The sequence below is a fragment of the Camelina sativa genome, chromosome 20, assembly GCF_030686135.1.
Source record: "Camelina sativa cultivar CO46 ecotype springtype chromosome 20, ASM3068613v1".
In the NCBI taxonomy this organism is placed as follows: Eukaryota; Viridiplantae; Streptophyta; class Magnoliopsida; order Brassicales; family Brassicaceae; genus Camelina; species Camelina sativa.
The window spans coordinates 34313200-34381715 of record NC_141899.1 but is presented as its reverse complement, the minus strand read 5'-3'; the positions used below and the strand labels follow the sequence as shown (position 1 = coordinate 34381715).

At 36.0% G+C, this 68516-nt stretch overlaps 10 protein-coding genes, 1 long non-coding RNA gene and 1 pseudogene across 16 annotated transcripts; 4 read left to right on the top strand and 8 right to left on the bottom strand.

Annotated features, from left to right (window-relative positions):
* The first annotated feature begins 643 nt into the window (after positions 1-643).
* On the top strand, positions 644-1285 carry LOC147919842 (uncharacterized). The gene is made up of 2 exons (XM_087504128.1): positions 644-821; positions 933-1285. The coding sequence occupies exons 1-2, from the start codon at positions 644-646 to the stop codon at positions 1283-1285; spliced, it is 531 nt and encodes a 176-aa protein (XP_087360254.1).
* Positions 1286-10646: 9361 nt separating this feature from the next.
* Positions 10647-11732, bottom strand: LOC147919841 (uncharacterized). The gene has a single exon (XM_087504127.1). It carries the CDS (start codon positions 11730-11732, stop codon positions 10647-10649), a length of 1086 nt encoding a protein of 361 aa, XP_087360253.1.
* A 1238-nt stretch (positions 11733-12970) lies between these two features.
* On the top strand, positions 12971-15371 carry LOC104771917 (pentatricopeptide repeat-containing protein At5g46580, chloroplastic). Its single transcript, XM_019242374.2, has one exon. The coding sequence runs from the start codon at positions 13068-13070 to the stop codon at positions 15216-15218; it is 2151 nt and encodes a 716-aa protein (XP_019097919.1). The 5' UTR covers positions 12971-13067; the 3' UTR covers positions 15219-15371.
* Positions 15372-15413: 42 nt separating this feature from the next.
* LOC104771916 (serine/threonine-protein kinase BSK2) lies at positions 15414-18493 on the bottom strand. The gene is made up of 8 exons (XM_010496533.3): positions 17990-18493; positions 17532-17749; positions 17023-17158; positions 16695-16934; positions 16527-16612; positions 16231-16419; positions 15876-16148; positions 15414-15799 (listed from the first exon to the last, which is right to left on the bottom strand). Exons 1-8 carry the CDS (start codon positions 18063-18065, stop codon positions 15548-15550), a joined length of 1470 nt encoding a protein of 489 aa, XP_010494835.1. The 5' UTR covers positions 18066-18493; the 3' UTR covers positions 15414-15547.
* Positions 18494-19752: 1259 nt separating this feature from the next.
* Positions 19753-22969, bottom strand: LOC104771915 (putative methyltransferase PMT14). Its single transcript, XM_019241701.2, has 7 exons — positions 22817-22969; positions 21829-22499; positions 21536-21746; positions 20779-21451; positions 20619-20696; positions 20217-20464; positions 19753-20007 (listed from the first exon to the last, which is right to left on the bottom strand). The coding sequence occupies exons 2-6, from the start codon at positions 22483-22485 to the stop codon at positions 20218-20220; spliced, it is 1866 nt and encodes a 621-aa protein (XP_019097246.1). The 5' UTR covers positions 22486-22499; positions 22817-22969; the 3' UTR covers positions 19753-20007; position 20217.
* Positions 22970-23524: 555 nt separating this feature from the next.
* LOC104771913 (uncharacterized) lies at positions 23525-25803 on the bottom strand. The gene is made up of 10 exons (XM_010496531.3): positions 25574-25803; positions 25357-25484; positions 25184-25255; positions 24954-25093; positions 24754-24868; positions 24575-24655; positions 24339-24479; positions 24109-24196; positions 23885-24004; positions 23525-23787 (listed from the first exon to the last, which is right to left on the bottom strand). Exons 1-10 carry the CDS (start codon positions 25755-25757, stop codon positions 23774-23776), a joined length of 1083 nt encoding a protein of 360 aa, XP_010494833.2. The 5' UTR covers positions 25758-25803; the 3' UTR covers positions 23525-23773.
* Positions 25804-30446: 4643 nt separating this feature from the next.
* On the top strand, positions 30447-33704 carry LOC104771912 (transcription factor GTE12). Of its 2 annotated transcripts, none has more exons than XM_087506086.1 (10): positions 30447-30501; positions 31211-31939; positions 32034-32094; positions 32169-32272; positions 32363-32423; positions 32524-32610; positions 32708-32832; positions 32927-32993; positions 33076-33185; positions 33272-33704. In XM_087506086.1, the coding sequence occupies exons 2-10, from the start codon at positions 31244-31246 to the stop codon at positions 33488-33490; spliced, it is 1530 nt and encodes a 509-aa protein (XP_087362212.1). In that variant the 5' UTR covers positions 30447-30501; positions 31211-31243; the 3' UTR covers positions 33491-33704. The 2 variants fall into 2 exon arrangements, with proteins under 2 accessions (XP_087362212.1, XP_010494830.1); XM_010496528.3 differs by lacking the exon at positions 30447-30501 and adding an exon at positions 30798-30918.
* Positions 33705-34404: 700 nt separating this feature from the next.
* Positions 34405-40591, top strand: LOC104771911 (ABC transporter B family member 7-like; annotated as a pseudogene).
* A 5104-nt stretch (positions 40592-45695) lies between these two features.
* Positions 45696-47061, bottom strand: LOC104771910 (membrane protein PM19L-like). Its single transcript, XM_010496527.3, has 4 exons — positions 46772-47061; positions 46241-46460; positions 46057-46102; positions 45696-45903 (listed from the first exon to the last, which is right to left on the bottom strand). Exons 1-4 carry the CDS (start codon positions 46896-46898, stop codon positions 45823-45825), a joined length of 474 nt encoding a protein of 157 aa, XP_010494829.1. The 5' UTR covers positions 46899-47061; the 3' UTR covers positions 45696-45822.
* A 284-nt stretch (positions 47062-47345) lies between these two features.
* Positions 47346-53059, bottom strand: LOC104771909 (disease resistance protein RPS6-like). Of its 5 annotated transcripts, none has more exons than XR_015594053.1 (8): positions 52259-53009; positions 51043-52159; positions 50615-50950; positions 50122-50520; positions 49386-49545; positions 48326-49300; positions 48034-48200; positions 47346-47721 (listed from the first exon to the last, which is right to left on the bottom strand). XR_015594053.1 is itself a non-coding variant. In XM_010496526.3 (6 exons), the coding sequence occupies exons 1-6, from the start codon at positions 52726-52728 to the stop codon at positions 48122-48124; spliced, it is 3621 nt and encodes a 1206-aa protein (XP_010494828.2). In that variant the 5' UTR covers positions 52729-53059; the 3' UTR covers positions 47846-48121. The 5 variants fall into 5 exon arrangements, 1 of the variants encoding a protein (XP_010494828.2); XR_015594051.1 differs by having other exon boundaries at positions 48326-49296; XR_764958.3 differs by having other exon boundaries at positions 48326-49545; positions 52259-53059.
* Positions 53060-62105: 9046 nt separating this feature from the next.
* LOC147919840 (uncharacterized) lies at positions 62106-62807 on the bottom strand. Its single transcript, XR_015592160.1, has 2 exons — positions 62645-62807; positions 62106-62353 (listed from the first exon to the last, which is right to left on the bottom strand). It is a non-coding gene; the product is annotated as an uncharacterized LOC147919840 (long non-coding RNA).
* A 2879-nt stretch (positions 62808-65686) lies between these two features.
* Positions 65687-66334, bottom strand: LOC147919839 (protein VARIATION IN COMPOUND TRIGGERED ROOT growth response-like). Its single transcript, XM_087504125.1, has one exon. The coding sequence runs from the start codon at positions 66332-66334 to the stop codon at positions 65687-65689; it is 648 nt and encodes a 215-aa protein (XP_087360251.1).
* Positions 66335-68516: the final 2182 nt, after the last annotated feature.

The following is a 68516-nucleotide window of genomic DNA, read 5'->3' as shown; positions in this document are numbered from 1 at the left end:
ATGTAGAATTAGGTATTGAACTGACTTGCTTTATTCACAAACATTACAATGATATTTATACATGATCGACACTAGGGTTTCTAAGTTAACATACATCGTCATTGAAGTAAACAATACGACACAAGCCCATAACACAAAGCCCAAACTATAATCCCAATATCTCACAAAAAACAGATGTATATATACCTATGGTGGCGGAGTATGATTTCTGCTTGCTCTCTGGTTAATAAAGGACTCATTAAACGGGTAGGATCTGGTGCTTCCATTTCTGTATGGACTGACCCTTGGATCCCTGCTCAATTTCCGAGACCAGCACTAAGCACAGGGTTGCCTTTTGATCCTTTGCTTCGAGTTACAAATTTTATCGACAGGAGTTCCAATTCCTGGGATATGGCTCAGCTTACGGCTACTTTTGTACCGGAAGATGTTGCTATAATTTCCGCCTTGTCGATGCGACAACCGGATGCTCCGGATCTCTTGGGCTGACATTTTCCTAAGTCTGGTAAATATTCGCTTAAGTCAGGGTATCATATTCTTCGTTCAAATATAACGGCTTCTTCAGAATCGAAAGTATTTGGACCAGATATTGTACCTCTTCAGGCTTTTGTATGGAAAACCAGATGTCCACCAAAGCTTCGTCATCATGTGGCAAGTGCTTTCAGGTTGTGTAGCGGTTACGGCAAACTTTCGCAAACGTGGTATGAGTTGTGATGCCATGTGCGGGTTGTGTGGTTTTCAGGAGGAGACGATTAATCATACTCTATTCGAATGTCCGCCAGCTAGACAGGTTTGGGCTTTGTCGCATTTTCCGACAGCCCCAGGTTTTTTCCCCTTGGAGTCGGTTTTCATAAATATGGATTTTCTTTTTTGGTGGTTCACAAATGTTCCGGACTATGAATTTTTCCCTTGGATTCTGTGGTATATCTGGAAAGCGCGTAATGATAAAATTTTTGGTAACCTTGATTCCAATCCCCTAGCCATCTTGCGGTTAGCGGAGGATGAGGCAAAAGTCTGGGCTTTGGCTCAAGTAGATGATATGGTATGCACTTCGGAGATCCCCGATGTGATAGGGCACCGTGAAAGTGGGGGCTTAGGGATTCCTAGGCCTCTATCGAGCTATATGTGTTTTGTAGATGGCTCTTGGAAAGCAACATATCGTTTTGCGGGTAGAGGATGGTTTTGTACTTCGCCCTGGGGTGATGCCCCTACTATGGGTGCTGCCAACCATCGCCGTAGTCTATCTCCTCTTCATGCCGAGGTTGAGGCCCTTGTTTGGGGCGGATAATTGGAGCGGATAATCAATCAGTTGTTTTTCTTACCGACTGCTCCGACTTAGTGAAGATGGTGTCTTCACTTTTCCGAGTGGCCAGCTTTCACGCCTTATTTGGAGGACATACAGACGAATAAGGAGAAGTTTGTTTCTTTTTCTTTGGTCTACGTCCCTCGCTCTCAGAATGGTAAAGCGGATAATCTTGCGCGACGTGTTCGTACATCACCGCATTTAGTTACCTTTGTTAAAAATATTCCTACGCATTGACTTGTTTGAACCAATCTTGTATTTTGTTTGTAAAAAAAAAAAAGTTTCATTTATTAGTTAAATCTACTCTATTATAAATATCTAAGTTATATCTAAATAGAATCTCATCAAGTTCTTAATTCTTCCATAAAAAGAAATGTGAAAACATACCAAATGTAGAAGGGGATGGTATGTTATCTCCCAACATCCGTATTGGTGGGACAGTAGGCCAACTAATATTATTTGGTCTAACACGTTTTTAGTTCACTTATAATTTGTATTCTTAGCGAAGTCTTTCACGAAACATTGAATTTTAATATATATATATATATATATATATATATAGTTCTTCGTCTTAAAATTATAGTTCATATGTGTCACTACCTTTTTTTTTTTAATCAACTTAAACTCGCATGTTATAAAATACGGAGTCAATACCTAAATTTAACCTCGCATGCATGTTATAAAATAATGATATTGACTTTTTGTCAAAAAAAAAAAAATTAATGATATTGACTCCTTGTTTGTATTGATTTGTTGAATCGGTTTTGGTTTTGTTAGGTTCGGAATTGAGAAATCCAAGTTAAAAATAATTACTTCAGTTGACGGGTAACAGAGGGTTGGTTCTGTAAAGATGTACATTGTCATTTTGGTAGGGTGAGAATGTTCATTTCCCCCACTACTTTACATATGTTCACTTTAACCCATGGTAACGCTAAAGGGAACACTACCAGAAAAGAGAAGTTCTTAACACACAAAAAAAAAACTCTTAAAGCATAAATAAATGCAGTTCTCTCCCGGGCACGTTTCTCGAGGAGCCGCAAGAGGAGTTTTCAAATGGCGTTTCTCCACCGGCAAAGCTTCCCCGGCGTTCCCCTCTCCTAATCGGCGTTGCTCTCGTTCTGCGGGTGTCTCTTCGTAGTTATCGCAGTCATTTCCGGCGTGTTTTTCCGGCTTCCTCTCCGGCTTCTTCCGCTTCTAATAGCGTTTCTCTGCTTCTCGGGTTCAATGGCTCGTTCTTCTTCGATGATGTCGCTGCGACATGGGCCTTCGTCTTTGACGGACCTGCTTGCTTCTCTCGGCCTGAAGCTTCCATCGGCGCCGGCTTCATTGTCGTATCCTCTTTCTCCACCAGATCCGCCTGATCCTCCAGACCCTCCAGATCCCTCTCCGACTCAGATCCACGTAGCCCACGTCGTCAAGTCACACCGGCTTCTCAGCCTCGTTGGCAGCAGAGCTGACTGCTCGCTCTCCACCTCCATCTCAATCAACACGCCTTCTTTCCTGTTCCCCCAGGTATGCTCCTATTCTACGGTCTCTGGTTCTTCAACTTTAGAAAGTTCTCAGATGATCGTTGAAAGTGTGGCTCTGGCTTTGTGGAATTCGGATCTCGCTTTTACTTCTTTGATGTTTTTGGATACCCTTGGATCCACATTTGTGCTTTCTTGTAGCACTTGTATCGCCTTAGTGCGAACCTTTACTGCAATATGCAGATTCTATTTCAAATTGGCTGTGTTAGTAGCCGCTTTGTTGCAGATTGGAAAGAGCTCTCTGCTCTCCTTCATCGTTCCAGATTTTCTGGTTCACCGGGGCTTTTATAGCCCTCATCTCTCCTTTAAGGAGCTTATTATCCTCCCAAATACTTCACTTGGTTTTAGTGGTATTGTCATAGGGAGCATTGTTGTGAAGACTGTTCTACTTGTAGTAGAAGCGAGGTTTGTTGCTCAAGACGTTTCCCGTTCAGCTTTTGCTGACTATTTGTCGTTGGTGTCTCTAGAGGCTTTGTTTCCTCCATTCAAGAACCAATCTACTTTGGTTGAGCTTGTTAGCTCCCATCTATCCCATTATCCATGGTTTGAGCTTGCTAGCTCCCATCTATCCCTTTATCTATGGTTTGAGCTTGTTAGCTCCCATTTATCCTTTCATCTATGGTTAGTTTATGCTTTAGTTATTGCTGTTGTGTTACCATTTACTCATATGGCTTGGCTTGTTTGGGCTTCTGATAGCCTTTTGTATCTTCTCTTTGAGGAGGAATAACTCTTTTAATTTGAATGAAATCCGAGTTTGACCAAAAAAAAAAAAAGCATAAATAAATGCATAATATGGCAAATATACTCGAAAAAGTTTGTCTATACGAATAACGGATCTATCAATGACCACCCTTACCTACATTACAAATCAACAATAAGTATTAATTTTGCAACTAACAATTAAAGTTCTTACGCGGTGGATGCGTTTTTGGTCAAGTATGTAAGTAGTTTATAGCCAATGATATTTTTACGTTGATCTAGTAATCATAATTCTAAATGTGTGAGTTTCTTTTGCAGATTATCGATACAAGATTTCGGAATGAATCGTATATCGTATCATGTAATGTGAGTTGAATTTTCTATATAGGAGTAGATGGATCTCTTTGTATAAACTACACATCATCATTGTTGAATGATTTAAAAAAAAAAAATCAAAATATCAATGTGATAGATATAAGATATCTATAGATTTAAACTTGAATATGATAACATGCGTGTGTAAATTATAGATGACGAAAAAATATATGCTTCCAATTTCCATAGACCTTTTTAACTATTTAAAGTTCTCTTGATAAAAATGCTTTAAAAAAATGCATAATTATATTATACCTAGTTAGGGTTTAAAGATGATGGAAAGTGGTTAATTATTGATAGATAATTAAGAAACGAATAAATGCAATTATATTTATATTATGATTGTAGAAAATAAAATATCATGTTAAGTTGTGGAACCTAATCTATCGGACCCGATATGTCATCCGATGTTCAGACGGTACAATGATCGGCTTGCTTCCTCAATTATTAAAACATTTGTCGTTGTTTTACATTATATGTGAGGAAAACAAAAAGAAAGAGAGCGCGTTTATCTTCTCAAATTTATATGATTATAATACAGTGACGTAGTATAAATCGTGGTTTATGAAGGTTAGGATATGAGATCCAAATCCTTATATATAAAACGTATGATCAAACTCAAAGACACTAATCCAACAAGTAGTCCTAGATTTCTAGTCATAGTTATTGTTCTAGTGTTAGATTGATGAATTTTTGAACGTTAAAACTGTGTTAGAATTTGAAGTTAACTAAACTCGTAAATTGGATGCAAAATAAAAGGAAGAGGGTGAAATTGGTGTCAAAGTGAAGCCATGAACGTTGGAAAAGGAGAGGACTCATCTTATCACTTAATCACACTTTCCTCACCTTTTTTCTTCCTTTTGCTTTCGGCTCCCTTCTTTTCTTTCTTTACTTTATTTGCTTCTTTATTTTTCTTTCATCTTATTTGTTTGGATCGATCTTCAAGTTTTATAACCAGTTAGCAACGTTTTGAGTAACGAGAAATTATTTTGATGCCAAAACTCGTATTTTTTTGCATCCCACTCACTCATATAGGAAAGTCTACATAAAATAATGAGTGGATACCAATTTTTTTTATATGTGTGAAATTAGAAGTTCTTTTAAAATTATATTTCAATCTTTATGTTATGTGAAACTGTAATGCAAAAAAAGTTATATAATTTGAAAATATTTGATTAGTGGTTTGACCAAACATTACGATTTTCTTTGTTTGACTAGTACATTGGCAGGATTTGTTTTGTAGTTGTTCACAATGTCAAATTTTTGTGTAAATAATTGGGTATCATTATCACGAAGTATGAAACATCTCAACGAAGACAAGACACTAAAAATAGAACAACATTTGTATGCATGAACTAAAAATTTTGAGTCAAAAAGAATTTAATAAAAATTTAAATTATATTTGGAATATCTTTTAATATATCATTTGAGAAACAAATACTCATCATCTACATGTCTATTCCGTGTCTAATTTCTAATCTACAACTCACAAGTCACAACACATGTGAAAATGTATAATTTGGATTCGAAGATGATTTGATTAAAATAAATAGACGTAACCAAAAAAAAAGTTTAACTAAAGAAGAGTAAAAATAGATTGAGCTAAACGAAAATAGTTTAAGAGTGTTGATGTCATGAATGTCGGCCCTGTATATTAAACCATACTTTTACAGTTTTACGTTACTATTGCAATTTTTGTTTAATCAAATTATTTTAATATTGCAGTTTTTAACACATTTATGTTGTAAAATTTTTCCATTAGTCATTACAAACACAACAATCTAAACTAGTTATCAAAATCAAGTGCTTGCTAGAAGTTTTTTCTCTTCATAACCGCTTATGTTGCTATTGCTCCTTAAACAACCCATTAAAATACTATAAATTTTGTTGATGTTGCCAAAACGAATGCACCTAAGCATATTTTCATGATATTTTTTTTTATTTTGCTTTTATGAGATCGACATGTCATGCATAACCATCTCAACCATTGTTTTTAGTATATAATAGACATAAGAAGTAGCATCTAAGTGGTCTGGGCGCTGCCACGTAGTCAGAAAAGATGCTGGCAAATCTGTACAGATCTCGGCTGCAGTAGCTCGACGGCGCTCGCGGATGCATCTTACCATGAAGGACCATGCAGTGGTGTTGAATCTCAAGTCACAATATATGTGAAAAATGTATAATTTGGATTTGAAGATGATTTGATTAAAAAAATAGACGTAACCAAAAAAAATTAACTAAAGATGAAGGAAAATAGATTGAGGTAAATGAAAATAGTTTAAGAGTGTTGATGTCATGAATGCCGGCCCTGTATATTAAGCCATACTTTTACGTTACTATTGCAATTTTTGTTTAATCAAATTATTTTAATATTGCAGTTTTTAGCACATTTATGTTGTAAAAATTTCCCATTAGTCATTACCAACACAACAATCTAAAACAACCCATTAAAATACTATGAATTTTGTTGATGTTGCCAAAACTAATGCACCAAAGCATATTTTCGTGATTTTTTTTTTTTTCTTTTACGAGATTGACATGTCATGCATAACCATCTCAACCATTGTTTTTAGTATATCCGTTTGAATGTTAAGCTTATATCGTGTTTTTTTTTTTTTTTTTTTTTTTCCTTCGAAACTACTTTATAAATTAAGCGTTTACATAGTCATGGTTTACAAGAAGTCTCAGAAAAACTGGACAAGTATGGAATAAACCCCATTGGGAATTACACAAGATTGCAGTTTTGGCTAATAAATCAGCACAAGTATTTCCTTCACGATGGCGAAATATAAATTTTGTCGCATGAAACATCTTCTTCCATTGCTGGATATCTTCCAAGTAATGATGGAGCCGGAGATTCTTTTGACATTCATTGATTAACCTGTTTACAGTAAGGTTATCGCCTTCAAATTCAGCCACTCGGTACCCTAGTCCCCAAGTGCTCTGTAAAGCCCATATTAACGCAGTGCATTCAGCTTCTTCCACTGTGTGTCGACCTTCGAATTTACCAAATCCACATTCCAAAAAGATTCCATTGGAGTTTCTTATTATCCAACCCATGCCTGAAGCCTGATCCCCTTCCTTGTGTGATACGTCATAGTTGCACTTAATCCATCCTTGTTCTGGTTTCTCCCATTTAATCGTCTGCCTACCCGAAGGTGCTGCTTGTTGCAATGAGGTTTGCGTTGTTATTAACCATTCTGTCGTATCTGTAGCAGCCCATTGTAAGGTGTTTATTATGGGATGGGCTCTCTTATTGAAAAGGAGATCATTTCGACTTTTCCATAAGCGCCATAGAATCCAGAATGGGATTAGTCTTGTGTGATCCTCTAAACCTGTATTTCCGTAAATATCAAAGAGCAGCCGCAATTTATTCTCCACAGAAACTGTTTGATCAAAAAGAGCCTGTTGAAAAAAGCCACCAGACTTCCAAACTCCAATTGCGTAGGGGCAAGAGAACAGAACATGGTCTGTCGTTTCTGGTTCCACACAGCACCGTGCGCAAAACGGATTTATATGAATATTACGTCTTCTTAAATTATCAGCTACACCGATTGCCCTAGATGCTGTTCTCCATAGGAAGTGTTGCAATTTAGGGGCTATACGCAGCTTCCATATAGTCGCTGTGATGTCCGGTTGAGTTGCTAACGGCGGTTGTGTGTCTGCATTGTTTTCAGAGGTAACCGATGCTAACCAGTAGCCAGACTTAACAGTGTACATTCCATTCTTGTTGTAATGCCATATGTAGGCATCGTTTCCGGGATATTGTTGTAGATAAATCTTACGTACCAGATGTTGGTCAGAGGGATGAATGATGTTTTCGATACTCGCCATGTCCCATTGGTTTGAAATAGGATTCATCAGAGCTGTTACTGGCTGTTCTATATTTATCGGCGGGAGTACCACCGGTGGTCGTGGTGGGGTTGTAGGCAGCCATGGATCAAGACCAAGTCTGGTTTGTTTCCCATCACCAATAGACATTTGAACTCCTTTATTTAGTAATTCACACCCAAATCTTAAAGAATTCCATCCATAAGAGGGTTTTACTCCTTTTGGTGCATTCAGTAAGGTGTCATCGCTGAAATATCTGGCCTTGAGGATTTTATACAACAGTGAGTTAGGTCGTAGCAATAGTCTCCATACTTGATTAGCCAAGAGCGCTTGGTTGAAGTGATGTAAGTTACGAAATCCTATTCCTCCACCTTGCTTAGATTTAGACATCTTTTTCCAAGAGATCCATGATAATTTCCTCTTATCAGGAGTAGAGCCCCACCAAAATTGAGCAATCATGCTGTCTAGCTCAGAGCATAGTTCCATAGGTAACTGGAAGCAGTTCATTGAGTAAACTGGCATAGCATAAGCAACTGATTTGATTAGTGTTTCCTTTCCTGCTTCTGTTAAGAACCTGTTTTGCCAACCACTGATTCGTTGATGTACTTTCTTTTTGATGTATTGAAACATCTCTTTTTTCTTTCTGCCAAACTGCTCTGGGAGCCCAAGGTATTTTCCACCTCCACCAACTGTGAATATCCCTAGGCATCGTTTTGTTCGATCCTGGTTTTGTTGATAAACATGTGATCCGAAAGTGATTGCAGATTTTCCCAAATTAATCTGTTGACCAGATGCTGTACCATAATCTCTGAGTATCTTCAACAGTGCTTGACTATTCCGATGATCAGCTTTTGTAAAAAACAGTGCATCATCAGCAAATAATAGGTGAGTGATTGCTGGACCACCATTACTGATACGAATGCCTTGGAGTTTACGCTCCTTCTGTGCCTTATCCAACATCGAGCTTAGAACATCAGAACAGAGAATGAATAAATAGGGAGATAGTGGGTCTCCTTGACGAAGTCCTCGACTTGCTGTGAAATGGCCATAGGGGCTTCCATTTATCAATACAGAGAAAGATACAGAACGGACACACTTCATTATCCAATGAATCCACTGAGGTGCAAATCCCTTTTTCTTTAAAATTGCTTCCAAAAAATTCCATTCTATTCTATCATATGCCTTGCTAATGTCCGTCTTTACAGCCATATAGGAATTGGCACACCGTTTACGAACCTTTAATGAATGCAGTACCTCGTGAGCTATAAGGACATTATCTGTTATATGCCGACCTGGTATGAAAGCCGCCTGGTTCTCAGAGACTACCATGGGAAGGATTCCTTTTAATCTCTGCACCAATATCTTTGAGATGATTTTGTATGTAACGTTACATAAACTGATTGGGCGGAAATCATTCATCGTCTGTGGGGTCTCTAACTTTGGTATTAGGCAGAGATTAGTATGATTCCAAGATTCATTGAGATAACCCGACTCAAAGAAGAACTGTACTTCTGCAACTATAGCTGGACCCACAATATCCCAATAGTGTCTGTAAAACTTGGCTGTAAACCCGTCCGGACCTGGTGCATGAGTTGCCCCAATAGAGAATACTGCTTGCCTTATATCTTCAGCTGTAACTGGACTAAGTAGCTTTGTATTCATCTCCTCTGTTACCCGTGAGTCTACACTTTGTATTACATTCTCGTGATCTGAAGTTGTAGAACATGTGAAAAGCTCACTAAAGTACCTCTCAGCTTCTGTGGCAATCGCAGCATTACCGTAAATATATTCTCCATTCGTTCCTTTTATCGAAGTGAGACGATTCCTTGCAATTCTGTTTTTTGTTGCTGCATGGAAAAATCGTGTGTTGCGGTCACCATTGTTTAGCCATTGATTACGGCTCTTGTCTCTCCAGTAAATTTCTTCTTTTTGATAAGCTATCTGCAATTGACATTTGAGGGAACGAAGTTGTTCAGAAGAGATGGTTGGATCCGTATGTGCCTTGTCAATGCACAGTTTAAGTTCTTTGATTTCCCTTGCAGAGTTTATGGGGTTTAATCTCTTCCAAGCAGCAATCCTTGTTCTACAGTTTTTAATGCGATCTGAAACTGAGAGCTGGGACCCCATTGTCCTTGAATTCCATCCTTTGTCTATAACCGCTTCAATATCTGGATTATTGCAGAGTCTTGAGTCGAAACAAAAAGAGTGTTGTCCACGTTCTGTGGTTCTTCTGATTTTGATGATAGCAGGCCTGTGATCAGATTCTAACATCTCAAGATACTCTATCTCTGTTGCTGGATAAACTGATTTCCATTCCGTGTTTGCCATGGCACGATCCAACCAGCACTGGACTGTGTGAGTTTTCCTTTTCCCGACCCATGTCATATTATTACCAATATAAGGTAAATCTGAGACTGCACAAATCTGAACCATGTTCCGAAAATCAACAAAGCTCCATGGTTCTCTAACTCTACCTCCCTTCTTTTCATCAGCTTTGAGGATTTCATTAAAATCCCCACACATAAGCCATGGGCCGTTTCTTTGTAGAGAGATTCGTTGTAAACGTTCCCATAATATGTGTCTTAGCTTTCGTTTAGGATGCCCATAGACGCAAGAAAAATAAAAAGAAGCTTCTTTATTATTTATCTTACAATCAAGAAGTCTTGCATCAGTAGAAAGAAAAGACACAGAAACAGAGTTTTTCCATAATAAAGCTAGACCTCCACTTAAACCAACAGGCGATACACACTTAACATTATCATATTCCAACTGAGCAGCGATATCCCTAACCACATCATCAGAGTTCTTCGTCTCGATCAGAAAGAGTAAGTCCGGGGAATAAGATTTCTTAATTCCCTTAAGGCGTCGAACTACCGAGGACTCCTTCAAGCCTCGGCAGTTCCAAAAGGCTGTATTCATCCTGGCTCCGGTGGCTTCTGGCCCACCGTGCCCTCTCGGTCAGTGTTTGGTGTCGTCGCAGTCCTCCCTCGAGTGTTGGAAGAACTTGCAACATCAGTCGGTTGAAGGATCCAGTTGCGTATCTCAAGCACTTCAGAATGTGCTTTCCTCCTCTTGATTAGTTGTTCCTCTGTATCTTCTGCAGCAACTACACGCCTTATGTCATTACATATCAGGGTGGGTTTGAGATCTTCATTTGAATCAGCAGTGTCATCAGCTTTCCTTTTCTTGGAGGTTTTTTGTTGTGAGTTCATTGGTTCTGCAGTAATGAGAGTTCCAGAACTACCTGTTGCAGGGTTCGTGTTTCCATGGGGAAAATCTGGTAAGTGATCCTCTGCATTATCATCATCATCATCCGCCGGTGCATCAGGGGCCGGATTGTAGTTATCTGGGCATTCATTCGCTTCATGAGTCATTAGACCACACGTAGTACAGAAATTGCGCAGTCGTTCATAGCGAAACTTGAGAACAAAAGCCTCTCCACCAAACTGGAAGACTCGTTGAAAGCGAAGCGGTGCATCTGTGTTCCACAGGAGACGAACACGGACGTAGTCAACCAGAACGGCTCCGTCACCAGCAAAGTCAGTCTCCAGGAAATGGCCTAAACTTTCACCAATAGACGTGACAATACGAAGCGTTAAGAAATTCAAGGGGATACCCCTGATTTGCACCCAAAACGGTATACTCTTAAGATCATCATCCGAATGCAGAGGATTCCATTTCTTGAGAACGCACATCCAGTCGTTAAACGACCAGGGTCCTCTTCTGAGGACCGATTGCAGTGATTCCTCTGACTGGAAAATAAACTGAATCTTCTTATTTTCCAGGATTCGGCCAGTAACTTCAGCATCAACACCCCACAGGCGGGGAAGTGCGGAGAGCATAGCACGAAGGTTTTGTTTACGATGGTTCACCGGCTTAGCGATCAGACTGGATCTGGTTTCATTGGCCGCATCTTCACACAGAGCAATGGGTAGATTGACCACCGCATCATCAATACCTAGCGAGATATCTTGCAAATTTTTCCGTATCTTCTCTGTCATGATTAGAAAAAACAGTGGAAAGGGAACTTTTTCACTCTGATTGACACAAGAAAACCAGAGACAGACGCAGGATTTATATAGGTTGGGGGTAGCGGTTATAGAGAAAATAACCGTTAAGCCGTTAATCCATCCTGAGATAACCGCCGGTAACCGGCGAAGAACACTCTCTGCAAGAGAGAGACAACGGAGAAGGAAGAGACGCAATCGCCAAAAAAATCGCATCTCTCTGTTTTTTTTTGCTTATATCGTGTTTAAACATCTCTTTTTGATGACTTTTTAAAATTTCAACTTTAAATTATGCAGACATTAGATAGGATCAAAAATTTTTAAGTCACAATACTACTTTCATTCTCAATCCACGAATTACTCCAAAATTTGAAATTTGCACAAATTCTTCACCCAACTAAAAATATATACAAATATATCCATTTTTAAAGATGTTGTTGTATCAAAAAAATTAGGTGGTGCAATATATGTAATAACAATTGTTAACGGTTTTTTATATGGAGGATGTCAAAAACATATGACATGTTTATCGTTTTCTTCACAAGATAATTATAATGTTGGAATTCCTAAATATGTGTATGTATTCAACAAACCAGTATGGTAGTTGCATGCTAACAATCATTTGTTTAAAATTTGTAGGTCATAAATATTTCAATACGACTCTATACATACGTCATTATATATTATAATGCAATTCTTATACATATAGGTCAATCATACATATAAATGATTTTTTAGTTTTATTTACAAAAATAAACAATATAACGGGTTGTATGTGGATTATTTATATTGTGATAACTAATAAGAGATTTTACCTCGAAGTAATTGACTTCTATCTGTTAAGAGCTATCATTTCAGAATTACATTAAAATAAGAACTACATAAACGTTTTCTTGAGACTTGAGGTGAGGAACTTCTATCTGTTAAATTCTTTTTTGTTTTTAAATTTAATTTATAATTTATTGAGTTTATAGAAAACTTAAAACTTAATTTAATTTTTTCTTATTTTAATGTAAGTCTGAAATGATAATTATTTTTAAACTATAGTATCAAAATATATAGGTCATACAAATTAATAATTTTTTGCCATCTGAGAAATTAATATTTTATTTATCAGTCTCATAAATTAAACATTTTTGTTCACTTATGATTTCACCGTAACCACAATACAATGGGCCAATCTCTGCTGGTCCATATGAAGCCCATAATAACCAAATATTACTTTTGAGCGTCGTTTCAAAATTAAGATAAGATGTTCTGATAAACCTCTCTCATGTTTCAGAGACACAAAACCATCTTCACGCAAAAACCTCTCACTCTGCGTTTCTAATGGCGACTGTTCTCACCACAGCCATTGATGTCTGCTTCAATCCCCAAAATTCAGAGACAAAGAAACACAATTTATTCTTAAAGCCTTCTCTTTTAAGACAATCTCGTACTAGAAAGCTCAACATTTCTTGCAGTTCCTTGAAACAACCTAAAACCCTAGAAGAAGAACCAATCACCACAACCACAGCCACAACAAAAACTCCATCTCTCTCTGAGCAACTCAAGCCTCTCTCTGCCACAACACTCAGACAAGAGCAAACCCATATCTTGGCTAAACCGAAGTCTGTATGGGTCAATCCAACAAGACCCAAAAGGTCAGTTCTTTCACTTCAGAGACAAAAGCGTTCTGCTTACTCTTACAATCCTCAAATCAAGGACCTTAGGGCTTTCGCTCAGAAGCTCAACAGTTCCAATTTCACTGAAAAGTCTGAGTTTTTATCTCTTCTCGATGAGATTCCTCATCCACCCAATAGAGATAACGCATTGCTTGTGCTGAACAGCTTGAGAGAATGGCAAAAGACTCATGTTTTCTTTAATTGGGTCAAATCCAAGAATCTGTTTCCTATGGAAACAATATTTTACAATGTTACTATGAAGTCTCTGAGATTTGGGAGACAGTTTCAGCTTATTGAGGAGCTGGCACTTGAAATGGTGAATGATGGTCTTGAGCTTGATAACATCACTTATTCCACTATCATCACTTGTGCGAAAAGGTGCAATCTTTACAACAAAGCTATTGAGTGGTTTGAGAGAATGTATAAAACTGGTCTGATGCCTGATGAGGTCACTTACTCTGCAGTTCTTGATGTTTATTCCAAGTTAGGAAAAGTTGAGGAGGTTCTTAGTTTGTATGAAAGAGCTGTTGCTACGGGTTGGAAGCCTGATGCTATAGCGTTCTCTGTGTTGGGGAAAATGTTTGGTGAAGCAGGGGATTATGATGGGATTAGGTATGTTTTGCAAGAGATGAAATCTATGGATGTGAAGCCTAATGTGGTTGTGTATAATACTTTGTTGGAAGCTATGGGAAGAGCAGGGAAGCCAGGTTTGGCTAGGAGTTTGTTTAATGAGATGCTTGAGGAAGGTTTAACTCCAAATGAGAAAACTTTGACAGCTCTTGTGAAGATTTATGGGAAAGCGAGGTGGGCGAAAGATGCACTTCAGTTGTGGGAGGAAATGAAGGTGAAGAACTGGCCTATGGATTTCATTTTGTACAACACTTTGTTGAATATGTGTGCTGATATTGGATTGGAGGAAGAAGCTGAGACGCTGTTTAATGATATGAAGGAGTCTGCGCAATGTATACCTGATAATTTTAGTTACACAGCCATGCTGAATATATATGGGAGTGGTGGAAAAGCTGAAAAGGCGATGCAATTGTTTGAAGAGATGTTAGAAGCTGGTGTTCCGGTTAATGTGATGGGTTGCACTTGTTTAGTTCAATGCTTAGGGAAAGCAAAAAGGATTGATGATTTGGTCTATGTGTTTGATCTCTCGATTAAAAGAGGAGTTAAGCCTGATGATAGGCTTTGTGGGTGTCTTCTTTCGGTTATGGCCCTGTGTGAGAGTAGTGAAGATGCTGAAAAGGTTATGGCTTGTTTGGAGAAAGCAAATCAGAAGCTGGTGACATTTGTGAATCTGATTGTAGATGAGAAAACCGAATTTGAGACCGTTAAAGAAGAGTTCAAGTTAGTGATCAATGCAACCCAAGTAGAGGCAAGAAGGCCATTCTGCAACTGCTTGATAGATATATGCAGAGGCAAGAAGCGGCACGAGAGAGCTCATGAGCTTCTCTATTTAGGAACGCTTTTCGGCTTATACCCTGGATTACATAACAAGACCATGAAAGAATGGAGCTTAGATGTGAGGTCACTATCAGTTGGTGCGGCTGAGACTGCTCTCGAAGAGTGGATGAGAACACTTGCCAGCATCATTAGACGTCAAGAAGATCTTCCAGATTTGTTCTTTGCACAAACTGGGACAGGAACCCACAGATTCTCGCAGGGATTAGCAAACTCTTTCGCCTTGCATTTGCAACAGCTCTCTGCACCTTTCAGACAGAGCGATAGGGCGGGTATTTTTGTGGCTACAAAGGAGGATTTGGTGTCATGGCTGGAATCAAAGTTTCCACCTTTAGTTGCTTCTCAAGTATGAAACATCATCATCTGTTTTCCTAAACTAAAGAGCAACATTATGTTTCCAAAAGTTGTTTATAATTGTAATAGTATATTGAATCTTTTGATAAAGTTTCAATCTTTTTGTATTACCACAAGGAAGAAGATATCAAATTAGTTATTTGCAGTCTTATTTTCTCTGTCTCTAAAAGAGTTAATTTTTGATAGAGATTCATGCAAAAAAACAAGCTCTCATTTCACAAAAGTAACCAACACATTCAATATCTTTCTCAGCTCTCTTACACGCATACACACCTTTCAGATACTGTCTACAAAGACCCATAAATATTTGGGACTTCCTCTTATAGCTTAGCAGCGCCAGCTATTCTGTCGCTTTGCATCATATGCTGCGCCATCGTTGAGCATATCTTGAGCATCTGTTTCCATTCCGAGCTTCGAGAGCGCTAAAGCCTGCAAGTAAAACGCTGTTGGCCATTCAGGTATGCACACCTGAGCCTGCATTGCATCTCTCAGTGCAAGCTCCTGTTGGTCTGTCATTAAGTAGGAGAATGCTCGTCTAGCGAAAACTGTTGCAGAAGGAACTGGCATCATCCCCACCAACTATAAACCATAAATAAACGAGTTAGAAATCCTTGTCGAACCCAAAGAATTACAGATTTGTTGCTTTTTTCCTTACCTTTGAGTAATATTCAATTGAGTTCTTGAAATCCTTGTCTCGGAAAGCAATGTCTCCGAACTTTTTTGTATTGAGCATCTCTTGCACTTGTTGTGTCCATTCTTGAAATGAAAGCTCATTTTCCGCACCTTCCTCGTCTCTGTAACCGGTTTTAAGCAATATGTCGTGAAATGTCGCAAGGTCCATCTTTGCACAGGCCTTTCCAAGAGGAGAAAGCATAGTTGGTAATATTACGATGTTCTTTGGTAAGCCCATTAAGGCATGAGAAGCAACCTAAGCAACAAAACCAAAACCAGGATAATTAACTTGGATATGAAGTTCATATTGTCGATTTCAGGTAGGGATTATATCAAACCTCTTCTTGCTTTTGTAGTGGTGCCACTGCAGAGAGAAGAAATTTGGTATCTGGTCGATCCTTTGCCTCCGACTGAAGGCATTTTGAAGCAAGCTCAACTAATTTAGTCGCATCTTCATTTGCATATTGCCCTTCAAGAGATGAATCCATAAGAAGCAACGCATTTTTACCTCTTATGATATCAAGAGCCTGACATCAAACATCACCACCAGTTTAAGATATGAAAGACACTCAAAAAATACTATGGCGACATGACACAAAACTGACATAAAGTGAAGGTAACTAGAAGCTCATACATGGCTAGGTGGAATGTGTTTGCCGCTTAAAAGATCTAACAGTATAGTTCCATAACTGAATATCACACTTTCAGGAATGACTCTACCTGCCAAAAAACAAAGACAGAGACCTTTAATCTTCAATAATGAATTGGTTCATCTTCAAGTTCTCGAGATCAAGAATGTTACCTGTCCGTAAAAACTCAGGTGGAGTATAAGCTAAGTTGGTACTGTAGCTTTTTCCATCTCTACTGTTCTTCATTAGACCAAAAGTAGATAGACGAGGATCACCTTCCTCGTCGAAGAGGATTCTGTATGCATTTAGGTCATGATAGATTTTTCGGTTCTCGATGTTGCAGTAATCAAGTGCTTGTGCAATATAGTCTGCAATTCGAACACGCATATCCCATGGAAGTGGCTGCTTTTCCCCTGAAAACATACACAACAAAGAAGAGAGTAAATCATTTAAATCACAGTATAAACCAAACTAATAACGAGAGAAGGATAAGACAATTACAGTGAAAGAGATGCTTTGAGAGAGTATCATTTGGCATATACTCTGCTACCAACAATCTCTCATCTCCCTCAGCACAGCAACCAATCAGACTGACTATTCTCTTGTTTTTAAGCTTCCCAACACCTGTTGCTTCCACCTGATTTTCACAAGTCAATCACGGTCAACACCAGGACAAAGCTCCCATGTTTGTTATCAACATTCAAAATACACAGTCAAGACATTAGTCAGATCCTAAAAGTAGCCTTAACCCCGAAACTGTTGACTTCTCTGCATTTTAGCAAATCAAACTCGGGGAAGCTTATTCTTTGATCAAAAAGCCTATGTCTTTTCATTTCCTGCAACTAAAAACTACACGTAACACACAATTCCTTTAGCTAGTCATAGCTTTGCCTAAGAAGTGATCAGACAGTCCAAGAGATTCAACTAGGATTCTAAAATCCGAGTCAATAAATCAATGAACAAAGTGCTAAACAACAAACCATGCATTGTTCTTCTCAGATATTTCTTACCACAAACTGTTGAGCATCAGGCCAAGATTGCCTAGAGAATCGCTTGATGGCTACAAGATGATTCCCTTCGAGCTTCCCTCTGTAAACCACATTAGGAGCTTTCTCTCCACCTTCAGAGACAATGCAGCTAGGGCTAAACCCATTGGTTGCTTTTCTCAACTCATTCAGATCAAATTCTTTGAAATTTTGGATTTCCTGATCCACTTGGTCCCCATTTACTGTAACCACACAACAACAAAAACACATACATAGCCCAAAAAGGCAAATCAATCTAAACAAGAGTTTAATTCCAAAAAGGCTGAAACTTTACAACTTTTTTCTGCTTTTAGTCTAAAAAACCCTAACCCCACAAATTAAACCAAGCCCAAAACAAGAACAGACAAAAAAAAAATCTGCAGATTTACTCATTGAGCAAACAAAAAATGTGAGTACTTGGAATCTAAGAGACAATTATTTACCTGATTCTGGTTTGTTTGGAGCAGATGGATCATCAGAAGAAGGTAGATTAGCAGTTTTGGAATGTAAACAACCCATTTTATCTCACATCAAAAGCTTGAAAACAACTTGTTTTCTACAAAGATTATAAATTTTGGATAAGAAAACAGGAATTGAAAGATAAATGATTAGGAGAGCTAATTTGGTCTGTCTTGTGTTCTTGGATTGAGGTAATAAAACAATGGTGGGATTTGATTTGGGGTTTGGATTTGTGCTTTGTAAGGAGCTGAGGAGGCAGTAGTAGAATATAAAATTTAATAAAAATTTGAAAACTTAAAGACAAAAAGAAGTAGCTAGAGAGAGAGAGAGAGAGAGAAAGATCTGAAAATATAGCTTCAAAAAAGCTGCACAGTTGAAAAAATAGAGGTAACAAGAGAAAAAAAAAATAGAGTCATGTGAAGCAAAGATCTCTTTACACTATTAGATTTTGCTTGCATATGCTTTTTTCTTTTTCCTCGGAACTATACACTAAAATTTTATATTTGGGTTTCAGTTTTTATACCATTTGATAAAACATGCAATTCTTTTATAAAACAAATAGTAAAAAATCTGAATAAAACTTATCAGTTCACCACTATGTTAAAATAATATGGCATAAATTTATATTAATTTTATTTATATGGTTTACTACTTTATTTTACCTCAAAGGCCCTTGTTACTAACCTACTTGACTGTACAATTTTTCTCTATTGACTATTGCTATCTTAATCCACGGTGGATTATCCACCAATCAATGTCAACAACACAATAACAGTAACAGTGAAAACTGAAAATAATTGCTGCAAACTCTCTTCTCTTTTCTTTCTCCGCCTATCTATGTAAATAAATTATCGTCAGTCGATTGAGCAATATTAATCTATGAGATAAACATGTCAAAGATGACTTGGTTTATGTCTTTTATTCTTGTTAAAACTTATTTGTTTTCTTGTTTGAAAATATTGAGTTTTTGCTTACTTACTTTTGCTTTTTAAAAATATTTTATTGGACAAAGAAAATAAGTCACATCACACATGACAAGTCTATCATGGGGCACGTGCCTCTACGTTCTTGGGTCCTGAATTTTACCGAAGATGGAAAGTAACTATTTCTCTTTGCAACAATTTTATTAATATAAATTTCACAAGTTTACTAGCCAAAATTAATCAGTATTTTTATTTTAGCGTAATACAACAATTTGATAATAAATTCCAAAATGAATAAGTACCGTTATTACGTGATTCTTTTCACACGAAAAAGTCTTCGGTATCACTCTCTTCTTCACCGACAAAAACAAAACACAATTTTCTTAAATTCGAAATAAAATTACGATATTTTAAATAATATAACACACATATACTTAAATGATAGTAGTACTTGTCTCTGAATCTTTGAATAGTTTATCATACTAACGTGGACCATAAACATAAGAATCTTGGACCAAATCATACTCTAATCATATGGGAATTTCTTCAAAACCAAAAAAAAATAACGAACATAACGCAAACTATTTTAATTTGAATTTTGTATTTTATATTTCAAAAGAGACAGTTACACTTACACATTAGCATCCTAGGTGAAATAAGACAAAGTAATGTGCAAATCTGTGTGTATATTCAATAGAAGAAGAAGGTATTATTTACACAAACGTAGTTGCCTAACTAGGAGATAACTTTGTACCCACGTAAATATAGGAATAGAAGATTAACATATATCTTAGTCCTAATACTAGGGTTGACAAAAAAAAACATTAGCATCCAAAAGAAAATATTCTCTCATACCAAAAGAAAATAAATTGTAGATTTTATTTGAGTACCACATATGTATTTTCAACTTTGATCCCTTTATTTTTATGGAAATTCTGATCTCACCCAACTTTTCTTAGTTCTTTATTTTCATCTACATCTTTTCAGTATATGCCTATTTTTCTTTTTGGGGTCAAAGTATATGGTGATTCAATATCTGAATATCAGATAAATAGCTCCAAAAGCTCCAAAATCTTGACCTGCACATTCGCGAATTAAAATTGTAAATACATGTTCCAAACTGTATAAACTTCTAATGCTAGGGTTTAATCGGTATTTTACAATAGTTGCGGGTTAAAAGAAAAGTGAAAAAGTCTGGATCAAGGGTGCCAGTGAACCTATTTAATAACTTTGCGGTTAATTCACTAAACATCTAAAATGACGGGCAAAAAGTGCGAAAACTCGTTACCTTAGCTACTAAAAGACGGCAAGGTACTGTTTCTTCTGCCTCCGGCGACCCAATACTGTTTAACGGCGACGAGAATTTTCTCCGGCACAAGTGGACCGTCTTCGTGATCCATCAATTTAGTGTCCCATCTCATTCCCTTTGTGATTCTTCTTACATCGTTTAATACATCAACCTCGTCTCTGAATATAACTGTTCCTTCTGGTCGCAAAATCCGATCCATTTCGAGAAGTATGTCTTCAATTTTGCAACTGCATTGCCAATGTTCAATAATTAAGTTTAACATTCACATAAATTTCGTAGCTTTAGGACATAAAAAACATTAGGGGTTAATTTCTAACGATGTTAAGAACACAAATGTGTAATCTTTTTGGAACTTTAATGGTAACAACATCTTTATCTAACCTGTTCTGATACAAGCTGAAGACATTGTTTGCGTGAATGAGATCATATGTTCTTGGATAAGTTGAAAAGCCTTCACACCTGCAGATTTCAAAAGAAAAATACATTAGTTTTTTGGTATTTAATGATGTTGTTCTACAGAAGAACGAGTTTGTGAATTTACCAGTCATGGTAGATGCCAATAAGACCTCTTTCATATACAACACTTAAAGTGTTCTTTGCAATGGTTGGGACAACGTTCATCACCCAAGATTTAGGCGATTCAAGCGCAGCTGCAAATCCACCAAGTCCAGCATTCATATCCATCACATTACGGTATCTAGTGCTACCTATCAGTCTGTTGATTCTTTTGTAGGTACTCGTTCGTTTCTTCCACAGTTTGTTATCTTCATGGTATGATTCAGCATTCACACCCTCGATCAGACCTTTTGCTATACATGGAGGCACTGAGAAAAGCCTTTCAGGGAACTTCTTTAGCTTTCCTCCGGCGACTTCTTCTTTGTTTGATACTTTAGGGAATGGAGTCACACATACTTCCATCTCCTTGTACCAGACATCATCAGTGTCTTTTCCTTTGCAGGTTTTAACAGATGATGGCCTATCACATGATCTGTCATTTGTTTTCTTTCTCCAAATTGCAATGTCTCCCTTCTCATACTTCTTCTCCCAACATAAAGACTTTGCAATCTCCTCTATTTTCTTTTGCTCTGCATTGAGTTCTTTCTTAGACCGCTTCCACGTCTTGTAGTATGTCTTCCAGTTGATCGGTGGCCCGGATAAGACCCAATAACCTCCCGGTCTCAACACTCTGTCGACTTCCATTAAGTACATTCCCTCTGCACATTCAATCTAGTGAGTTTTGTGCCATTTCCACTATATACTTAGCTGAGGAGAGAGTATGGATTGAGCAAATGTATTACCATTAGAGGTCCATGGAATCAAACACCGAGAGCATTGAGCCATATCAAATGCTCTTGGTGGATATGGAAGACGAATTGATCCTAGTACACCAATGATCGCTGGAACGCCTCTCTCAAGTGCAAACTGTACTTGAGCTTCATGGTTATCCCGTGGTGCAAAGGACATAGTCAATACTTTCTTCTTAAGCATATATGCACCCCAGCTTGCAACCTAAGACGTAAAGAGCATAACAATAAGCTCTACAAAATGAATCAAAACATCACAGTGAGAGTTGGTACGTGAACCAACTTACCCCACATCCAGTGTCCAATGCGGTTCTAACAGTTCCATCTTTGATTGGTATTACGGTAGCTAGCTCTTCGATATAAGCATCAGCGCCTTGTGGAAACATAGTTCCTCCTCCAGGGAACTTAAACACATTCCCTTGAAACTTCACCCAATTTTGTCCAGCTTTGTCGACCGTCAAGCTCTTGAAAGGAACATTCGCATAGTGAACGTAATCACGGCTTTTAGGCCAAGGGAAAGGAGTCTTATACCCTTTAGGAGCTGGAACCAAACACCGCAGCTTCTCACTGACCGGTGGACAATGTCTCTCTCTGTAAATCATATTCTCCCTCGGGAACTTCATTGCCCGGTTTTGTTCTTGACAAGGCGTGTAATCCTTGTACTTAACATCACACGGCTTGAACACAACGGGTTTCGGATTAGCTCTCTCAGGAATCTTTACTGTTCTATGATGAGGCTCAAAATCAAGTTTGGTTACAATGTGTGTAACATTAGTACATTGTACTTGCTTTGCAACTTCCATTACTACACCACCTCCTTTACCAAAACCACTCCTTTGCCATGATCCAAGAAGATAGAAGAAACAACATAAACCAATCACAATGATGAGAGTAAACAAAGTTCTTGTCGAGTTATTCACTTGTGGACTGTTCTTAGAACCCATGACTTTGAAATTTCCTGAAACATTGGATCATAAAACTATAATAACAATTCCCTTAAGAGTAAATCAACAGCAATTGACATGATACAATACAAAAGGATTGAAAAGTTTTGATTTTTAAACAGGAAAAATCGTAACTTTAAGTAAAGCTAAAAAAAAAAAGGGGCGAGTTGGTGATGGTAGACCAAAAGAAAAAAAGATTGTAACTTTGGGCATTGCACTTGGAAACCCGGTTGAAATCGAAATTGAAATTGGAAGAACACAGAAGGGAATTTTGCAAGAAGAGATACTTCCAAGAGCTAAAAACTATATAGAAAGAGAGAAAAGTATTGACCTGTTCGATGTTACAGAGATCCTTTTGTTTGTTTCTCTCAAGATCACTGCTGCTTTTGCTATTTCAGTGATAAAGGCATAAAGCTGTCGACGAGTAAAACCTTTTGACATTGATGGAAGCAGAAAGACTCACAAAAACATAACGTCTCTAATTAATAAAGAAGGATGAATGTCCCAAAAATAAAAATAAAAATAATTAAAAAGAGGATTTTTTTCTTTTTCTTTTTAAAGATGAAACACATGTTAATAAATAATAAATTTCTTAAAACTTCATTCTCATCCAAAAATAAATAAAAATAAGGGAAAGATTGTTTTCTTAAACATTTTTTTATTCTTTTGAAAGATATTTGTATATTTGTATATTTTTTTATTCTTAAACATTTACTAATGCTCAAACCCAAAAGTCCAAATCAGAGCACATGCATCTATGCTATATCGGTATAATTAATTATTATTAATGGTAAGGTATGAACTACTAAAGATTGAAGAATTAGTAGGGTAATGCAAATTAAGGATCTAATAATTTATTAATAGTGGAGGAAAAAGTGGAATTTTGGGCACGAAGAAGTCTCTAGTGGAAGGAGACTGGAGACAATTGACACGCACTCTTTTAACTTGGCTGTCATACCCGACGACACTCACAAGTCACATGATTCTACTCTCTCTATTCGTCAACCAGGTAACTGTCAACTTAAACCGGAATTGTATCTTATCGTACCAATATATATATATATATATATATATATATTGTAAAGACTACAAATTCTAGTCACTTTCTCTTCTGATCCAAACAAGAGAGAGCCCATCAAGTAGTAGCTCTCAACAAATCTAAGTCAATATTTAAACAGGAATAAAAACAGCATGGAAAATCGACAATGCTTCAGTCCTTGGATCTTCTTCTAAAAATTGCGTGGAGAACCACAACAAGCTTCTATATATTGTTCTTTTGTAAAATGTATTAAGAACTTGTCTCTGTAACAAAAACAAAAAAAAACAGATAAAGATCAATCTTAAGACAAATGTCTACTGTTGACTCAATAGAAATGGTTTTCACTTTTCAGCTTCTTACCAGCGATTCTTCTGTTGTAGTATTCTTGCAAGCTTGTGTTTGTTGAGCCAATAACTTTTCTATCTTTCTTCTCCGTCTCTCGCCGTTTCTTCAGCTTGGATAAATTAAGTGAACCTTCAACTGAATTATTGATGAGGAAACAACAACTTTCAAATGGATGTAAGAAAAGAAGAAGAAAGAAATAGACGAGTTAAAGAGCATAAAGAACTATTCCATGTTCATACCTTGCCATTCCAATACAACTTTTTGTTCACCCTTGACGAGTTTCTGGAATCGGTCTATACGTGAATCCTCTTGTATTAACTCCTCAACCTATAAATTAACCAAAAAATTTGTAAAGAACCATGTCAGGCAACAAAATTGAGAATTCGTTATAAGAACATGATACATGTAACAAATTGTTAGAGATAGAGAACAGAATCAGATCAAAAACAGGACCAAAAACAGCCATTACCTTACTCCATAACTGAGGGTCTCTTCTTTCTCTAGGCAAAAGTAGATAATCACGTAACCAAGATGCGATAACCCAAGGAACGCAGTCACTAGTGTCTGCAGAATTTGATGCCACTGCATTTTCTTCCAGAAAGTCACAGACCTAATGAATCAATTCAAAACAAACCCCTTTATATATCTACACCAAGACAAGGATAAGTTGACTAAATCGAGACGCTGTGCGGATAAAAGAGGTACCTGGTTGTATAGCTCTTCCACTCTACGTGAAAATTGTCGCTTACTTCGAATTTTCCTACGCAATATTGCGCAGCACACTAGCTGTACATCTCAACACTGTAAACAAGCTTGAAGATGTTGATAAAGTAAACTAAACCACTCAAAGAATGTTTTTTCTTTTCTTTCTAATATTACAATACCATTGCAAAGGAGGATGAGATGATTAAGATGTTTCTCAAGAGCCATTGATGCATGCGGCAAGTCATTGGTTTGTAACTTTTGACTACCGATTCAGGACACTTCAACTCATTAATCCTTCAAATAAATAAAAAGATAAAAGTAAGAATCTGAATAGTTTTAGTAACCAATAGAATCAATAATCAGTGATGAAAATACTAACCCATTAAAATTAGTCCTTTTCTGTAGTAGCTCGGTGACAGCTTCTACAGCCTTTCCTTTTACAAAAATGTAAGCAGACTCGTCTAATGTATTCAAGAAACCGTTGCTACGTAGATCTTCCCAAACATCATTCTCCGGAACCTAAAAAGATCGATGAACACAATTACTCACAAAATGAACACACAACTAAAATTAAAACACAATTATGTTAAAGATAAATCAGAAGCATACCCATATTCTTCCAGTACCATAGCATTCACTATCAGCATATGCCTCACAAACTTTTCTCTCAAAATACCCAACCTGATGAAAACAATACAATCGCCATAATTCAAACCCATCAACAACAACATAAAAGAAGGGAAGAACTTATAAATCAGAATTTTTTCGAATATCTCAAATACCAATTTCTTGGTCAATTCATTGATTTCTCCATCTTCAACACATAAATTTGCTTGCTTTCTGTATCCATGATTACATTTCAACTTCCCTTGGTAACATTCTCCATTCATTGGACAAGGTTCACACAAATCTGTAGTAACAAAATTGATTAATTTATTCATGTAATTACACAATTCAACCATGGAATAAAGCAATTGAGTATGAGGTTTTCGAGCTTACCCAAGTCTGAATCGATGGAATCAAAATTACTATCACAGAAAGGTATAGTAGGGTTTGAGCTCATAGACTTTGCGAGGAAATTGCAGGTGAAAGCCACCGCACAAGCCACAAGCAAAACGGTGAGGAGTCTCAAGAACTCATCTTTGGAAGGGAAGAAGCTTTGTGGTGGCTCCGGTAATGCCATCGGAGAAGATTTAGGGTTCCGTTCTGGTCTCCGATTTGGGTCTCTTCCTTGGTATCGAATCAATATATGAGCAATTTTCCAGAATAATTTAAGAAAACTTTTTAAATATCAAGTTTATTTCCAAAAATACCACATTTTAATTTTTTTTCTCTAAAAATATCACAAATCTTTCTTTTCCATAATTATCACAAACACAAAAAAAAAAATTAAATTTTAAGGATGTATAATTTTTTTTAATGTTTAGGTTGACAAATTTAGTTTTAGGGTATAGTTTTCACGGTAGGGTTTAGTATTTATAATTTAGGAATTAGTTTTTAATATTAAAACTTTTAGTTCAATTACAGTAAAACCTCTATAAATTAATACTCTATAAATTAATAAGCACTATAAATTAATAAATTTTGTTGGTCCGAAGTCGGACCAGTGTAAAAAATAGCAAAATTCGATAAGATAATAAGATAATAATTTTTCTGAAATTCCCTTGGAAAATATGGTCCCAATAATATCATAAATTAATAATCATGTAATTTTCATATGTATATATATATATACTGATATAAATGTATGCTTTATAATTTTGAATTTTTCCAAGACCTCATATATAAACAATTGTTATGTTGATTTTCAAACTATATTGATATAAAATACTATATAACATGTCATAAAAATAGTTAATTTTAAAAAAAGTTTTCAAATTTCTAGATATGCATCATTTTCATTTTGATAGTTTTATAGGCTATTAAAATACGACAATTAATATAATTATCCATAAATTTAAATTTATGTATGTCATGTGTATAATTGATATTGTTTATAATATTTGTAATTTATGGTCAATAATGTTTTCTATAAATTACAAATTCAATTCTAAAAGCATAAAATTTATAACATCTGAAAGTCTAATCTTCTTTTGCTAAAATTTTCTCAACTAATATTTTTTAAGAATTTAAACAATTAAAATAGATATCTATAAATTAATAATTATTAATTTACACTATAAAATAATAAATATTAATTTATAGATAAATTAATATCACTATAAATTAATAAAATGTCATGGTTCCAATATTATTAATTTATAGAGGTTTTACTGTATGTGGTATTTTGGAAAAAAATACATTTTACTGGTTTTTAGTGGTATTTTTAGAATAAAAACCTATTTTAGCGGTATTTATGACAATTGACCATAAAAACCAATTAAAATTTTTAAAATTTGGCAAATGTATATATTTTGAGGCGGGGGCCATTATGGGCCCAAAAATAAAATATTAGGTCCAAATTATTTCCGAACAGAAAACTTATAAAAGCATCTTCTCGTGTCAAAATAAAGAAACTTGTTTCGCCGCTTTGTCTTCTTCCTCCTCGCATCACACAGTCTCCTTCCCACTCCAAAATCTTTCATACTGTTCCATTGATTCTTCTTCCATAGGTAAGCTTCTTCGACGTTTTTTGTTTTCCAAAATTATGTGGTATTTTGGAAAAAAATACATTTTAGTGGTTTTTAGTGGTATTTTAAAAAAAAAACTAAATTGTGGTATTTTTGGAATAAAAACCTATTTTAGTGGTATTTATGGCAATTGACCATAAAAACCAATTAAAAATTTTAAAATTTGGAAAATATATATATTTTGAGGCGGCTGTTATGGGCTTACTATTGGGCCATTATGGGCCCAAAGATAAAATATTAGATCCAGATTATTTCCGAACATAAAACTTATAAAAGCATCTTCTCGTGTCAAAATAAAGAAACTTGTTTCGCCGCTTTGTCTTCTTCCTCCTCCTCGCATCACACAGTCTTCTTCCCACTCCAAAATCTCTCATATTGTTCCATTGATTCTTCTTCCATAGGTAAGCTTCTTCGACGTTTTTTGTTTTCCAAAATTATGTAGTATTTTGTAAAAAATACATTTTAGTGGTTTTTAGTGGTATTTTTAGAAAAAAAAAACTAAATTGTGGTATTTTTGGAATAAAAATCTATTTTAGTGGTATTTATGACAATTGACCATAAAACCCAATTAAAAAATTTAAAATTTGGGAAATGTATATATTTTGAGGCGGCTGTTATGGGCTTACTATTGGGCCATTATGGGCCCAAAGATAAAATATTAGGTCCAGATTATTTCTGAACAGAAAACTTATAAAGGCATCTTCACGTGTCAAAATAAAGAAACTTGTTTCGCCGCTTTGTCTTCTTCCTCCTCCTCGCATCACACAGTCTCCTTCCCACTCCAAAATCTCTCATACTATTCCATTGATTCTTCTTCCATAGGTAATGTTGGACATGGGCTGCGCCCAACATGCCACTCGGCCCAACAAGACAAGATAATTGCGATTTCGGCCCGACAAAATTGGATGCAAGTCACTAATGATCCGTAAAGGGCAATCTCGGGAATTCATGATGGAAACCCTAGAAAACCCTCGGTCTACAGTCTGCTATATAAAGCAACAGTACTCACTGGAGAATACCCATCAGACTCACATACAATATCCCGAGAGCAAAACTTTGTGTCTAATCATAGTTATTGTTTCCTGTATAATTCTTGTTAGCTTCCGAGCTCGTCGTGACTCACTTGTCAGTTCTCCTGTGAACTGACGAGCACGATCTTGACTCGTTTTAGTGACGACCTCGAATCCTTATCGTTAATAAAAGAACAAACTTCTCTCTTTCCCCAAAAATCGATATTTATTTAGTGTTGTGCAATCCTCAGTATAAACAGGTAAGTTTTTTTGACGTTTTTTGTTTTCCAAAATTATGTGGTATTTTGGAAAAAAATACATTTTAGTGGTTTTTAGTGGTATTTTTAGAAAAAAAAAAACAAAATTGTGGTATTTTTGGAATAAAAACCTATTTTAGTGGTATTTATGACAATTGACCATACCATTATGGGACAAGAGATAAAATATTAGGTCCAGATTATTTCCGAACAGAAAACTTATAAAAGCATCTTCTCGTGTCAAAATAAAGAAACTTGTTTCGCCGCTTTGTCTACTTCCTCCTCCACGCATCACACAGTCTCCTTCCCACTCCAAAATCTCTCATACTGTTCCATTGATTCTTCTTCCATAGGTAAGTTTCTTCGACGTTTTTTGTTTTCTAAAATTATGTGATATTTTGGAAAAAATACATTTTAGTGGTTTTTAGTGGTATTTTTAGAAAAAAACTAAATTGTGATATTTTTGGAATAAAAACTTATTTTAGTAGTATTTATGACAATTAACCATAAAAACCAATTAAAATTTTTAAAATCTGCGAAATGTATATATTTTGAGGCGGCTGTTATGGGCTTACTATTGGGCCATTATGGACCCAAAGATAAAATATTAGGTCCAGATTATTTCCGAACAGAAAACTTATAAAAGCATTTTCTTGTGTCAAAATAAAGAAACTTGTTTCGCCGCTTTGTCTTCTTCCTCCTCCTCGCATCACACAGTCTCCTTCCCACAACAAAATCTCTCATACTGTTCCATTGATTCTTCTTCCATAGGTAAGTTTCTTCGATGTTTTTTGTTTTCCAAAATTATGTGGTATTTTGGAAAAAAAATACATTTTAGTTGTTTATAGTGGTATTTTTAGAAAAAAAAACTAAATTGTGGTATTTTTGGAATAAAAACCTATTTTAGTGGTATTTATGACAATTGACCATAAAAACCAATTAAAATTTTAAAATTTGGGAAATGTATATATTTTGAAGCGGCTGTTATGGGCTTACTATTGGGCCATTATGGACCCAAAGATAAAATATTAGGTCCAGATTATTTCCGGACAAAAAACTTATAAAAGCATCTTCTTGTGTCAAAATAAAGAAACTTGTTTCGCCGCTTTGTCTTCTCCCTCCTCCTCGCATCATACAATCTCCTTCCCACTCTAAAATCTCTCATACTGTTCCATTGATTCTTCTTCCATAGGTAAGTTTCTTCGACGTTTTATGTTTTCCAAAATTATGTGGTATTTTGGAAAAAATACATTTTAGTGGTTTTTAGTGGTATTTTTAGAAAAAAAAACTAAATTGTAATATTTTTGGAATAAAAACCTATTTTAGTGGTATTTATGACAATTAACCATAAAAACCAATTAAAAATTTTAAAATTTGCGAAATGTATATATTTTGAGGCGGCTGTTATGGGCTTACTATTGGGCCATTATGGACCCAAAGATAAAATATTAGGTCCAGATTATTTCCGAACAAAAAACATATAAAAGCATCTTCTTGTGTCAAAATAAAGAAACTTGTTTCGCCGCTTTGTCTTCTTCCTCCTCCTCGCATCATACAGTGTCCTTCCCACTCCAAAATCTCTCATACTGTTCCATTGATTCTTTTTCCATAGGTAAGTTTCTTCGACGTTTTTTGTTTTGCAAAATTATGTGGTATTTTGGAAAAAATACATTTTAGTGGTTTTTAGTGGTATTTTTAGAAAAAAACTAAATTGTAATATTTTTGGAATAAAAACCTATTATAGTAGGATTTATGACAATTAACCATAAAATCCAATTAAAAAAGTTAATATTTGGAAAATATATATATTTTGAAGCGGTTGTTATGAGGTTACTATTGGGCCATTATGGGCCTAAAGATAAAATATTAGGTCCAGATTATTTCCGAACAAAAAACTTATAAAAGCATCTTCTTGTGTCAAAATAAAGAAACTTGTTTCGCCGCTTTGTCTTCTTCCTCCTCCTCGCATCATATAGTCTCCTTCCCACTCCAAAATCTCTCATACTGTTCCATTGATTCTTCTTCCATAGGTAAGTTTCTTCGACGGTTTTTGTTTTACAAAATTATGTGGTATTTTGGAAAAAATACATTTTAGTGGTTTTCAGTGGTACTTTTAGAAAAAAACTAAATTGTGATATTTTTGGAATAAAAACCTATTTCAGTAGTATTTATGACAATTAACCATAAAAACCAATTAAAAATTAAAAATTTGAAAAATATATATATTTTGAAGTGGCTGTTATGAGCTTACTATTGGGCTATTATGGGCCCAAATATATAATATTAGGTCCAGATTATTTCTTAACAAAAAAACTTATAAAAGCATCTTCTTGTCAAAATTAAGAAACTTGTTTAGCGGCTTTGTCTTCTTCCTCCTCCTCTAATCACACCGTCTCCTTGCACTTCCAAAAATCTCTCATACTGTTGCATTGATTCTTCTTCCATAGGTAAGCTTGTTTGATTTTTTTTGTTTTTGTTTTGTAGAAATCGTATAATTCTTCCTGATTTCGTTTCTCAAAGTTAAAGTTTCAACCTTTTTTCAAGGGTTTCGCAAAATTGATAAACCCTAATTCTTCTTCTTTTATTGTTTGAGTGTTTTTTAACCTAGATCTGGTCGGAATTTTCATGGGTATTTAGTTTTTGTTTCGATTTTGTTCGTTTTCGATGTGTAAAACCCTAATTGCGAGTTTTGGTGTAATCGCGTAGATAAACCCTAATTTCATCTATTTTGCATTACAGGTGTTTTGTTCTTTTGATTTTTTTTTTGTAAGAATGGTTGCAATACCCAAGCTTAGGATAAAGTTTGGTTCTGGAGGTTCTGTCAGAACTTGTCAAACGTTTCCGGATAGTGAGAAGAAAATTGAGCATTCGTTATGTGAAGACTTATCTCGTTCCGCCGAGCAATCGAGGAAGCGTGGACCTAACGAGATTGATGATGTACAACCTAAAAAGAAGCAGAAGCTAGACCGTGATTTGTCTAGTCAGTGTTTAGCATTGTTGAGATCTTTGATGGAGCACCCTGTTGGATGGGTTTTTAACAAGCCTGTTGATCCTGTTGAACTGATGATTCCTGATTACTTCAATGTCATATCGAACCCTATGGATTTTGGCACAATCAAATCGAAGCTTTTGAAGAATGAGTACTGTAACGCTGATGAGTTTGCGGCGGATGTGCGGTTAACTTTTGACAATGCGTTAAAGTATAATCCTTCGGATAATTGGGTTTACAAGGTTGCAAAGGAGATGAAGGAGGTATTTGTTGTCAGATGGGAAGTACTCAAGAAGAAGAAGGTTTCTAAATTATCCAGGATTGGAGTTACAGAAGGTTGTAAGAGACAGCCAGTCGAAGTCGATTGTTCAAGACTGAGCAATGAAAATTCCGAAAAGGGTTCTCTTTCGTCAAAACCAGCGAAAGTGCAGAGCAAAAAGGATACTCCTGCTGTGACGCCGAAAGCTTTAGCAACAAAGGTACGATATGATCAGAATCATAGACTTGTTAGTGTTATTGTGGTTTAAGTTTGTTTCTTACTGATAGGATTTTCATATATTTGACATTTTCCAGGGGACTAAGAGACTCGATCAGGGCCTTGGAGTCAGTTCGGCTGTGAAAATCCCAGTGAAAGGTATACTGTTGGAGAAATTGTATTCTGCTTTGTGGCTTCTAAGCATTGGAGCTTATCATTTGTATGACATGCAGGCTCAGCTCAAACTGCAGCCATTAAGTGTGGTTCATGTGGTAAAACTATTTGCATATGCCTCAAGTCCTGTAGCTCATCCGGAAGCAATAATTCTCCATTAATGGTATGTACAGACTCTCTCTTTATCTTTGACAAATAGAATCTCCTCTTAGTCTTGTCACTAGCAATAGTACTGATGTTTCAATGCCAACAGGATTGTCAAGTACAAAACACTTCAGGTGCACAGGCGAGTGAGTCAGAGCCTCAATGCAATGGTGAGAAATCCTAAGCTATCTTTCCTAGTTCATTCGAAATTGTCATTCTATTATCGCTACTTTTTTTAACAATGTGCTTTTAATTTCTCTATGAATGAAGGGTCTGTGACTTCAAAGAATGAGAGAAATGGTAGTGGCAATTCTCAGCTTGATAAACCTTCAAACAGTGCTCTGTTGGAAAATAATGGTAAGTTGTTTTTCCTCTTTTATTATTTCAATCGAATCTGTGGAATTCCCCTTTTGGTATAATTTGGTTTCCTAATACCATTCTATGATTGCCACAGAATTGAAAACGGCATTGCCTTCTCTGCCACCAGTACCTCCTGAGAAGGCTCTTCGTGCTGCAATACTCAAAGCTCAATATGCGGATACCATTCTAAAAGCTAAACACAGAAAAGTCCTTGAGCAGGTAGGTTACATTACTTTCTTGATCCCCATTGCATAAACAGAGACTTTCGACAGCTTATGTTTTACTGAAAGTTGTTGTCTTGTTTTGTTGACAGAATAACAAAGCTGATCTAATTAGAATACAGATAGAAAAGGAACAGATGGAAAGAGCACAACGTGAAGGTATCCTTTTACGTGTTCTAATGGAACTAAAAAGGCTCAAACCTTTTCAATGTTTGCCTCTTACGTTTCACAAAACATACAGAGAAAGCTAGAATTGAAGCCGAGATGAGAGCTGCTAAGGTTGCCGCACAAATGAGGGCACAAGCCGAGTTGAAAGAAAAACGTGATAAACAACGGCTCGAACTAGCAGAGGTATTTTGCGGCTTCTCAAAACCCTTTTTTTAACAGAGTGAAGACTGAAGAACCAATGATTCTAATATCTGTAAACATGTCTACAGATGAAAAGAGTCTTTGATTTTGAACGGAACAACTACTTGAGATTGGATAAAGAATTTAGGAAAGTCTGTGGTTGCTCGAGTCTGACAAGAATTCGCATACTGGTTGAAGAGTTGGGTCTGTTTTTAAGAAGTGATGACTGTCCGGAACTGGAAGAGACCGGGTCAGAAATTTGTGATGCGATGAGATTGGAAGATCTTGAGGAAGGAGAGATCCTGTAGAGTTTTCTCTAAAAGAAACCTCGTGGATGTAAATTTTGACCAGAACGCGAATGCTTTGTTGTGACGTTAACTTTTGTCATAATTTAATGCTCGTGGGCTATGCATAATGTATATTTTAGTGAATTTTGTTCCTATGTAAATTACTACACTGCCATGAACCGTCTGTTTCACATATGATAACTGCTAGTAAATTAATTTTAGATGTCTTAATGCATATCACCATGCTCGCTATTTACACAACACAAAGATAATAACTTATTCATTATGTGTCTATATATGCTGGTGACATTATGCGATCTCCGATATTTTCAGGACTAGGTTTTTCTATTCAAGGTTGGGGAATTATGTTGTATCTTGTCGAACTTGAACCTATAATAACTAATAAGACATCGATAAGCGTCAAAATTGTAAATAACGGGACTGCAAAAAAAACCCAACATATAATTCTAGGGAAATTGCAGTGTACAACCACAAAAAAAATTGCAGTGTAATTCTATGATAATGATATTTAATAAAAAAAATGTAATTTTTTTTTCTTACTATTGTTCTTTCATGAGTATGTCATATGTGCTACTAATTAACAAGTATCTGAAAAATATTCAAAATTAAAAAAATGATTAAAGTCAATATTCATTTAGATGCATATTTATTTGATAAGCATATTGATAATTAATATGATCTTTATATTGCTCTTCCATTCTCTATTTGCAATGTATAAAATATTAAGTAAATTTGTTGAGGTGATTAAGATTTCTTGAAATCTACCCTCGTTAAGTGTTATTGTGATTTTTTTTTGTATACCATAAGTGTATCATTAATGATTTAATATACACAATCTGTAGAAAATAAAAACCCATTAAATTATCTTGAGAAATTTTTCGTTTAACCTATAAATCGAAGAGGAAGGAGAAACCATGGCAGAGAAAGCGAAGAAGAAGAAAAATGGAGGCGGGAATCAAAGAATAGCGTTTTACAAGCTTTTCACGTTTGCAGATCGATATGACATCTTTTTAATGACCATCGGGACCATCTCCGCCGTGGCGAACGGCCTAACTCAGCCGTTTATGACAGTACTCATGGGGCAGCTCATTAACGTGTTAGGTTTCTCCGATCATGACCACGTGGTTAAAGAAGTCTTCAAGGTTAGGATTTCATACGGTTGGTTATGATTTCTGATAGCAAAGCAAATTTTAATTTGACGTGATGATGTGAATTATTTTGTTCTTTTCTTGTTGTTGTTATATGAATGCAAAATCATATATTCAACAAAAAAAAAAAAAATAGTTTTACAACAAGTGCAACTTAGAGAATAGACAATTTGATTAAATTCAAGACGTTCACGGGGACGGTACTACGGGTGAGAAACCACTATTGCAATCCATGTGGAGTTTTCCAAATGTTTGATTGTATTGAACCTGTTCCAAACGTTTTTGTCGATAAGTTTTGTGAGTTTTGCAGCCGGGATCGCACCATGGCGCCTCCCGTTTTGCTCCCTCCACTAGCTATGATTGAAAGCTATGAATTTCTTACGGTTTATATCGATTTGATTTTCATAATTAATTTCAGGTTGCAGTGAAGTTTCTTTATCTTGCGGCCTACGCCGGTGTTGTGTCCTTCCTGCGTAAGAAATTATGTTACTCTTTCTTCTATTTATCTTAACAAGACTTTCTCGTTCGTTCGCAGAGGTCTCAACTCTCATGCTGGATGGTAACTGGTGAGCGTCAATCCACCAGAATCCGCCGTCTATACCTAAAAACCATATTGAGACAAGACTTTGGCTTTTTTGACACTGAGACAAACACCGGTGAAGTCGTCGGAAGAATGTCAGGAGACACCATCCTTATTCAAGATTCCATGGGAGAAAGGTTTTTTTTTTTATATATAATGAAATTCTACACTACTGCATGTTTCTTGCATCACAAGTTTCTGAAACTTCTTGTTTTGACTTTGATTTGTTTAGGTTGGGAAAGTTACACAGCTCGTTTCAACATTCGCTGGTGGATTCGTGGTTGCTTTTATAGTAGCGCAGGAAACTCACGGTGGCTCTTCTTCCGTGCATTCCTCTAATCGTGGCCATTGATGGGGCAATGACCCTGATCATGTCAAAAATGGCGGTACGTGGTCAACTTGCTTACACAGAAGCTGGTAACGTAGTAGAACAAGCCGTTGCGGCGATTGGAACAGTGAGTTCTTCCGGGGTTTTAAATTCTCATGTTTTAAAAATTACATATCAATATTTTGATTTTTTAATTTTATTTATTCAGGTTGTGGCGTTCACGGGAGAGAAACAAGCAACGGAGAAATATGAGAAGAAGCTTGAGATTGCCTACAAATCTATGGTACAACAAGGGCTATACTCTGGTCTAGGCATTGGGATAAAATGATGGCTGTGGTATATTGTACCTATGGTTTTGCGATATGGTACGGTGCTCGGCTAATAATGAAGAAAGGATATAATGGAGGTCAAGTTATAAACGTGATTATGTCAATCTTGACTGGAGGAATGTGAGTAAAACGTTTACTTCTCGAAAAAATCTTGTGATACTGAAACGCTTAACTTCTTACATATTCTATTCACTTCGTAGGGCGTTGGGACAGACATTGCCTTCTCTTAACGCTTTTGCGGCCGGGCAAGCTGCAGCTTACAAAATGTTCGAGACAATCAAAAGAAGACCAAAGATCGATGCTTATGACATGAGTGGAGTGGTTTTGGAAGAAATTAAAGGTGACATTGAAGTAAGAGACGTCTACTTTCGATATCCGGCGAGACCTGACGTGCAGATCTTTGCTGGTTTTTCGTTGACTGTACCGAATGGTATGACCGTGGCTTTGGTGGGACAGAGCAGTAGTGGAAAATCAACTGTGATCAGTCTAATAGAGAGGTTCTACGATCCGGGATCAGGAGAAGTTTTAATTGATGGAATTGACTTAAAGAAGTTTCAAGTGAGATGGATCAGAACTAAGATTGGTCTCGTAAGCCAAGAACCTATACTTTTTGCGACTACAATTAGGGAAAACATTGTTTATGGCAAAAAGATGCGTTCGATCAAGAAATCAGAACCGCACTTGAGCTCGCTAACGCCAGTAAATTCATCGACAAACTCTCACAGGTAGTTAAACTTTAGTTATAACCAATTTGGTCGGTAAAGCAATTGTTTAGATTTCTTAGTTCTTTGTTCTTTTTTTTTCCAGGGTTTGGAAACGATGGTAGGAGAGCATGGAACACAATTATCAGGTGGGAAAAAACAAAGGATCGCAATTGCAAGGGCGATTTTGAAAAACCCTAAAATATTGCTTCTTGCTGAAGCTACAAGCGCTTTGGATGCAGAATCTGAACGTGTGGTTCAAGACGCTCTTGTAAAGCTAATGTTGAGTAGGACCACTGTATTGGTGGCTCACCGACTTATCACCATTAGAACCGCTGATATGATAGCTGTTGTGCAGCAGGGAAAAATCATCGAGAAAGGTTAGGGTTTTCAATAGTACCGTACAGTACAAGTAATCATCTTTTTTTGTTTTTGTTACTTATGTATATGATGAACAAATGTTTTAACCAGGAACTCATGAGGAGATGATTCAAGATCCCGAGGGAGCATACTCACAGCTAGTTCGTCAACAAGAAGGATCTAAGAAAGAAGAAGCAAGAGATAAGGAACCAGAAAAATCTGAAATGAGTTTCGAAATCGGAAGTTCGGGTAGCCAAAACGGAATCCATAGAAGGAATTCATCAGGCAGTAGCCGCCATTCCTTTACCAGCACATCTGTATTTGGTTTACCAGGAGTGATTAGCTTGAACCAGACGGAAGAGAATGGTCGATCTCGAAAGGATCAGTCGATCCGGAACGTTTTTCTGCTTTTACTCCATCTGCCTTCTAGCTCGATCAGTCTTCAACCAATTTAGCTCCAGATACACATTTTCATCCCCAAAGTGCTCAGATTCCTCCTAAAGTCACCTAGGACCTGTAAAGACTTACAAAAGACTAAAAGGACTCTAAAAGCACACTTGGACCTAGGAAAAGACTCAAAACAATCCTAAAAACTATGGTTAAAACCCTATAAAATGCAGACACATCAAAAAATCATCGAGAAAGGTTAGGGTTTTCAATAGTACCGTACAGTACAAGTAATCATCTTTTTTTGTTTTTGTTACTTATGTATATGATGAACAAATGTTTTAACCAGGAACTCATGAGGAGATGATTCAAGATCCAGAGGGAGCATACTCACAGCTAGTTCGTCAACAAGAAGGATCTAATAAAGAAGAAGCAAGAGATAAGGAACCAGAAAAATCTGAAATGAGTTTCGAAATCGGAAGTTCGGGTAGCCAAAACGGAATCCATAGAAGGAATTCATCAGGCAGTAGCCGCCATTCCTTTACCAGCACATCTGTATTTGGTTTACCAGGAGTGATTAGCTTGAACCAGACGGAAGAGTTCCCCGAGAATATCTCTTCAACCAAAAATCAAACGGCCAAGAAAGGCAAGAAAGTATCATTGAGAAGGCTTGCTCAACTTAACAAACCAGAGTTTTCTGTTTTGTTGGTTGGTTCTTTGGCTGCAGTGATACACGGTATTGTGTTCCCTGTCCAAGGTTTGCTTTTGTCTCACACGATCAGGATTTTCTTTGAGCCTTCAAATCAACTAAAGAGTGATTCTCGTTTTTGGGCTCTTATTTTCGTCGCGCTTGGCTTAACCGACCTGATTGTGATCCCATTTCAATTCTACTTATTCGCTATCGCTGGAGGAAAGCTGATTAAACGAATCAGATCGCTAACGTTTGATAAAGTTTTGCACCAGGATATTAGTTAGTTCGACGACACTAAGAATTCTAGGTAATGTAAAATATAATGCTTCTACTAATAATTAGTTATCGTCTTTTTGTTACGTTTAATTTTGTTCCTTTTTTGTTTGTTTTGTTTGGCCAGCGGTGCGATTGGAGGGAGGTTGTCCGCAGATGCTTCGACAGTGAAGAGTATCTTAGGAGATGCATTGGGGTTGATCATGCAAAATATGGCGACTATAACCGCAGCATTTATTATAGTGTTTACGGCTAATTGGTTATTAGCTTTAGGGGCCTTATTGGTGTCACCAATAATGTTCTTTCAAGCATACTATCATATCAAGTTTATAACCGGTTTTAACAAAAAATCAAAAGTTAGTAGTTACATATTCAAACAACATTGGTTAAACTCGATCTGGTTCAGTTTAGTCTAACCTGGTTTATACTTCAATTTAGGAAATATATGAAGAGGCTAGCCAGGTCGTAAATGACGCAGTGAGCAGCATAAGGACCGTTGCATCGTTCTGCTCAGAGGATAAAGTGATGGATTTATACCAAGAGATATGTGAGTCACCAAAGCAACAAGGTGTTACGTTAGGACTCGTGAGTGGTTTGTGCTACGGTGGCTCATTCTTGGCTCTCTACATCATCGAGGCCTTAAGCTTTGTCGGCAGTGCCTGGTTGATTCAGACCAGGAGGGCTACCTTCGGAGAATTCTTTCAGGTACTAAAGAGTAGTTTAAAAGTTACCAGGTTCGATTATGATCCGGTTTGTGATATTGAAGTGGTTTTGTAACATTTCAGGTTTTCTTTGCGTTAACTTTGACAGCCATAGGAGTGACTCAAACGAGTGCTATGGCACCTTACATAGGCAAAGCAAAAGACTCTGCTACTTCGATTTTTGATATTCTCGATATTAAACCCAAAATCGACTCGAGTTCCGAGAAGGGGACAATATTACCAATCGTCCACGGCAATATCGAGTTGCAACACGTCAATATATCCTATGCGACCAGATATACAGATTTTTAGTGACTTGTGCTTAACTATCTCATCAGGACAGGTAACAAAACATGTAAATTAAGGAGGGAAAGACCGGTTTAATTGTATTAAATGGTTAATGGTTTTGGTTTTCACTTTTCAGACCGTAGCATTGGTTGGAGAGAGCGGGAGCGGTAAATCAACGGTGATAAGCTTGCTGGAGAGATTCTATGATCCAGATTCAGGCAAGATTCTTTTAGATAATATTGAAATCCAGTCTTTATAATTGAGTTGGTTAAGGGAGCAAATGGGTTTGGTTAGTCAAGAACCGGTTCAGTTCAATGAGACAATAAGATTAAACATAGCATATGGCAAAAACTCATTGGGTTCATCAACGGTGCTATCACAGCTCCTCCACGTACCATCTCGTCAACAACTGGAGATACCGTCACTGAAATCCCTAATCCGCAGTATGAATCCTGGTTTTGCACAGACCAGCTCATCCTGGCTCTTTGGAACTCTGTCAGAAGAGGTACTCAGGTATGTTCACAATCTCTCTACCTCTAGAGACATCTGGATGTCGTTAGCTGAGAACTTTAACAAGAGTAGCATAGCTAGAGAGTTTACTCTTCGCTGTAGTTTGTGGGTACTAGAGAAAAAAGACTTGACATTTGTGGCTTACTGTCGAGAGTTCATAGCTATTTGTGATGCTCTAAGTTCCATTGGGAAACCTATTGATGAGTCCTTAAAGATTTTTGGTTTTCTGAATGGTTTGGATTGTGACTATGACCCAATCACGACTGTGGTTCAAAGTTCCTTAAGCAAGGCCTCTCCTCCAAGCTTTGGTGATGTTGTTGCTGAAGTTGAAAATTTTGACACCAAGCTTTGGTCGTACAATGCTCCTGAGTCCATTACGCCTCATCTTGCCTTTCCAGCTCAACACACTGGTTATGGGAATCAATCTCGTGGTGGTTACCGTGGCAGAGGAAGGTCTTCAGGCCAAAACAGAGGACGTGGTGGATACTCCTCCAGGGGCAGAGGTTTCTCCCAACATCAATCTAATCCTCGAGCTTCCGGAGAGCGCCCTATCTGTCAGATTTGTGGACGTGTTGGTCATATTGCGTCTGACTGCTGGAACAGATTCGATGAGAACTACCAGCGCCATGATGTTGCTCAGGTGTTTTCCTCGCTGCAAGTTTCTGATGGTAGTGACTAGGTCACAGACTCTGGTGCTACCGCACATGTCACTCCTTCTGCAACTAATCTCCAATCTGCAACCACTTACACTGGTAATGACACGGTTATGGTTGGAGATGGCACCTACCTTCCTATAACACATGTTGGATCCACCACCATCTCTTCTTCGGCAGGTAAAATATCTCTAAACAATGTTTTAGTCTGTCCGGAAATGAAAAAATCTCTTGTTTCAGTCTCGAAACTGTGTGATGATCTACCCTGTGGTGTTTGGTTTGATGCTAATAAAGTCTGTATTGTTGATATACCCACTCAGAAGGTGGTGGCAAAGGGTCCTCGAAGTAGTGGCTTCTATATGTTGGAGAACCAAGAATTTGTTGCTCTCTTTTCTAATCGACAATGTGCAGCTTCAGAAGACACTTGGCATCATAGACTTGGGCACTCAAACTCACAAGTTCTCCATCAACTAAAGAACAGCAAGGAAATCAGTCTAATTAAGAGCAGCACCACCTTCATATGTGAGCCTTGCCAGATGGGGAAGAATAGTAGACTTCAATTTTTTTCTTCAGATTCTAGTGTTATGTCTTCTTGATAGGATACATTGTGATCTTTGGGGGCCTTCTCCTGTTGTATCCAACCAAGGTTTTAAATATTATGCTGTCTTTGTGGATGATTTCTCTCGGTTCACCTGGTTCTATCCCATGCGTAAAAAGTCTAAGTTCATTTCAGTATTTAAAATATTTCAGAAACAAGTTGAGAATCAATTCAAGTCTAAGATCAAAGTGTTTCAGAGTGATGGAGGAGGGGAGTTTACAAGCAACAGTCTGAAACAACATCTGTGTGAAAATGGAATTATACACAGAATTTCTTGTCCTTACACCCCTCAACAAAATGGGGTTGCAGAAAGGAAACACAGACATATTGTAGAGCTTGGCTTGCCAATGCTGTTTCATAGTCATACTCCTCTTCATCACTGGGTTGAAGCCTTCTTCACAGCAAGCTTCATCACCAACTTGCTCCCTACCACAACTCTGAAAAATCTCAGCCCATATGAAGTTCTTTTCAAGCAAAAGCCAAATTATTCGATGTTAAGAGTGTTCGGGTCTGCCTGTTACCCTTGTCTTCGTCCTATGGCCACTCATAAATTTGATCCAAGATCTTTACAGTGTGTTTTCCTTGGCTACCATACGCAATGCAAAGGATATAGATGTCTCTATCCACCTACTGGGAAAGTTTACATTTCACGTCATGTTGTCTTTGATGAAGATTACTTCCCATTTCAGCATCAGTACAAGTCCTTAATCCCATTGTATCAGACTCCTCTTCTTAAGGCTTGGCAAGCTGCTTCAGTGCATCAGGAGCCTCTCTCTCCTGCAACAGAGATCACTTCAGCACCACCAGTTATCTCCAGTCAAGAAAAAACTCGTGCGAGTGTTCCAATTGCAGTAACTGATCAAGAAAACACACAGCCTCCATTCTGAGTCTGACACTTCCTCTAGTATCGAGAGTGACAACTCTGCTATCGAAGATCATAATCAAGAAGACCAAATTGTAGAGGATCAGGTGAACAACAGTCATCCGATGACTACACGAGCTAAAGATGGCATCCATAAGCCAAATCTCAGATATGTGCTCCCCACTTTATGGTTTGTTCCTGAAGAACCTAAAGATATCTTTACTGCCCTACAACATCCAGGGTGGAATGATGCAGCTCATGATGAAATTAGTATGATTCACGTGCTCCACACTTGGGATCTTGTGGAACCTACAGAGGATATGAATGTATTGGGATGCAAGTGGGTTTTTAAAACAAAACTCAAACCAGACGGATCAGTAGATAAACTGAAAGCTCGTCTAGTGGCTAAGGGTTTTGATCAAGAAGAGGGGCTAGATTATCTCGAAACATTCAGTCCTATTGTCAGAACTGTAACAATACAGATGGTCCTTGATATAGCAACATCAAGAAACTGGGAAATCAAACAGCTCGATGTCTCTAATGCTTTTTTGCATGGCGAGTTGCAGGAACCGGTTTTTATGCTACAACCTCCTGGTTTTGTTGATTCACAGCAGCCATCTCATGTTTGTAGACTCACCAAAGCCCTTTATGGACTGAAACAAGCTCCCAGAGCCTGGTTTGATACTTTCAGCAAGTATTTGATAGAATTTGGCTTCACATGCAGCAAATCTGATCCTTCATTATTCACATATCACAAGAATGGTAAATCTCTAGTTCTTCTAATGTATGTTGATGATATGCTGCTTACATGGAATGATTCTGCTCTGGTTCAAGCTCTCCTCGTGTCCCTGAACAAACGGTTCTCCATGAAAGACCTTGGTGAACCTAGCTATTTTCTTGGTGTTGAGATTCATAAGTGCTCCACGGGATTCTTTCTTCATCAGACAGCTTATGCTAAAGAGATCTTACATCAAGCTGCTATGACAAATTGCAATCCGATGCCCACGCCGCTTCCACAGAATCTGGATAAACTAAATCCAGAACTGTTCTCGGAGCCAACTTACTTTAGAAGTCTTGCAGGGAAGCTTCAATACCTCACCATCACCAGGCGTGATATTCAATTTGCGGTGAACTTCGTGTGCTAAAGAATGCATGAACCAACTGTCTCAGAATTTGGACTGCTCAAAAGGATATTACGATACATCAAAGGGACTTTGCACATGGGACTGTATCTTCGAAAAAGTTCCAACTTATCGTTATCAGCCTTTTGTGACAGTGACCACGTAGGCTGAAAAAAGACTCGACGATCCACCACATGCTTTTGTATCTTTCTTGGTCCCAATCTCATCAGTTGGTCAGCCAGACGGCAAGAAACGGTTTCCAACTCGTCAACAGAAGCAGAATATAGAGCTTTTACAGCCACTGCTCATGAAACAACTTGGATTTCTTTTCTGCTTCGCGATCTAGGAGTCTCTCAACAATATTCTACTGTGCTTAGGTGTGATAATCTCTCTGAAGTCTACCTAAGTGCTAATCCGGCTCTGCATAAACGCTCCAAACACTTTGACACTTATTACCACTACATAGGAGAGCAGGTGGCGCTAGGACACATTGAACATATTCCAGCACAGTTTCAGATAGCTGACATCCTGACAAAGTCTTTTCCAAAACGAGAGTTCGAAGGTCTCAGAGACAAACTCGGTGTTGGTGCTTCACCCACCACGAGTTTGAGGGGGAATGAAGGTGAATCATGTAGTTTGGGCCACAAACAGGTCCAACAACCAGTCCAGAAAGTCGAAGGCCCATATCTACAATCCTGTCAACATCATCATGTGAAGACAAAGACTGTACCTGCAAAAGCTCTCCTACATAACCGTTACGATGCTCTCACTGATAAGGATGATGACTAGCTAAGACTACAGCTGTACACATGAGTCACCAATAGTCTAGATTGTTCTCTATGTCACTATATAAGACAATGTAACTCTCTCATGTAAACCTAGTATGAGATTATAATAAAAACGTAAAAGTTTCAGTCGCACCTCTCTCTGTTTTCAATTATAACCGCAGCAAAAGCGGCTAATGTGCGTAACTTCATCAGCTTATTGCCTCAAAGTTACGACACCTCGGTTGGTGAATGCGGTGTGTAATTATTCGGTGGTCAAAAACAGAGGATCGCCATCGCTCGAGCTATCCTCAAGGATCCTAAGATTTTGTTGCTTGATGAAGCGACAAGTGCGTTGGATGCAGAGTCTGAGCCAGTGGTTCAAGATGCGCTTGATCGGGTGATGGTGAACCAGACCACGGTTGTGGTAGCTCACCGGCTCACTACGATTAAGAATGCGGGTGTGATTGCGGTTGTGAAGAACGGTGTGATTGCGGTTGTGAAGAACGGTGTGATTGCAGAGAGTGGGAGACATGAGACGCTAATGGAGATTTCAGGTGGTGCTTATGCATCGTTTGTGGCTTTTCAAATGAGTGCGAACTGAGACTAAATGTTTTTTGTTGTCAATGATTATATCCTATTAATTGGAAAGTACAAATATGAAACTAATCTTTTTTTTTGTCAACCATTGGGCCACAACTGGCCAGCCCATTAGCCAAATTCCTACATTCGTTGGAATCGGGACTCGATCCCGGGTATGATGGTGCCTTCTACAAATGGACTTACCTCATACCACTGCACTAAGGTCACTTCACTATATGAAACTAATCTTAAATGTGTTAGAAATTACATTAAATTGCCATTAGAAAAACTTAATTAATTAATTAAATAAATATAATTAATTAAAAAACAAAAATGGGGAACACATTAAATAAAATAAATTGTAGAAAAGTAAAAATTTTTTTATTAGAATCAAAACTAATCCGTATTAAAAAAAAATTAACAGCTAAGATTTTAAAAATCTAATAGAGTAAAATCTACAACTACTAATTTTATCCTACTATATTAATTGGAAAGTACAAATATGAAACTAACCTTAAAATGTGTAAAAATTACATTCAATTGCCATTAAAAACTTAATTAAGATTAATTTATTAATTAAAAAAATGAAAATCGAGACACATCAAATAAAATAAATTATAGAAAAGTAAAAAAAAAATTATTAGAATCAAATCTAATTCGTAATTAAAAAAATTAACAGGTAAGATTTTAAAAACCAAATCGAATAAAATATACAGTTACAAATTTTATCAAAAAAAATTTCCACAACAGATAAAAATTATTACAGACAAGAAAAAGAAGCCACAGAAAAAAACAATGAATGTTGTTTTCAAAGAGGTTTTTAGAACTTTTACTAGCTATATTTAGTTGCTCTTTTTTACATGTTAGTAAGGATTGTGTTTAGTCGACAAATGTTTAAACAATTTTATTCATTACATGCAAATGTTTTATTGACAGGTTTTCAATAAACATTTTTAAAATACAAAAATTATCATATAAGCAAACTAAATTTTTAATCACAAACTATTATAAATAACATAATAATAAAATAAATTATAACAAATTTTTATTAAAAAAAAATTCAGCTCGCGGTTCTCCGCGGGTTAGTACATAGTATACTATTATTTAATTTTGTAATCATAGGGACTAAAATTATAGTGTTTAAATATATTATAAAAAAAATTAATTTTGTAAACCAGATATGAAATTTTGAAACGTTTATTCTTGTGGCTTTTCATAATTTATTTTTCCATTACGTAGTAAACCAGATATGAAACTTTTTTACGTAGTAAACTGCATTGTAGTCGTTAGTCGGACACACACAATGACAGAAAATATAAATAAGAAAAATTTTCTAGTAGAAAGTAGAAACCAATCAAATAATTCAAACCACACAATTACATCTTCAAATAAAATAAACAAATCGGATAAGAATTTAAATTACAAAGAAAGAAAAAGGAGTAAAAATTTAAATGATTTATTTTCGAACTCCGTAGATTGCAGCAATGTAGAGAAGTTGTGTTGCCGAAAGTATTATTAGAAACGCTTCCATTGTTCTCTGTCGAGAAATAAAAAACGAATTAACTTAGTTATAATATTCAAAATAACAAATTTTGTTTTAATTTTAATTTAAATAATCATTTAACGTTTTTATTGATTGCTTTGATAACGAAAATTTTGCAATAAAATGATATAATAGAGGTTTACTCACCAGACGAGCATTTCTCATCCCAAGTTCAATTTCCTTGCAGCCAAAACTACACAAGAACATTCAAGAGACAACGATTTTTAGTAACCTATAGATTGATATATACTAATTTTGTTGTGGAAAGTATACTAAATTTATGAAAAAATGATTGAACATTGAGTCAAAAGTGTTGTGTCAACGTCCATACCCCATGGCTAAAAGTGTGAGCGACCAAGCAATGGTGGCGGCAGATACAGCTGCTGGGAGACTCGTTGTAGTCCATGATTGGAGATGACTGACGCCAGAGATAACCGAGGCAGCTCCCGCAACTCCAGCAATTAAGGCAAACGTCACAAAGAATCCGGTTGCCGCATTACCCATTGGGAAATGTATCGGCGAGAAATGAGCCGGAAGACTATAATCCGCACCTTAAATACCAAGGGAAAGATATTGAGATGCTTAATTCAAATTGTTATATAAAAAAAAATCTGAAGTGATTTAGTGATGAATTAATCGGCTTAATGGTGATGATTAAAAAATAAATTAAAACTAGTTCGTTGGCAAAGCAAAAGGCTTGTATAATTTCCTTTAGAAACATATATTATATCTATACACAAATAACATTTAGCCCTACCCTAGCTATAATTCAAGAAATGTAACTAAAAATTATTTTTGAATTACAAAGGCTTTGTTTCATACCAAGAAAGGAAAAATAATAATAATTTAATGAATCATATACCAATAACGAAGCCATGGTTGATAGCTTTGTTCATGGACCATGCGCCAATCCCAAGAACAATAGCATACATACAAAAGTTCAGAACTAAAAGAAAAGAGGCCACCGGTTTCATCTTCTGTTCCACCATTTTTTCTTGGGTGCGAAATGACTTGGGAGCTTATGTTTTTTATTTTTGATAAAGCTTAAGAGCTTAGGCTTTATATATAGATCCAAGAGAGTTTAGATTAGTGGTGCTTTTCTTGGTTAAGGCTGTATGGTTTTTTCTTGATTCTTAAAGGTTCCTGCAGGTTGTAAAGCTGAGTTGCTGTGGTTTACTTTTTTGGTCTCCAAAGAATCCATATATTGCTTCATTCACAGGGCATAATTAAATATTTTAAAAGTAATAAAAAGAGTATGAACTAAATGAAAACCTTTGGAAACTTCAAGATTCTTTGGTTCACTTAGTTTCTTTAGCATTTTTCTTGTATTATGTTGCTTTTAGATTTTCTTTTGCCCAAAAAAAATGTTACTTTTAGTTTTTCTTTTCTTTTTATGTACATGAGTAAATATTATATTCTGATGGCAAAGAAAAAACAGAATAAAAAATTCTATGCATAAGTCTGTAAGTATAAAATTTCAGATACATTTTGCAGATTTCATCAAGACGAGAAAAAAAGAAAGAAGGAAACGTGTATAAGAAGTTGTCAGAGGAAACTAATGATGGAAAAACCTTGGGAAGCAAGTCATATATTCTGAATTGATTACAAGGGAATATTATAGTAGTAATGATAGGAGAGGTCATAGGGTTGATAATTGATTTGAATGTTGTTCTTTCCTTTTATAATCGAAACTAAGTAAAGCCAAATCATCCCGGCCTAGAAAAATCCATTCTCATCACCAAAGTATTATCTCAACAGTTTTTTAATCTTCTCTTCTCTCAACTGATTACAGAAGCAGCCTTTGTAAACATGCTGCAGAAAACATAGCAGACTTCATGTGGCATTAATAAAATTGGTGTTTAGTATCAGACAGGATATCTGATTTTGTCAATCTGTATGTTTAGCGATTTACTGTCTGATACTTAGAGATAAGGGGTTTTCTTCTTGGTATGATCCACTATTTCCATCAATAGACTACGTGTGCAAGCCAAAAAAATTAAAACAGACTTTAACCGCAAATTGAAACCAACTCTTTGGACGGTAGCAACATCTATAAAACAAGACTCCTAAATGTTTCTATGCTTTGGATGTGGGAACTAATATAAATAAGAATTTTTGGGTTACCTAAAACCGTCTCTTCAGCTGGGGAGGCATGTTGGTCCATTAGAACTGACGAAAACGTACTCATTTCAATATTCGCACAATCAAAGATTCAAAGTGACGTCTTGTGTTCCTCCTGGGTATCAGAGGCAGGGAAAAGCAGAGGTTTCTTGAGTGGTGCTTCACGTAATCTGCAAAAGAAATAAAATATAGTGATCCATTGTACAATACAATTTTAGATTGATCGGGAAAAAGAACGCGGGTGAGCTATATATATATATATAGTATCATGTTCAAGTCATGCTTAATGCGTTACCTGCTTTCGCTTCCAGTTTCTCTCTGTCTCTTCACAACTGTCGTCTCAACACACTCTTCTCTGTGCTCAGTCTTATTAACCAAATTGTCTTCACCTGCTTCACAAACATGTGGAATTGTGTTTGAGTTACTAAGTCTATTCTCCAGTGATGAAGATTCCTCTAAGAGTCGTATACCCCATCCATTAAATGTTAACTTAGAGTCATTCATGTATAATGGACCCTGCCATATCTTTTTTATATGAATCTGCATATCGACGTGATCGTAGTTCCCTTGAGCTAGAGGAGCATTAACATCGTTTAGAGGGATACGACAGTCCAATATAAACAGATGACTATCTGTCATAGGTGTGTAGAAGTCATGTAGCTGACCAGATGAATCAAAGCTGTTCCCAAATCTGTCTTTGAACCGACAGTTTACATGGATATGTATTGCATTCCCACTATTAATGGGCTTAGAATCGAAAACAACCACGGCGCAAGCCCTAAATTTGAAGAATTGTTGAGAGAGAGATGTGTGAAGTAGAGGGATATTGGTCAAAGATTCTCCGGAACCAATAGATTGGTGAGTGAAATATGAAGGCACTTCTTCACCTAACAATATCATGGAGTTGAAAATAATTGATTGGTTGTGGAGGATAGCTTCTGGATCCAAGTTTAAGAACTTGAAGGTGAATCCCACTTTTCGTTGATAATAACTTGGGTGATATGAGAAAGCCTCGTCAAGTCCCTGGATTGGAAACTTAGAGTGAATGTTATCTGTTGCTATTGCCACCTCACTTGGACTACCATTCCAACTAGCTTCGGTCAATGACCCACAGCCTGAAAATTCAGCGGTTAGTTGTTTCAGTTTGTAAATGTTTAAGGATACACGTACTAAATTGTTGCACTTCTCCATAGTCATGTATGTGAGCTTAGTGAATTTCTCGATCCACCAAGGGACCTCTTCTATCCCTGTTCGTTGTAGAAGGAGCTGTCTAATGTTGGTTGAGATATTAGGAAAAGTGTCCAACCGTGAGCATCCACTGAGATTAAGGGTATAAAGATGATGTAAGTTGATACCAGTGGGAAGAGTCTCCAGATTTATGCAATCCGTAATTTGCAAAATATCAAGTTTAGTGAAATTCTGGATAGAGGAAGGAATCTCCACCAAACTTGGAATATCCGACAGAAACAATCTCCCCAAAGTGTGAGGCAGCATCGCCATGAGAGGTGTAAGCGGCTAAACCAAAAATTTAATAAAATAGAGTTGTCAGTTCACAAATCATCTGTACGTTTAAAAACTTTAAAAGTGCCTGTTAATGTAATTAATAAAATAAAAAAAAGAACTCAAAAATGAAAAAGCATGTAATTTCTTGTTTAAAAACTCTAGTTTTATAGTATTTTATAACTCTTGCTTTTATAAGTCTGAGAACTTCCAAAAAAAAAAAAAAATCCAAATAAAAATAAATTTTACTATGGAATATTAGTAAATTATATACCAATTAGCATCAATTGATTGCGTTGTTCAATATTTTAACTTACAATATCTACGTTTTTACAAATATAATATGTTATATGTGAAAATATATAATTTTTAAAAAATAACTAAGAAGTTCTTGGTCTAGACTATATTTTTTCTCATGCCAACAACTAGAACATTTTATATAGTCTCCTTCCAAATGTCATTCAAACCAACAATCACTAGGTTTTGCTTGAGAACCTATTGCCCACTCGATTTTTAACTCAGGGAAATTTTTTTTTAACTTGGTTTCCTTAAATAAAAATTTGTTTTAAAAAGGAAAGATTAAATTCATACCTGCACTGTTTTCCAAAAGTTCTCATTCATGATTCTAAGAACAGTAAGATTCATTAGACACAAATGAGAGGTAATTTCTTCAATACATGTATTCTTGATAAGGAGCACTGAGATGTTGGTTGAGATATCAGGAAAAATATTCAACCGTGAGCATCCTTGGAGGTCAAGCGTATCAAGAGATTGGAGATTGATTCCATTGGGAAGAGTCTCTACATTACTGCATCCTGACATGATTAACTGCTCTAGCTTATTGAGATATTGAATAGAGGAAGGAAGTTCCACCAAACTTGAGCAATCACTAAGATCAAGTGTCTCGAGATTGGTGGCCATTGAAAGATCTGGAATTTCTTTCAAATGTATAGATCTTTTCAAATCTATTTTCTTGAGCCCTCCAAGTGTCTGAGGTATAAGTAAGGTACACACAAGGAATACCATGTAAGAAGTAAAATAAGTATTATTTGTTTATAGTTACATAATTTTGGATAATACTTACATGAACTCCTTCCCATAGCCTCTCGAGTTTGCTCCCTTGCATTTGGAGCTTAACGAGATTTTGAGGACAAAAATTAGAAGGCATACACCTCCTTGGATAATCGTCCAACCTCAATAATCTAAGTTTATGGGGTAAATAGTCAAACCCTTCTGGTAAGTGCCATTTCACCTCTTTCTTTTGGTCCGATTTTCTTGTTGTTAACCTTTGTTGGTACCACTCCTTAGTGTAAATTTCTAGAAAAAGAAGATTACGCATCTCTTTGAAAGCACTCTCATGTATACGCAGTTCATCAGTCTCATCCATATCCAATGATATACCTATTATCTTTTTGGTACCCTGAGATAATTAATTTCCAACATAATTTCTCAAATAGCATAACTTTAAATCTTAGAGAACGAGATATATGTAAAGAACACATCAAAACTTACAGTGTTATCTTCTAGTAAATCACATATATCCTTTGAGTCCATAAGGAATTCCCTTTCTCCAGGTTCATTGGACTGTGCGCGCACGATCTCCTTACCCATTTCTTGTAGCAAAGAGTGCATCTCAACGATACCCTCTCGTACATATATAAGAGATTTTTCAACGAGGTTTTTCAACCCGATATTAACATCCAAGCCGCTGTGTGCTAGTAACAACTTGATGTTACTGACTTTTTCACCATTGAAAAGACATGCAATGTGACGTAATATTGCTTTATCTTTTTTATCATTTAATCCATCATAGCTGAGTCTTAGTGTCTTCTCAATTTTTCCATCCAAACCATTTCGAAGCCTCGGCAACATATCCATTAAATCCTCTTTGTCTCTACCCCTTAAATACGAGCCCAAAACCTTAAGACCCAAAGGAAGATTACCGGCACATAATGCAACTTCAGAAGCAAGCTCTATCAAACCGTCGGGTGGAAAGTTTTGCCTAAAAGCATATCTAGAGAACATCTCAAGAGCAAGCTTCTGAGATGGGAGACATACTTCATAGATATGATCAATCCCATGGGCCCGTAAAAAATGTTTGTCTTTTGTAACCAAAATGATTCTACTCCCACTTCCAAACCACTGAGTTTGACCGACCAAAGTATCTAGCACCACTTGATCATCCAAATCATCAATAAATATAAGAACTTTTTGGTGTTTTAGCCTCTCTTCCACTGCCCCTAAACAACTTATCCTTATATCTTTTTTGTCTAAAATTTCAGACAAGAAATTTCTCAACAAATGCAACTTCATGTTATAGTCGTCCGGGTTGGCACTTTTATAAATTTCCAGGCTCTTAGATACGAAAGCTCTGTCTATGAAAATTCTACCTTGGAACTGACGAGAAAGTTGGTTGTATAAAACTCTTGCAATGGAAGTTTTGCCACTTCCTGAGGTGCCCCATATCCCAACCATCCTCACTTCGTCAGATTCCAAATGCAATAATACACTCATATTTGCAATATGATCTTCCATTCCGACAAAGTCCTCAAAATCCTTCGATGGAGCTAAGTTTAGTTTAGCCAAGATATCATTGGCAATTGCTTCTATCATTTTTGCTTCGTTAGGCCTGAAAAGGTTATAAAATGAATTCACTCACACGAAACAAACAAGTACCAATTGTCACATGTCAATGTGTACAAAAACGGATATATAAAAAAGGTTGTACCAGTTTTGAGAATGATATCCGAGGAGACTTGCTACGTCGGTCAATGATTGCCGCCAAAGCTTGCTTTCATCCTCTGTTTTTCTCTGACAAGTCTTAGCAAAAGCCTCTCCAAAGTTTCCGGTTTGTTTCCTGACATGAGATGGATCTAAACCGTAGAAAACCGGTATAATTAGTTGATCCAACTCTTCCTTGCAGTTCACGATCTCCAGCAACTCATCCAGGCACCAGCTTGAAGATGCGTACTTCTCTGAAAACACAACCACCGCAATCCTTGAAGTCCTGATCGCTTGTTTAAGCTCGGGATCGAGCGACTGGCTTCTCTCGATCTCGTTGTCTTTGAAAGAAATTATCAGTTTTCGGTCAAGTTCTTTTAGAAAGTGGCTGAGGAAAGTTACGCGGACGTCTTCCCCACTAAAGCTCGGGAAAACATCGTATACCCAATTGCGTGAAGAGGAGGAAGAAGAAGCCATTAAGCTAAGAAAAACAAAAATCTTTCTGGAAAAGTTATAGGGTTAAGAACAATAGCTTAAAAAAAGTTAGAGAAACCTTTAGAAGTAGATTTTTTTTTATTCTGTAAATTTCATGGAAAGGAGAAGGAAGCTTGAAGAGTCTCGTGAACCAAGTCTAACGGAGACTTTTAGGTAGGTTAGGTACTAGTTGAATCTATGCCATTGGTGGTGGATCCAAATTGTTTTCTTGCTCTGAATTATATATATGGACTTTGAGGAAGTCATGTTTTCGTCGTTATTGTGAAAAGAAATTGAAAAGCAAGCATCATTAGTGGTTTGGTAGTTTCATGTCAAGTATTATTATCCTAGTGGTCTGTACTCGACTATCAGTTAAATTAACAATGAAGCATCACTTTTCTATTAAAAAAAACCAACTAACAGTATAAAATTACAAGTGGAGACAGATTCGATCAAATCCTAGATATATGATATTGAATTCAGCAAACGGTCCTCAAAATATTATTGAATAAGTTATGAAACTATCCCCTATTTAATATTTGGAAAGTACATGACTTTTTTTTAGACTATATATAGGTATATATATAATTTTTTGGTTATAGACTTATGACATACATAATTTAAGTGTATCATAATATATAGGTTAGTTTGATTTTTGGTAATTAAGGATAATATGCATTTAGTTAATTATAGTAACATATAAAATCAATTATAGGTAACATTTAAAAGATAAGGAAATGCATATGTGATTCTTCTTTCACTTTTATTTGATTTTATATTTAAATTATTGTATAATATATTTAGTTAATAAAATTGATGATTTTTTTTGCATATGTAACTTAAACTTTTTTAAACAGACATATATTACTCAATTGATAAATAACAAATGTATAAAATGTTTCAACCACATTGCCTAAGAAAACTAGGCAAAAATTCAAAGTCATAGTATAAAAAAATGACCAAAATGATTATGAATACGAATATGCATGAACTTTGATTTATCAGACATTGAAATCATACTAGAAAGTCATACTTCAAAGTTATACTATTAGAACCCCTGTTTTAGAAATCGCTAGGCGCTAGTCGGGCGGTCGAGGTGGACCTAGCGCCTAGCGAGAAAATCAGAGATTAAATAGGGATTAATCGGGGACTCGTTTAGGGTTATTTATTAAATTAACAATAAAATAAAAATATATTGTACTATAATTCTGTTTATGTTAAAAGGAAAATATCAAATAAAATATAAAACTATAGTATTGTCTTTAAAATTATGGTAAACACATAAAAACATCATTTTAAAAGAAAATTTTATGATTTTTGTTAAAAGTTATACATTAGTTATTGTAAAACATCATGATCTCTTAATTTAAACGCCTAAATAACAAAAATATTTATGTCTGATTTTTATTTGGTTCTAAAAAAAAATTGGTATACACAAAATTAAGCGGAATTAAGCGGAAAATAATCGGATTAGACATGCATAATCGGATAATCGATGCTAGGCGGAGATTAGTCATTAATCGAGGCGGAGAGGGTGGACCTAGCAATTTTGCGGGGCGTAATCGGTACTAAGCGGGATTTTTAAAACAAGGATTAAAACCAATATAAATTGTTCAATCCATAAAAAATTCAAGCTTTAATAATATTATTCTTTCAAAAAATATCTTTAAAATTCAATTTCATATATTTCTTTTGTTGAATTGTATAATTTTATATCTTATAATAATTTAATTTAAAGTATTTAAAAATAGTTTAACTTGATATTTTTAAGAATATCATAAATATATGATATATCAAAAATTTAAAATTATAAACACTCTAATTTGATTTGTTATAGCACGGGTCAATAATATGTCACTATAATATGAAAAAGTCAAGAAATATGATTTCTTGCTAGAGCACGAGTTGAAATTTCAAGAAATATGATTTGTCAGATTAAACTAAAGTTTGGAATAATGTTGTTTGGTAGAGGCTTTTTCGGTCAAGATGATTTTGACAAACATATGTTGCATATTTGGTCCTAAAATTAATATGCGGTATATTATGGGTTAAGTTATAGAATTAACTATCAAAATACAATATATAATTTTATAAACTAAACAAATTAAAAAAATTAACAAACAAAAAATAATTTTTTTAACAACTAAATTAACCCGCAGTGTGCCGCAAGTCAAAATCTAATCTACTAAACTATTTTACAAAATAGATATTATTTCATAAGTCATATAAGTCATATTCAGAACATGATTTCATGGCATAATGTTTAATTCCAAAAGAAAAAGATTTATAAAACAAATAAAACAATCACATATATAGTGATTTAAATAAAAATTATAAAATAAACAAAAAAAATTTCAACCCGTGCTCTAGCACGGATCCAATTCTAATTATATATATTATATTAAAGCACAAGTAAAAACGTTCTACATTCAATCTCAGACACGAAGTACCATTTTGCCATTAATGAAAGTGCCCCTAACGTTGAAATATTTTGTCCCTGGACGTAAATTTACCAATTTTTTGCATTAAAAATAAATCAAAAAAATCGACAGAAATAATCTATTTACACAAAAAGTTATTTGCAAAACTAGAATTTGCTAGATATATCCTATATTTTTTGGAAAACACCCTTATTACAACTATAGTTCTGTTTTATACTACAAATTCTACAAATTTGAGATAATTAATGGGCTTAGATTGTTTATAGATTAATGGGCTTCTGCAGGAAAAAAAAAGTCGACGACAATACACCTTCTTACTGGAAACCCTAAAAAGATAGGTCATTTACAACTATAAATACAATGCTATCATTTACTTTCACCATAACTCAACAAAGAAAAAAGAAAAAAACTCTCTTTTCTTGAATTATTAGTTTTATCAATTTTAATAATTCTTTCATCATGTTCTCAAATTTATATTTGTATTCCCATCTTGATGTTTTTTATGATTCATCGACTGATCCTATTTCTTTCCTGTTCATATAGTGGTTTCTTAGAAAACAAGATCCAATAATCATAATGCTTTGGTTGTTGTTGGTTCACCTTACAAAAAGGTATAATATTGTGTTTTTTTGGTTGAGGTTTTACGTTTAATTCTTTAATCATGTTCTCAAAAAAACTCTCTTCTATTGAATTTATAATTTAATTAATTTCAATAAGTCTTTCATCATGTTCTCAAATTTATACTTGTATTCCGATCTTGCTGTTTTTTATGATTATCGACTGATCCTATTTATTTTCTTGTTCATATAGTGGTTTCTTTGAAAGCAAGATCCAAAAATCATAACCCTTTGGTTGTTGTTGGTTCACCTTACAAAAAATGTATAATATTGTGCTTTTTTTGGTTGAGGTTTTACGTTTAATTCTTTACTCATGTTCTCAAAAAATTTTATTTGTATTCCGATTTTCTATTTTTATGATTAATCGACTGATTCTTTTTATTTTCCTGTTCGTATATTGGTTTCTTGGAAAGCAAGATCCATAAATCATAAACTTTTGGTTGTTGTTGGTTCACCTTACAAAAAGGTATAATATTGTGTTTTTTTAGTTGAGGCTTTACGTTTAATTATTTAATCATGTTCTAAAATTTTTTTTTTGTATTCCGATTTTTTTTATGTTAATCGACTCATTCTTTTTTATTTTCCTGTTCGTATAGTAGTTTCTTGGAAAGCAAGTCCATAAATCATAAAGCTTTAGTTGTTGTTTGTTCACCTTTCAAAAAAGGTATAATAATTATGTTTTTTTGATGAGGTTATAAGTTTAATTCTTTTATTATGTTCTCAAAATTATAATAACATTAAAAAAAAATATTCTTCAATCGAATATTTATAATATATTCTTATATTTATCTTCCATCTTTATAAAGAAATATATTGCATATGGATCTTATTATTCTTTTATTTTCCTGTTAATGTAATAGATAATAACTATTTTACATAGGTATCAAGGACCAGATGAATCGATCAATAAATTTGTTTCTAATTAATATCAGGTATTATTTTATATAATCGGAATGATTAACATGTTAAATTATTTATAATCCTTATAATTTCTTTTTCATAAGTTGATTACACTTAGATTGCCATATTTGCAGGAAAGCTATGATCGTTAATAGCCATGTATATTTTTGGGAATATAGAAACAAAATTGTTTAATTTTTATCTTTAGCTTAAATTTCATTTAGATTATTTAAATAATCATGTTATATGAGAATTGATAATAATTCCATGTTTTAATTATCACTTTTCGTTATAAAAAAAATATTGAACAGGTTAAACCTAAAGAATACTACAATGAGGATGATACTAAGGATGATGTTATGATTCCTTCAACGACTACAACAACTAAATTCTCAGACTGGATTATATTCAATACACAAGCCCCTCAAGCCTAAGAAATCGTTTATGCTGAAATTTCAAACCCATCTGTTTAAAAGTCTTGTGGAGAAAGAGTCAGGAACATACATTGGTTGCTTGCGAACTGACAGAGGAGGAGAGTTCACCTCAAGCATGTTCAATCAATTCTGCGAAGAACATGGGATCAAGAGACAATTAACCGCAGCCTACACTCCACAGAAAAACGGTGTCGCCGAAAGAAGAAACCGCACAAGAATGAATATGGTCAGGTGTTTACTTACGGAGAAGAATATGCCAAAGAAGTTTTGGCCTGAAGCTGCAAAGTGGACATGTCATGTGCTGAACAGAAGCGTGACAAATGCGGTGAAAGACATGGTGCCTGAAGAATGTTGGAGTGGAATTAAGCCCAGTGTGAGTTATTTCAGAGTCTTCGGTTGCATCGGTCATGTACATGTTCCTGAGCAGCGAAGAATAAAACTCGATAGCAGAAGCCGAAAATGTGTTCTTCTTGGAGTGAGTGAGGAATCCAAAGCATATCGACTTTATGATCCAATTTCAAAAACAGTGGTCATTAGTCGAGATGTGATATTCGAAGAGGAGGAGAAGTGGGATTGGAGTGAAGCAGAGAAAGGTTCTGGTGATGTTTTAGACTGGGGAGAAGAACAAAACGGAGATGACGTAGAAGAGACTGAAGCTATTGGGGAGGGTGAAACTGGGGTGGAGCATCCCGTTGATGTTGAGAATAATGAAAATTTGTCAAATGCTTCTCAGCCAGCGATTCACCAGCAACGTGAAAGAAGAGCTCCTATATGGATGCAAGACTACGAAAGTGGAGAGAGAATCTCAGATGAAGAGGCTGAAGCAGAGATGGCGTTAGCATTGTTTCTATCTCATGATGATCCAGTAAGATTTGCTGAAGCAAGTAAAGAAGAGAAGTGGATGGAGGCAATGAGAAGCAAAATTCAGTCCATTGAGAAGAACAATACTTGGGAGCTTGTAAGCTTACCAGCTGAGGCGAAAAGAATTGGAGTCAAATGGGTTTTCAAAACTAAGCTGAATGAAGACGGGAAGGTTGATAAATACAAAGCACGTTTGGTGGTGAAAGGATATGCACAGGAGGAAGGCATTGACTATGATGAAGTCTTTGCACCAGTAGCTCGTTGGGACACTATCAGAGTTCTTTTGGCTGTAGCTACACAAAGAGGGTGGAAGGTGTATCAGTTAGACGTCAAGAGTGCATTTCTTTATGGTGAATTAAAGGAAGTGGTGTATGTAGATCAGCCAGAAGGTTTTGTTAAAAGAGGTGAAGAAGATAAGGTGTATCGATTGAAGAAGGCCTTGTTTGGCTTAAAACAAGCTCCCAGAGCCTGGTTCAGTCGGATAGAAGGATACTTCAAGCAAGCTGGATTCACTAGAAGCAGCCATGATCACACTCTGTTCTTTAAGCGAGAAGGAGATAAGTACATCATGGTAAGCATTTACGTTGATGATTTGATTTTTGCTGGAAATGATGAGCTTATGCTTGAAGAATTCAAACAATCAATGAAGCGAGAGTTTGACATGACCGATCTCGGGTTGATGAGGTTCTTTCTCGGTGTGGAGGTTCGTCAAAGCTCTGATGGAATTCATCTTTGTCAAAAGAAATATGCTTCGGAGGTGTTAGAGAGATTCAAGATGGCGGACTGTAATTCAGTCAAGAATCCAATTGTTCCAGGAGTTAAACTCTCAAAAGAAGGAGTTGGAGAAGAAGTCGATGCGACTCTCTACAAACAACTTGTGGGGTGTTTGATGTATCTCACAGTTACAAGGCCTGACATGATGTATGTGGTCTGCTTGTTATCACGTTTCATGGCAAGACCAAGAGAAGAACACATGTTAGCAGCAAAGAGAGCTTTGAGATATCTGAAAGGTACGCTGGAACTTGGTATTTTTTATAGAAAAGGGTCTGAGCTGAAAGTGACAGCATATACAGATAGTGAGTATGCTGGAGATGTTGACGATCGTAAAAGCACTTCAGGCTATGTGTTTCTGTTAAATGGAGCAGCAGTGAGTTGGAGTTCAAGGAAACAAGAAGTGGTTACTTTGTCTACAACGGAAGCCGAGTATGTTGCTGCAACATCATGTGTGTGTCATTGTGTTTGGTTAAAAGGAGTTATGGAGCAGAATTTTTTTGAGCAGTGCGCATGTATGGAGATTTATTGTGACAACACTTCGTCAATTAAGCTGTCAAGGAATCCGGTGATGCATAGGCGCACAAAACACATTGATGTGAGGTACCACTACTTGCGTGATCTTACAAATCAAGAAGTTGTGAAATTGGTGTTTTGTGGAACGGGAGAACAAGTTGCAGACATCATGACAAAACCAGTGAAGTTGGAGACTTTCGTGAAGCTGCGAGGTCTACTTGGAATGCAAGCACAAGAAGTTTAAACTGGATGTTATTACAACATGTCCAGTTTAAGGGAGGGTTTGTTGGAGTTGAATAATTAGTCCACTAAGACTAAGTCGATGTTAGTTGTTTTCGTTTCGGTCAATAAGGCGAAGTTATAGGAACTGAGCCACGTTTGAATTAGCTTGTTTAGTTGTCATGTTTTTTCGCTTTCAGTTCGTTGTAAGGCTATTTAACGCCAATCTATTTTCAATCTAATGCATCAGAGAAGTATTCTCAGAAACCTGCAATTCTAGTTTTAACACCATCAAGCTAGGAAAAAAGATAGAAAAAACTTTCTTGGAAAGTCAAAATTTTAAGAGCAATAACTCGTAACTGAGACGAAACACGTCGATGCATATGTGAATTTTATAGAAAGGAGAAGGAAGCGTATAGAGTCTCCCCGTGACCACTTAACGGAGACTTTTCTGTATCAATCTAATCTACTACGAGAGCAAAGATAGCCATTGGTGGATCCATTGTTTTTAGACAAACTACTTTTTATGAATTAAAAATGTTTTAGACAAACCATTGTATAAGACTAGGAAGTATCCCTAAATTAATATAACAAAAAATACATAAATTATGAATTAAAAATGTTTTTTTCCTCCGAATTCCGTATGCTTCAAACCCATAAAAGGACCTAAAATTTTATGATTAACATCACCATAGTTCATTTTCAAACGTAATTAACTAAGAAAATCGCTCTGTAAGAAAATTAGTTGTCAAGAATCTCTGAAATGCTTCAAACTCATAGAAGAGACCTCTAAAATTCATTTGAATATATGCAAATAATTATTATTTGGCAAAGGTATTCAACATAAGAAGTCAAATCATGTTTTCGTCGTTATTATGAAATAATATTGAAACCCAAAGCAAGCATCATTAGTAGTGATTGGTAGTTTCATGCATGCATCGTTGAAGGAAAGGGATTTAAATTAATAATTTAATATGATTATGGTCGTGGTCCTGTTCTCAACTACTGAATAATATTTAATTTAAGTATTTAACAATTACAAGTGGAGACAGATTCGATCAAATCCTAGATATATGATATTTAACTAAGCAAAAGTCCTGAAAATATTATTGAATATATAGACTTACCTAATTGAGTTTACAAAAGAATAATAAACTACCACTAGCTATACACAATAGTCGGACGGATGAGTTTAGATGGCTTCACTTACCTGAAACAGAGGCTTTATCATTTCAGTTTTTGTTGTAAATTCCTTCAGCCTAGATATGCAGTTTAATTGAGTTGACCAATCCTAACTTGTTTTGGGTTTAGGGTTGGGAAGAAAGCGTGTGCAAGAAGCTACCCTTGTTTCATTACTCTGTTTCTTATGACTTTTGTCTTACGCTACAAGTATTGTGTAACATATACACCAAACTAACTTCCTCGAGCTTTTGTGGAATTGGATATACAAGAAATATTTTACCTAACTCTTGAGAAAAATTAATGGGATGTGGTCTTATCATATAAAAAATAGTTTCCGTTTAATCTTGGAAAGAAGTAATAGTGCTTAATTATTTTCGTTTTCCATTCCCTCTGTCTCGGGACGCTTCAAAAGTTCAAAAGTTCAAAAGTTCTCAGGGTTTTTATTGCTTTCATCGGGTTCAAAAACATGTCCAACATTAAATGAAAGTCCCACATATCATACCAATCTGATTTTATCGATTTTTTCTGTTAAAACTGAATTTTCTGCCCAACAATTTATTATCTTGAGAATTTTTAACTACAATGATCAACAGCATCGTATGAAATTACAAATTGAAACCAACTCTTTGGACGGTAGAAGAATCTATTGAATCATTTTTCGATAACTAAAAGGCTTCTGTATATATGCTCAGTGTCACAACTTATAAGATTTTTTAGTTACCTAACTCTCTACATGCTTGCTGCTGTTCCATTGTAACTGGAAACTATCCATTTCTGTATTCAAAATCAAAGATTCAAAGTAATGTCCTGTCTATCTTCAATATCCAGAGTTTGGAAGCAGGGTATTTACAAGAGGTTTCTCAACTTGGTCCTGTCACATAATCTGCAAAAGAAATAAATCCAGTGATCAGTTATATGAAAATAGTATTTGATTGATCCTGCAAAAGAGTTACGAGATATAGAACTTATGTCGTTATAACTCATGCTTAATGCTTACCCGCAGTCGTTTGCTGCTTCTCTCTGTCTCTACATTGCTCTCTACAGACTCTTCACAGTGTTCAGTCTCATACCCCATATTGTCTTCTTCGGCTTCACAAACATCTTGTGGAAGATTGTTTGCATCACCAAGTGGATTCTCCGGTGATGATCACACTACAGCATATATGTGCATTGTTAGCACGAGAGAAACGCTATAATATGTAATTCATAGCTCTTTTACAAACGCTATGTTAGGCCACTGTTATCGTAGGTACCACACATACAATAGCGCCAGATATGTATGCTATGATAAAGTCTTCTAACATAGCAGTACCAAAATGCTCTGTTATGGGGCTTTTCTAAAAAATTTAACTAATGTTATAAGTCATGCTATGTTAGGAGTTAGTGCTATTTTATATAATATGATAGTATCTTTTTTTCTTTCAAAATTTATTAAATTAGATTTTATAATTTTAAATTTCATAAAATAATATTACATTAACCAAAATAAGTCTTACATAAAAGTGTCACCAAGTCTTAAATAAAATAAAACTAAAATTACAAAGAAAAAGACAAACTTTACATGTACATGTAACCCATCCAAACCTTTCTTCTGCTCACTTTGCCTTGAAACAATCCAATGAACAGCCACTAGTTCACTTTGAATATATGAAAAAGACATGTTCCATGTTATCCTCTCCATATGCATCTGCTCATATGAAACAAAAGAATCATGAGAAGCCACAATCTGCCATTAACCCTATAAGCACATACCAATCACCGAGAGATAAATAAACCCTAAATTGTAATTGTAACCAAAACAAAAACAGAGTCAAAAGTTGAATCGGTTCACAAGCAATGGTACAAATCTTATTTTTTGTACAGTTGGTGAAGTCGTAGGACGCACAAAGGATTAAACAAGAGAAATGAAAAACAGGAAAATAGATTCAAAGTGTTTACAAACCTGGTCAACCAAAAGTCTAAGCAAAAATCATCTTACCTGAAACTTGAGCTGCAATTTCCCTGCTGGAGTTATGCTTTGGCTTCAAGTCTAGATATATCCGACTGTTGTCAATACACAGCAAGAAAATGTAGATAGATCACAATTAACGAGTATTACTTTTCTGCAGGTTTCTTCTTAACGAGTTTGTGTTATAACAACTTGGGCTTCTGAAAAAAAAAACCAAGTTCATATTAGAGAGTGAGCAACAAAATTCACATAAAAGATCATTGTTACAACAAGAACCTACACATGAAGAAGAAATGCAGCCAATTAAACCTATCCTCCATTGTCCAATGCGAACAGACCAGACCAGTTTTCCGGCTAGAACAGAGAGCCACTCTGTATGACTGTATCTACTGCACGACTTTCTCTATAACCACCAACACAAAGACACATCAATCCAGACACAACATCCAAAAGTTTTTGTTTATAACATCAACAGAGATCAATCCAAAAGAGAAGTTTACCTTAGAGTTAGAGCAAGATCTATAATGCGGCCAAGCTCAAACGAGGGATTAGCCATTGGAGAAAATTCTGTGAAAATAGAGACCATATTCCCTATTAAAAACTCACACATATATAAATCTGCCATCAGTTCACAATATTACAAAAACCAGAGAAATCAAATGTAATAAACTGAAGAGACCCAAAACTAAATTTATAAAATCACAGGAGCAAGGCAAATACATTCATACATCTCAAAAAAATTGAAGCTTTCAAGCTAAACAACATAGGAGAAAAGAGTAAGAACTAACTTGCCAAACTTGATAGTATAGCTTGTGGTAATCATAAAGGCCACAACCATCCACTCTGAGCTCAAAATTCCAACACAGATTCCACAAATTTACTTGGATTAACAAGAAAACCCAGATCAGTACGGATTCATACAGCGAGAAGAGAAGTGAATCAATACAAATGTTGCAGAAACCCCTAAAATCTGAGAGTGAATCAACACAAATGTTGCAGAAACCCCTAAAATCTGAGAGATAAGCAGAAGAAGATGAGATTACCGACAGAGACTTAGAGAGCCTCTCTGTGACGATGGTGGTGGAATTGATATAAATCAATATGGATGAGTTGGTTCAGTGATAAACAGAGTCTCAAGTCAGAGAGAGAAAGAGAGAGAGAGAGAGAGAGTACCTTCGACCAAGTTTCCTCTACGCTTACCGGATTCTGGGTCCTCCACTTCTGTGGTTTTCGCAGTAGTGAGAGATTTTTCCAGAGAAACCAAAGCTGCATCCTCTAAACCAAACCAAAGATGTTGGGAGAGGGGCCAAATTCTTCGCTTTGGCAAGAGATTGGGCACTAATCTCAGAAAGAAACCAATTTGGGTCGGGAGAGAGTCGAGAGACACTGGATTAGACTTTACTGAAGCTCCAACAACTAATGTCGTAGATGGAGACAACGACGGTCTCGCAGATGAAACCCTTGAGGAAGGAGAGTTTCTAATTTTTTTTCTTTTGAGAATGTTTTAATTTTTAAAGGTAAGTTTTTTTTTTTTCAATGGACTTGTTCACATACGACGCTTAATTGAAAATTTTCCCTAAATATTGGCGGAACAAGTAATTTTAACTTCCCACTTCATGATTTTTTGTTATAGTGTTGTTTGAGTGCTATTATAGAGTAATCGAAAAAAAAGTTATCTTTCATAGCAGTTACGAAAAATGAGCTATTGTCTTGTGCTATCAATGTGGATATTTCTTGTAGTGATGAACAGTCCTCTAAGAGTCGTATACCCCAAGGGCGGACCCACATTGGCTTAAACTGGGGCAGTTGCCACCGTCATTATTTTAATAGTTAGTGTTATTTCATTACCTCCATAATTTATGCCCCTGTTAAAAAAAAATATTTATGCCCCCACTACTTAACTTTTTTAAACCCAAGTCTCATAAACACATAAATTTAAACTTTTATGTTAGACAAAACCCAATTCGTTATTAATATTAGAAGCCCATTTAGTTAGAAAATAAGTATTACAAGCCCATTTCGTTTTGTTACACTAAAAACTAAATACTAAATGTGTGAAACATGACTTTTCTGCTTTTTTCTCTCAGATTTTAATTTTATTATGTGTTTTATAAAACATAATTTTTAAATATTATATAAATATATATTAATTTAATATTGTTGCCACAGGTAAAATTATTTCCTAGATCCGCCGCTGGTATACCCCATCCTTTTAACATGAAACTAGGTTTTGAACCCACGCTACGCGTGGGTTTATTTGATATAGTTTGGTAAAAACTATATATGATTGATGATAGTTATTATATATTATCTTTTAAAATTAAAATTACTATTATGAAAAAAAAAATTCAATTCAAATATACAATTTTAAAAATTATAAAATTCATAAAAGTCAATAGTGTCTAAGAATCAAATATGATAAAAAGAATTATGAATCAATCTTGTTTTCTCATATTTAATTGGCAGCCAACACATATATCTTTGTATTTTTTTCTACATTCACCGTCTCTTTATATTCATTCTCGTCAGTCATATTCAATTTTTCACAGTTATTGTCGTCGCTTCTTTCACCACACACTTGTTTGTTATACTCTTCTTCTTCCTCTTCCTTACTTTCTTTCTAATCCTCTCCATCTTTTTCTATGTAAAACATTCGTTATTATGTGGTTAAGAAATTTATAACTTTAACTAAACATAGCTTCATTAGCCTATGAATTAACTACCCAAAACAACATTGTTCATTTGAAATATTGAACTCGAAATTCAGTTCCCTTCTACCATAACTTAGTCTTCAATGATTCTTATCGTCGATCTTTCTTATTAATACCCAAAAATCTTACAAAAACACATCAATCATCTATAACATCATACACACACTCATGTTTTAGGTTTATAAAAGATTAAATTTTAGTTAAGTGAATTATTTAATTTTGGTTAAGTTTACCTAGGATGTGTTTAGTATAATTTAGTTTGAGAAATTTTAAAAATGTTAATTAGTGACATGTCAAGTTCCGATTGGATGTTTTAAAGCTTAGGTGGACAGCCTTAGGAGCTTATAGCTTCTACTTTTTATTAGTATAGATTAGAGATAGGGGCTTTTGGCCCTTCTAAATAAATCTGTGTATTACCTAAATGGATCTGTATATCCACATGCTCGTACTTCAGTTGAGTTAGAGGAGCACTTGTATCTTTGTTTAGAGGGATACAACATCCGAATATAAGAAGATGGCTATCCTTCATAGGTACCCAGAAAAATTGTGGCTCACCAACAGATTCAAAGCTGTTACCAAATCTTCCTTTGAACTGACAGGTTACTTGGATGTCTACTCCATTGGAACCAAATCTTGGCGCAGAGTTGGACACCACCACGCAAACCCTAAATATGAAAACTGGTTGAGAGGGAGAGCTCTCAAGTAGAGGGATACTTGTGAGAAAGGTCCCAGTAGTACAGCAGTAAGTGAAATATGAAGGCACTTGTTCACCTGGCAATTGTATGGACTTGAACAAAACTGATTGTTGGTCAAGGAAAGCTTCTTGATCCAAGTTGAAGCAGTTGTTAAATTTGAAAGAGGCTCTGCGCGTTTCCACTGCCAAAGCGTTTGGAGTATCGTTCAAGGTAGCTTCAGTCAATGACCAACAGTCTGTAAACTCAACCTCTTTAATATGTGCCAGTTTAGATAATTCTATGGAAACAGATCGTAAGTTGTTGCATCCATTCATAAACAGCTCTTTGAGACTAGAGAATTTCTCTATCCACCAAGGTACCTCTTCAATTGTTGGAACTGAATTTTCAGAAACTAGTTTCAGAAAATTGCAGGTTTTGGGACAATGACTTTCCGGTGACTTTCCGGCCAAATTTCGGCCAAATGGCGGATCGGAATTGTCTGGTCGATAGTGCAATGGAAAGCTGGTAACGAGTACTACAAGATGGTATACTCATACGTCCAATATGGAGTTGATTTGAATGAGAAATAAGAGTGTGAAGTGAGCTACTTGGGATGGTTTGGGAAATATCCCACATCGGAAATATGATTGATTTTTCACTCATATATATATATAGTTTTACACTCTTCTAGTTTCAAAAGTGTGTAGAAGGAAGAGGGAAGGTTCCCATACGCGAACCGAACCGAACCGGGCCGAGCACGGATGCGGGACGGGCCGGACGCGGGGCGGGCCGGGCCGGGCTGGTCTTGGGCGCGGGCTGTGGTCTCTTGGGCTTTTGGGTTTTTGGGCTCTTGAGACTGCTGTAGGCTCATTTAATTTTTTGGAAAGACTTGGTGTGAACTCCAAGCAAACTTGGGCAGCACTCCGAGAATATTCACTGAATATTTTCTTGAAAGCTCCCTCCTTCCACTATATATAGAGGCATAACCTCTCATTATTTTTCACACACAAAAAAAACATAAACACTCCTTCCTCTGAAGATCTCTCTCTCCCTCTCTCTTGCTTAGTCCAAGTAAGTTCTTAGTTTAGTAGTCTCGAGAGCATAACGTAGATCTGTTCGCTTGAGTTCTATTACTGGTGTGCTACGGTAATAGTTCGTGATCGGTTGTATCCTGGGATTCATAAATCGTGATTGTCAGAAAGCACTTACGGCAGATTTATTGAATTAAGGAAAGAGATATCATATCTCGCCTCTGTGATTTATTTACTGCTTTATATTATGCTGTTGTAATTCGTTTCTGATTTCGTTAATTTAAATATAATTCGCATATTTTCTCAATTCGATTTTTGCGCTCCTAACAGTCTTAATTCAATAATCCGCTTTCTGCTTATCGCTTTAAACGGATTGAGAATTTTTCGAATTTTTTATTTTAAAAACGATTTCAAAATCTTCTGAATAACTGTTTCTGCTTTCATCTTTCGGTGCTTATGCGGAAAGTTTTTGAAGAACGCTTTTACTTTAATTATTTATTCTCTACTCTCTCTGGTTTCCACGAACGCTCTTAATTGAGTGAGTTTGTGAAACAAGTTTCTGCGAACGCTGGTTAAGCGAGTTTGCAAAACTAATTCAGTGTAATTTAATTACTTGAATTGTTTGATTAATATATTAATCAGATCTGTTTATTGTGAAACAAAAAAAAATGTCTGGAGATAACACCAACAACGTTGACGGTGATAGGGTTCCTGCAACCCCTGTTGAAACTCTTGCGGAGTTAGCTTTACGCCTTGCTAAAGAACTTGAAAAGACGAAGCTTACCGATTCGGGTATGGAAAACGTGCGCCGAAATCTGTTCGGTAATGGATCAACCCACATGGGGATACCACCTTCGGCTTCCCAAGGGATGATGCCAGATAAGTTCGATGGCAAAGCTGGGTTCAAAACGTGGCAAAACAATATGCGCTACTACTTGGCCAGCATGAACATGGAAAGGTACCTCACAGAGGATCCACCAATGCTTCCACAAGGTGACACTGACGTGTATGTTGTTGGAAGCATGGATAGTTGGGCTCAAGGAGACTACTGTTGCAAAGGTCAGATTCTGAACCGTTTGGTCAATGATCTGTATGACCTCTACAGTATGTACAAGACTTCAAAAGCATTGTGGCTAGCTTTGGAGACCAAGTACAAGACTGATGAGTCTGGGATGCAGAAATTCTCAACTACGAAGTTCCTGAATTTCAAGATGGTGGATTCCAAACCAATTATGGAACAAGTGGAAGCTCTTCAACGCATCTTTCAGGAGATCGATTTGGAAGGGATGTCGATATGCAATGTCTTCAAGACGAATTGCCTGATCGAGAAGCTACCACCAGGCTGGTCGAATTTCAAGCATTACCTTAACTTCAAGCGTAAGGCAATGTCTCTTGATGATCTCATCCGTCGGTTGAGAGTTGAGGACAACAATCGTGGAGCTCATTCGGATGCTGAAAGCCAAGGGCATGATGTTCATGTAGCTGA

Excerpts from the sequence above, each read along its gene's own strand:
- LOC147919842 (XM_087504128.1), top strand. The coding sequence starts at position 644 with ATGTGGCAAGTGCTTTCAGGTTGTGTAGCGGTTACGGCAAACTTTCGC. Across the intron at positions 822-932 it reads GCATTTTCCGACAGCCCCAG|CGCGTAATGATAAAATTTTT; the intron begins GTTTTTTCCCCT and ends ATATCTGGAAAG.
- LOC147919841 (XM_087504127.1), bottom strand. The coding sequence starts at position 11,732 with ATGACAGAGAAGATACGGAAAAATTTGCAAGATATCTCGCTAGGTATT.
- LOC104771917 (XM_019242374.2), top strand. The coding sequence starts at position 13,068 with ATGGCGACTGTTCTCACCACAGCCATTGATGTCTGCTTCAATCCCCAA.
- LOC104771916 (XM_010496533.3), bottom strand. The coding sequence starts at position 18,065 with ATGGGTTGTTTACATTCCAAAACTGCTAATCTACCTTCTTCTGATGAT. Across the intron at positions 17,159-17,531 it reads CTGATGCTCAACAGTTTGTG|GTGGAAGCAACAGGTGTTGG; the intron begins GTAAGAAATATC and ends TGTGAAAATCAG. Across the intron at positions 16,420-16,526 it reads AACACATTCCACCTAGCCAT|GCTCTTGATATCATAAGAGG; the intron begins GTATGAGCTTCT and ends GTTTGATGTCAG.
- LOC104771915 (XM_019241701.2), bottom strand. The coding sequence starts at position 22,485 with ATGGGTTCTAAGAACAGTCCACAAGTGAATAACTCGACAAGAACTTTG. Across the intron at positions 21,747-21,828 it reads CATTGGACACTGGATGTGGG|GTTGCAAGCTGGGGTGCATA; the intron begins GTAAGTTGGTTC and ends TTTACGTCTTAG. Across the intron at positions 20,465-20,618 it reads TTCAGCTTGTATCAGAACAG|TTGCAAAATTGAAGACATAC; the intron begins GTTAGATAAAGA and ends TTGGCAATGCAG.
- LOC104771913 (XM_010496531.3), bottom strand. The coding sequence starts at position 25,757 with ATGGCATTACCGGAGCCACCACAAAGCTTCTTCCCTTCCAAAGATGAG. Across the intron at positions 25,094-25,183 it reads ATGGTACTGGAAGAATATGG|GTTCCGGAGAATGATGTTTG; the intron begins GTATGCTTCTGA and ends CGATCTTTTTAG. Across the intron at positions 24,656-24,753 it reads TCTCATCCTCCTTTGCAATG|CTAGTGTGCTGCGCAATATT; the intron begins GTATTGTAATAT and ends TGAGATGTACAG.
- LOC104771912 (XM_087506086.1), top strand. The coding sequence starts at position 31,244 with ATGGTTGCAATACCCAAGCTTAGGATAAAGTTTGGTTCTGGAGGTTCT. Across the intron at positions 32,095-32,168 it reads TGTGAAAATCCCAGTGAAAG|GCTCAGCTCAAACTGCAGCC; the intron begins GTATACTGTTGG and ends TATGACATGCAG. Across the intron at positions 32,424-32,523 it reads GTCAGAGCCTCAATGCAATG|GGTCTGTGACTTCAAAGAAT; the intron begins GTGAGAAATCCT and ends CTATGAATGAAG.
- LOC104771910 (XM_010496527.3), bottom strand. The coding sequence starts at position 46,898 with ATGGTGGAACAGAAGATGAAACCGGTGGCCTCTTTTCTTTTAGTTCTG. Across the intron at positions 46,461-46,771 it reads CAACCATGGCTTCGTTATTG|GTGCGGATTATAGTCTTCCG; the intron begins GTATATGATTCA and ends TTGGTATTTAAG. Across the intron at positions 45,904-46,056 it reads GGATGAGAAATGCTCGTCTG|AGAACAATGGAAGCGTTTCT; the intron begins GTGAGTAAACCT and ends ATTTCTCGACAG.
- LOC104771909 (XM_010496526.3), bottom strand. The coding sequence starts at position 52,728 with ATGGCTTCTTCTTCCTCCTCTTCACGCAATTGGGTATACGATGTTTTC. Across the intron at positions 52,160-52,258 it reads GGATATCATTCTCAAAACTG|GCCTAACGAAGCAAAAATGA; the intron begins GTACAACCTTTT and ends TAACCTTTTCAG. Across the intron at positions 49,546-50,121 it reads ACTTTTGGAAAACAGTGCAG|CCGCTTACACCTCTCATGGC; the intron begins GTATGAATTTAA and ends TTTTTGGTTTAG.
- LOC147919839 (XM_087504125.1), bottom strand. The coding sequence starts at position 66,334 with ATGAATGGATGCAACAACTTACGATCTGTTTCCATAGAATTATCTAAA.